Source organism: Phyllostomus hastatus, unplaced genomic scaffold (genome assembly GCF_019186645.2).
Source record: "Phyllostomus hastatus isolate PE091 unplaced genomic scaffold, TTU_PhHast_1.1 phas_contig_34, whole genome shotgun sequence".
Taxonomy (NCBI): domain Eukaryota; kingdom Metazoa; phylum Chordata; class Mammalia; order Chiroptera; family Phyllostomidae; genus Phyllostomus; species Phyllostomus hastatus.
In genome coordinates, this window is record NW_025333857.1 from 39,174,699 (window position 1) to 39,246,787 (window position 72,089).

Genomic DNA, 72,089 nt, shown 5'->3' on the forward strand with positions numbered 1-72,089 from the left:
TATACCTCTCCCAAGGATGATAATCTTTTCTCCATTAGAGGAGCCAGGTACAGTCCAGCTGGCCAGGAAATCTATGTTATGACAAGAGCAAGAAGTCCTTTTTATCCTTGCTCAGCAGTGTGCTATTTACCTGCTTCCCTTTACTCAGTGCTAAGAATTTAACAGTAAGTTTTCTCTTCTTGCTTTACCTTTGTATTGTATGCATGTAGGGACTGTTAAATTTTTTCATTACTAGGTTCAGGGTCATGAAGAGTCACATTCAGGCCTAAGCACATTTCCCAGAAATAATGAATTTAGGTCTGGATGGAAAAATGGACATGATTTGGGTTGTTTCCTTCTGTGAAGGAAGAAAGTTTCAGTTTTATTTGGAATAGTTTTATTAAATTTGGCAGGAGCATTCTTAAAACTGTATATAAAGGGAAAAGGGTATATGTGGTTGAGGCAGCCGAACCATGAAACCAACTTCCTTTGAGGAGCTGTCCCACCTGCATCCCACTTGGTCCTTTTGGAACTTCAGTCATGGCCTAATACAGTTAATGGATATCAATATGCTGCTTTTACTTGAATTGATGTCAAGCTTATCATCTTGCAACAAAATTTCAGCAAATAAAATGCTCACAAAAAACATGTGCTGCCCAAGCTTTCATATGTTGTACGTGCATATCACATAACCTCTTGCATATAAAACTCTCCATAAAATATTTGTTCAGTGACAGTTAAATCCATCTTCCAAGGCAAGTTTAGATGTATTTTAATAAATGTTAGCATCATGGTTATTTGCTCCTTTATTCAACATCTATAAAGTCTTATTCAACTCCAACGGTGTGAGGTACAAAGAGATGAATAATATACTTTGTCTGTCTTTAAGGATGTCTGAATATCTGTGAAGACAGAAAGTCAGATAAGTTTTTATTAATTTTTCTTTTTAAATCCTCACTTGAGTTTGTATTTATTGATTTTAGAAATAGAGGAAGGGAGAAAGATAAAGGGTAGGGGAGAGAAACATAGATGTGAGAGAGATACGTTGATCAGTTGCCTCCCATATGTACCCCAGCCAGGGATCACACCTGCACCCTAGATATGTGTCCTGAATGGGAATCCAAACCACAGACTTTCAGTTTATGGGCTGACACTCCAACCAACTGAGCCACACAGAGAAGGCAAAATAAGGTATTTTAAAATATATCACAATGTATAGCATGGATAGAGTATGATAGTAGCTTGATGTTTTAGAAGAGCCCCTGAATTAATTTACTATTGCCACAAACTTAGTAGTTTTAAACAATGCAAATGTATTCTCTTATAATTCTGAAGATCAGAAATCTAAAATCAAAATGTTGTCAAGCATGCACTCATTCCACAAACTTTGGGGAAGAATCCATTTTCTTGCTTTTCTCATTTTCCAGAACCCATCTGCACTCCTTGGCTCATGGTGCCTTCCTTAAATCCGTCTAATCTTGCTTCTATTGTCATATCTCCTTCTACTAATTCTGATTCCCTTGCCTTCTTATTATAAATTCTGTTGTGATTACTTATCTTTATGGAGTGGGACGGTGGTAATCCAGGATAATCTCTTCATCTCAAGATCATTAACAAAATCACTTTTGCAAAGTCTGTTTTACCACATACAGTAGAATATTCCCAGGATCTAGGAAATGGGACATGATACTCTTGGGGGACCGTTACTCAGCCTTCCACAGCACTTAACTGACTTTTAATCTAGACAAAGGAGGTACTGAACTATGTGACCTGGAGCATGAGTCATTATGTTATAGGGCTCCAGTTTCCTCAAATGTAAAATAAAGAGAGCGATGTAGTCTCTAAATACACTGTAGCTCTCACTCTTTATGCTCTACAGGCATAGTAATGATGCCATAGCATATGATGTCAAAGATATGACTTCTGAAATACAACATAACAATTTTAGAAAAACTGTTTTTTGTCAATTAACACTGTTCCAGCTTGGAAGCAATTATTTGCTATCTACTGTGCTACAGCAATACATAATCTCTCTTATAGATCTATACAATCCTTCCTTATAAAGAAAGCAAATAGGAATATAACCTCTGTTCTGTATACCCTATTAACTTGATGACAGCTTTGGTCATCAACAACATCTACAAAGTTCTAAGGAATACTTAAAGTGGTTGTCATGACCTTATCTCTATGAAAGAAAAGGGAGTTGAAGTTTTTACTCTGAGCTAACATCTCTGACCAGCGATACAGGCTCCACTTATACCTTTTATGGCCTTTTGGTCCACTTTAGGTTATGCCATCTCAAAATAATTAATTAACCAAAATTCAAGCTTTCCCTGATTTGTGCCTTTTACTTTACTAGATGCCCTTTTACAAACACTCTATTCAGAAATATTATGAACAAAAAAGAGTGGTGATAGACGTATTATGTCCCTATTTCTCAAAACTCAAATCAACATTGTATTGAATACATCACATTGCTTTCTAAGCCATTGCAGAGAATAATTTGGAATTAAAATAATCATATCATTTGATTGGTAAACGTCTATTTATGTATTTGTGTCATTGTTAGGCTTTTTTCAACATTGTTAGACCTGGGTTTTTTTTCAATTGTTAGACTTCAAGTTTTCAAATAAACAATATAAAAATTTAAGAAAAAATAAATATCTGGACCCTCCAAGGGACAATAGGGATCAAATAATCTTAACAAGGTGTCGCTGCTGCAGTAGGTAATAGGACAGGAGCTCTGAAACGCACCCTTCTCACTCCTTACATGGTCTCTGTGCTTTTCTAGGAAACCAGTCTTAATTTTGTGTAAGGGAAACAACTTCCTCTTAGATGTTTTGGATAAGATTTTTGATCAGGGTAGCTTTTTATACATCTAGCTTCCTGCACAAGATTGTGTTAAGCCTTCTCCTATAGCATCATATGTCAAGTTTACACTAATATGTATTTCACTATAATATTGAGTTAACCACTTAAAAAAAGTACCTGTGGTAGAAGGAATACATCCCACTAAAAATCCTGGCGTTCACACTTAGCAGCTGGATGACCTTACCCAACCTCTCTGGATACAAGTTTTTTTCACCCGTAACATTAAAAGATTAAAATAGAGTAGTTAACTTCGAAGGGGCTCCTAGATCTGAAATTTATGAACTCAATTTTCTACCTTTTTAGTTTCTGACTTTGTCAACTTAATTGACTGTCTAGTGATAGAATCTACTTTTGCCTTCTAAATTTATCACCCTTTTCAGTTCCATTCAGAAGACTGTATCATTATTTCTTAAATAACATACTGCTTTCACTTAGTCAAGTTCAAATGTTAAAGAACATGAATACATCTGTTGACCTAGGGAGCAAATACCAGATCCAAGATTTTAACCTTAAATTTTGCATAGTTTTGTCTTACATTTTAAACATACAGACAGGATACTTTATATAGTAGTTATACTATCCATGATTAGTACCACTTTTTCCAAAAGTATCAGTAGACAAGTAGGAAAAATTAAATCCCTTTTATTTTAATATGGAGCAGGATGTTCACACAGACATGGCCCCACGAGGCCTGTGGTGGATTGCCACTGCCTTCCCAGGACAGAGCACTGAGTATCTGGGTCAAACAGGCAATCAGCGATGTTGAATAAAATAGATGTCAATGGATTTCCCAGAGAAAAAGCTAAGCCAGAAACTTCTGCTACAAAATGATCTAACTTTTATGAGAACTAGATACATAAATTTAAACGATCAAAGTCTTGAAAATTATTCTACTCTAAATCCCTTCCTTTGCATAAGAGAAAACGGAAGCAGAGGTAAACAGAAAGCCAACACCAGGACACACTGATAGATATTAAAACACACTTGAATTAAAACCCAGATCTCCGGCTATCCGCTTGTGTGTTTTGCCAGGATACATTATTCCGATGTCTTCCCTTTCTCAGAAATTAAATGGCATGGTATTTACACAGAAAACCTCAGCCTGGTGGTTTAAGTCTCTTGTGTTCTTTTCTCCTCTTATTTGCTCCCCCTTATCTGCCTTCTCTCTTTCTTATCTAAGCAGTCTCACTCTTCCTTATCAGAGGATTGGGGAACTGTTACTTGACATGTAATTTACATCCACTGAAGGCCTAGAGGGAGTGTATCAACCCTTCCTTCCCATCTTACAGATAAGAACTACCAATCAGGATAAGGCTTTAGTTCTTAGCTTGTACTATTAAAGTTTACATCTGATTACTAACTTCAAATATATTATTACATTTGCATATTGGCCGCTGCAGATAAACTGCTCTGGTGAGGTGTCTCTGAACATCACAGGTCCTGTCTGCTTTGAGACCTGAATTTACAGTCTCTTGCTTCTCGTCTAGACTAGCAATGTGTCCAGGAAATTATTTATTATAGAACTTGACTTTTTGAATTTGTAGACTATTAAAAACTAAAATGCTATTTCCTTATCAAAATAATTTCTTTTTAGTGGAGCATTCTTTCTATCCCAATTTTATGGTAATTGCTTTATTTTCATTAATAAGTCTTAAAGTAAACACTAATACTAAAAGTAATCATTATTGGTCCCCAGTTGGGGACCTGTATGCCAGGTAAGAGATCAATATTTCTCTCTCACATCAATGTTTCTCTCCCTGTCTCTCCTCTTCCCTTCCCCTCTCTCTAAAAATAAGTTTAATCTTAAAAAAAAAAAAAGGAACCATGCAGTTGTAGGAATTGTAAACACAGCAGACATGGTTAAATTACCCAAGAGGTGCCTCAGTCTGGGCCACTGAGGTTCAAGGGAAGGCCCAGCTACCACCACTGCCACCGCCCAGCAGGTTCCTGTTGCATGTAAACCATGTCCCTGCAGTTACATATTTATTAGCAGGAAACTTTTTAATGGAAGTACCCAGAGAAATCACCACCTTCTATAGAAAACAAGCAGGAGGCCAAGAGGAGGCACACAGAGAGTTAGCAGAGAGAAGATACATTCTACAGGAAACACGGATTTAGAAAACAGAAAGAGGTCTTGAGATAACAGCCATTTAGATCAGATCAGACGAGGAAGAAGAAGACCTAAAAGTTCATGTGCCAAAAAACATGAGGAAGAAAGAAAAAAATGGGAAAAAGAAATTGACATATATGCTCTCTTCTCTGATGCAAAGGCTTTCGTGTTTTGAGTCACCTTGGCAGAAATAAATAGAAAAATTATCAATCAAAGATTTATTTTTCAGTATTTGTCTGCAGAATGTGTTGGAACTTTCTTCAGGATTGCATCAGCAATTCTCAAACAGCAGTGGCCTCTCAGGAGCCTTCTGAGGGCCTCAGGGAGGGCCAGTGATGGTTCCGCCTTTGAGCCTGGGCCGTGCTTTGGGAGCAAAGCTGTAGGCTTGGACTGTTCTGTCAGTGTTTTGTGTTTGGGATATAAGTAAGTGTATTGAAAAAAAAAGAAAAAGAAAAAGAAAAAAATCTGGATGATTATTAAGGGGTAGGGATGGGAGAAGAAGGATGAAAACTAGGGAAATAAAATGCTTGATAATTTTCAGCTTTCTCACCATAGATGCAATATTTTAAGTACTTTGAGAAGGAATGACTTTTTAAAATATGTATTTCAGATTTTCAGCATTAATAGATTGCATATATATAGTTTATTTACTTTTGACAAATTAGCAATTGATATTTTATTGAATGGGGAATTGATATAAACTGTAAATTTTGTCTTAAAAATTACTCATTTATAAATTGTATACAAATAACATATTCTGCAAGTTGTCATAATTTTTAACTGATTTTTTTCTGATTAGAAAGTTACACTTGTCATTTAAAAATATGGTTGATCTGTTTATTCATTAAGATGAGATATTTATTTATTTATATTATTTTTTTTTTAGAGAATGGGGTACAGAGGGAGAAAAACACATGTAACAGAAACATCAATTCATTGTTTATTAAATGGCCCCTATCAGAGACCTGGCCCACACCCCAGGCATGTGCCCTGACTGGGAATTGAACTGGTAAGTTTGCAAGATGTTGCCCATTCCACTGAGCCACTCCAGTCAGGGTGAAACGATATATTTTAAAGATAAATTGCTGAAGTCTAAAAGTTAATTCCCTGGCTCATCTGACACTTGGCTGCAAGGCATGGAACCTGTGCCATTCTGCAGAATCTGTACATAGAAGTGCCCCATCCTTGGTTTAATGCTCCACTGTCACTGTCTCGAATTCTTAATACTTTCTGAACATGAGGTCCTGTATTTTCATTTTGCATTGTAGCCAGTTCTGCTTGGCTGTAAGTTACATGAAAGAAATTCCACTGAATGCTAGTATGTAAAAAGAGGAGGCAGTCACTATGTGTTCTGCAAAGGTGGCCATATTCCTTTTTATAAAATGAAGATATGCAGTAAAATCCTTGAAAATACAACTAATTCATAATTGTCTGGGAAATAAATCTATAGTGAAGAGAACCATGTTTTAAAATGTGATGAGAGAGAAAATATGAGAGAGGTTTTGAACAAGAAATACTTATGTTGTTAAATGCTATTAAATAGGAACATTTGGAGACTATTCCTATGGAGATTTTCTTAAGTAAATAAACAAAAAAAATAGAAGTTCTGAGATAAAACACAGTTTTAACTTTTAAAAGTTATAGTAGTACTCTTGAACATGAAGATATTTTGGTTATTCAAATATAATTAGAAACATTCAAATGAACATTTAAAAATCTAATTTGTTTAGAAAGAATATATTTTAAAAATATATTCAGAATTTGATCACTTACTTTTTTTCTATTTTTATTTAGCTATTTTGCATGGCAAAATAATAGCTTTTCACTTTTACTCTTGAAAAACATAGTCATGGGCTGTTCTACACCACAAGGATCAGAACTTGGGATAAAGGACAAGCAGTGGCCAAAAAAGAACAGTACTAGGATGCCAGACATCTTGACCTACCTTGCTTTTAGCTTTAAAATAATAACATTTTTTTAAGTCACTCCTTTGGGAGTGTCTCTCCAGCCCACAAAGTCCTTTCTCCTTACCACACTTATCCAACAATAGCAAACTGTGCACCACCTAATGGCCCCAAATGATTGGTCCAGAATTGGGCATCTGACCCAAAGTGGGTGAAGGAGAGCCCGTTTCCCTGGAATCTGTAAGTGGTAGAGAGGAAGAGAAACAGAAAAACAAACTGATGGAAAGATACTTTCTTCAGATGAATGCATTACTCAGTAGCTGGGTAATGTACCTTTTCTACCCCCTACAATCTTTACCAGAGAGAAGCAACAGTCATTCTGAAGAAAGAACAGAAAGAAACAGATGTGCAAGGAGGAACAGAAATGTAAGTAGGAGAGAAAATCTGGACAAGTTTTCAGCCTCTGATCACAATGCCTTCCAGGGACAGATGTAAATTCAATCCCTATGCCTATTGCCCTTAGTCCAAGATGCCATGACTTAGAAGGCAAATTCACTTTATAGAGTGAAAAAGAATTGTAAAAAGTATGTGAATATCAGGAAAGTTAAAATGTCATTCTGAATTGGGAGAAACATGTCAGTATCCCTGATGTTTTAGTTTCTTTGAGTTGATACCTATTTCTTAAATTGAAAGAACTCCTAATGTATATCACTTAATTCTTTCTTTCATTCTGAAATATCAACAGATTGTTTTCCCCTCACAGGATATGGAGGCTAAGTGTAACATTTAATCTAATGGAACAATTCCATTTGGAGAGATTCAAAAGTGTGATCAGGCTTTTATTTGTTGGTTTTTCTTAGTCATTATTATACATATCCTTTCATATTTCATATATATCCTTCATTATCTATTGCCTTCTGTCATTCTGACCTAAGTATTATAGCTGTAATAAAAGCAAGAGTGTAGTGATTAAGACTATGAATTCTGGCCAGGTTATCTAAGTTTGCATTCTGGATCATCTTCTTACCTGTAATGGGACTTCCCCAGCAATTACTTAACCTCAGTTTCCTCGTTTGTTATGTAGAGATAATAATCCTTAACTGACAAAGTTTATAGATATATATTAGTGTTTGTAGAGCTTGTTTAAAAATCTCAGCACATATTACAATAACATTATAAAATCAAATAATTCTTTAAATGGACTTTGAGGATGGACCAGGATAGTAATGCAAAAAAAAAAAAACAAAACAAAAAAAAAAACAGATGACAGTACATATATCAAAAGTCATATACAAAGAGGAATCTAAAAGTCTGAAGTCTAAAAGTTAATTGTCTGGCTCATCTGACACTTGGCTGCAAGGCATGGAACCTGTGCCATTCTGCAGACAATGGAATTGTCTTCTGGAGTTTGGGCCCCTTGTAATACAGGCTTCCCCCACTAGGTGAGTGTTACAGGGACCCATCTGTATCAGTGTACCAGGGTGTTGCTGTGAGAGGCTGCATTCAGTTTCAGTGACTATTTTTTTTGAAGATTCTCTCAATGCATTTGCCCATTTCATGATGGGTGATTTATGAGTGCACCTGCCCACACTGTGCTGAATGCTCAGCAGTTTTTGACCAAAAAACGGCATGAGACCAATGCCCCACCCTACCTATTCACCTGATCTCACCCAGAGCAACTTTTTTTGTTTCCCTGGGTAGAGAAAGTCCTCAGAGGGGAATATTTTGCTGATATGGAAGAGCTCAAACAAAAAATGGCAGAAGCACTAAAAGGAATCAAAATTGCTCAGTTCAAAAACTGTATTGAGCAGTGGAAAAAAGTCTTGATAGTGTATTACATCAGGTGGAGAGCACTTTTAATGTGACCGAAATTTAAACATGTAAGACTAAATATACATTTCTTTATAAATAAATTCTGTTTTTTGGGGCCCCACCTCATATGATACCAAAAAATCACAATCTAATAGGGAAGGGATAGTTATGAGGTACCCTGTACAATTTATAGATAGTTTACATATGGAAAAATATAATGACAAAGCCCTAGTTATAATACACACCAAATAAATTACAATGAATTAAATAGTTAAATGCAAAATAGAATCCTAGAAAATACGGAAACAAGTATTTAATAAATTCCTAGTGAGAAATTCATTGCTTATGCAAAAAAAAGAGAAAGTAAAAATGAATGAAAATATTATTTTTATGACATAAATCTTCCAGATACCAAAAATCTTAAATAGAATTGAAATGAAAACATTAAGCTAAGAAAATAATTTTTTATAATTAGGAGAGTTAATAAATTAATATCTACAATGTTAAAAATATTGCAAAGCAAGGTAAGTAGCCACATGTTAGAAATATATAAAATAAATTATATTAGTCAGAAATTTTCAGTTGCATATTACAGAACCAAGACTCTAAATGAATAAAAAGTAAAAAAATATATACCATATTTTTAGGACTGTAAGACGCACTCGACCATAAGACGCACCTAGGTTTTATAGGAGGAAAATAAGAAAAATTTTTTGAAGCAAAAAATGTGGTAAAATATTTAATAACATGTGACCCCACTCCACCACTGCCCCCCACCCCCGCCAGTGAGCCAGGTAAGTTACATTCGAACTATAAGACCCTCTTCCTCCTAAATCTGGGGGGGGAGTGCATCTTATAGTCTGAAAAATACGGTATATTTATTGACTCTTATTGTTGGGAAGACCTAAGTGGTATATCTGGACTAAGGGAGAGTTAGATCCAAGAGTATGAACAGAAGTTGTGGGAATGTTTTCTTTCTATCTTCTGGTCCTTCTGGTGCCTTCCTGGCTTCATTCTCAGACATACTTTTCAATGTCGCAGTATGATGTCAGCAAGATGGTCCTGGGCTGATCCAAACGCCTATGCTTTATAGTTCAATAACAAAATAGGGTAGACTATCCCCCTTTCAACATCTACATATCAATTCTTTTACGAGATTCTAGCTGCATCTGCTTGGAACATGTGGTTACTCAGTGACAGGGTAGTTAGTATCAGAACTGGGAGTAGGCATAGGCCAGGACAGTAAGAAGAGTAACTCACCAATTACTGTCAATTAAAGGAGGGGATAGACCCAAAGAAAAGCATGCCATACAGATGAAAACTAGGTATCCATTAAGGTTTATCCATCCGTGAGCTAGCAATACAAATGACTAATGAACACAGAAAAAAATTCAGACATTATAAAATAAAGAAGTGAACTAAGACAATAATGTGTCATTTTTATAATTTTGACATTGGAAAGGGTATATAGTATGCCTCAGAGACACTGAAAAGGGTAATAATGTTTGCATAAATCTGTGGGCTACAGATTTTTAAAATGTTAATGAATATTAAAAATGTTCATAATCTATAACCCATGTCTCAGAATCTAAGAATACAGAGAGAATAAAAACTTTACATACAAAGGTATTTATTGTATATTCACTATTATTAAAAAACAAAAATCAATGACAATTAACAGGAAAAAATGAAATAAATTTATGTGTATATATATATATATACACACACACACACACACAGATATGCAGCTATTCAAACTTTTATTTGAGGAATTTTTAGTATGACAAAAATTTTATAAATAAAACACAATATTAATAGTTTTACTCTAGAGTATACCAATTTGTTTATTTTTTATTATTCTTTTCATTTTGATCTTCCAAGTTTCTCTTTAATAAAATAAGAATATGAAATTATAACAGTAATTTGTTTCTTTTGTGAACTGTATTTGCTCCCAATAAGAACCTTAAGTGCTCAGAAAGTTCTATTTGAAAGTGAAACCTAGTTTTCATCACGATATGTAATCAATGTATGGCAATGAATTCTGCCAGTTTACATTTAAGGTTGTTATTTTAACAGCAGAAATTTTTCAGAAATGATAATCATCAAGAATATTTTTTAAATACTTAAATATATAAAGTGTAAAGGAGAAATAAACATAGACAGCCAGATTCTGCATCACTGTTACATATGGCTGATAAACATCTGAAAGGAGGCATTCGAATTCACTAGAGAGCAAAGACATGGTAAAGCCACACTGGTTTATCCTTATTTAATTTTCACATGGTAATGGTGTTATTCTAGTGAGGGGTTTCACCAGATTGTAAATTTCCTTAATGCTAACCATAAATTTTTTTCTTCAATTGCATGCAGGAAATATGAATTAATAAAAATACCATATGATCTCACCTTTAACTGGAACATAACCAAGAAAAGAAAAAAGCAAAAAAAAATATAACCAGAGACATTGAAATTAAGAACAATCTAACAATAGCCAGAGGGGAGAGGGGAGAGAGGAGGGGACTGTAGGGAGAAGGGTTTTCAGGAACTACTATAAAGGATACATTCACTAAACCAAGGGGGAGGGTGGAAACAAGGGAGGGAGGTGGGGGAGGGGGTGGGGAGAAAATACAGACAACTGTAATTGAACAACAATAAAATATTTTTTAAAATACTGACAAAAAATAAAAGCTGAAAAAAATAAAAAATAAAAATAACAACCTTGGGTCCATCAGGTCCCTGAACTCAGAGAGTCAATGCTTTTGAATAGTCAGGAAAAACAAAACAGGTTTCACCTGAGAATAGGTCTACAATTAAAATAGTTAAATTATCACAACTGTGCTTCAAAGAGCTGCAGGCATTTCTGTTCTAATGGCAGATCATCTGCCATTACAAATAAAAATCATAAACAACAATAAAATGTAAACAGTGAGTAAAGGAGGGTACACTATGTTATATTCATAAGAGACACAATTATACATTTCCAGTTCACTGATTAGGCTCCATACAGCAATTAGGGGACCTGGCTTGTTCACCTGAGCACACGCACATGCGTGTGTGCATGTGTGTGTGTGTGTGTGTGTTTCCTACATCAGCACAGAACCAATTTTTTCTAACCAAGCTATTTCATATAGAAAAAAGCAATACGGTCAAGTAACACACCATTCTTTTTTTCTTTCTTTTTTTTTTTATTGTTGTTCAAGTACAATTGTCTCCATTTTCCCACCACCACTTTCCCATACCATCCTTGACTATCAAATTGAAGTGTCTTCTAAAAAATAACTTCAGTAACCTGTCCTGACCACCAACCAATTACTTCAGGGTTCAGGGTAGTTTGAGCACGGTTAAGATATTCCACTTGTCCTTATGCATCAGCATCACAGGATAACATAACAGGTGCATCCCACAAGGCTTTTTGTATAGTCTCTGTTCAATTTTAGCAAGAAAATGTCCTCTTGATATTTACTGAGCTGTTTCCTTTTACCTGCCAAATGATTCTATGAGCAATAATCTCCTATGCAACTTTTCATATAGTAATCTATAGATGCACAAAGAACTTCCCTGTAGGATGCTACTGATAGGGCAATCACTCATTTCAATCTTTTTGCTCTCCTTCAGTGAATTTTCTCAGCATCTGTTTTGAAGGCTGATTACACCCCTCCATGAGGCTGTCTGTCTCCAACTGATAAAGGGGCAGTTAGCAAAAAGAAATCCTTAGAGTCTCCACGTTTCTTCATTAAAAATACCCTCATTTTTTTTTACTTGGTTGCAGGATAAGCATTAGAAACTTTCACATGATAAAAAAGCAAAATGATTTATCAGTCAATAAAGACTGCTTCACTTTACCAAGATAAGATATTTCAGCAGAGAACACTGATTTGGATCTCACCAAACTTATTACTTTTTTATGCTTTAATGTAAATGGCTTTTTAAGAAATACACATATATGTGTAGATAATAGTGTTTAAGATTTAATAGAAGAAATGAGGCAGTTTGACACAAGAGGAGTTTGGGACTGTTGCAAGCCTGACTGTGTTCAGCACCTCACTGTGTAGACAACACAACCCTCCCAGGAACTCCTCCTCCTCATACTGTAATGACATCACAGGTGGCATCATTGCTCTCTCATTTTTTAGAAAGAAACTATACTGTGGACACCTACCAAGTTCTCTGTACTGCATTCTGCTTATGTTTGCAAATAGAAAATAAGAGGTTTTGTTGTTTTCTGAGATACTTAAAATTTAGCAATGGAGTTTTGCCCAAATGGTTCCTGAAGGTGCACTGTCAGCCAGAAACATCAGCATCCCCAGTGTTGCTCGGTCTGGAGAGTCTGGCTTTGAGGCTCTACATCCCCTGGAACTATTCATGGCCAGAGGAGTTTTTCATGCCAGATTATAAATGAGGCTATGTCTTCTCTCCCTGAACTCCTGGCCTTTTCCCATCAGTTATGGTCTCCTGACCACAGAGCTTATGTCTTGAAGTTTAAATCTTGATTTAAAAATCTAATTAGGCTGTCTTTGTCTTAACACGCTGGCTTCCCCTCTGCCAGACAGAATGTACTCTTCAAGTTCTAATTCCCACATGCTCTGTGCACCACTGATTATGAATGAAAAGGAAGCAGCAAACACACTGCAATTCTTAAAAATCTCAGGAATGAACAGTAGTGTCTATCCTAATGAAGAATACAATTAGTTGAGAAGGAAGTAATTTTTTAGGAAATATTTTAACATGAAATTAAATTTTAGATAGAACCATAGTATTGGGTTGGCCAAAAAGTTCATTTGTTTTTTCTTGTAAGATGGCTAGTGTAACATTTAGTTATCTTTAACTTCATTCAAAACAGTTTTGTTAGATTGTATAGTGACAGGTGTGATATCACTTGCATTAAAAAAAATCAAAATTAGAGCCCTGGCTGGCATAGCTCAGTGGATTGAGCGCAGGCTGGGAACCAAAGTGTCCCAGGTTCGATTCCCAGCCAGGGTACATTCCTGGGTTGCAGGCCATGGCCCCCAGCAACCGCACATTGGTGTTTCTCTCTCTTTCTCTCTCTCTCTCTCTCCTCTCTCTCTCCCTCCCTTCCCTCTCTAAAAATAAATAAATAAAATCTTTAAAAAAATCAAAATTAATGAATTTTTGTATAGCCATTTTAACATTGAAGATGAAAGAAAATATACAATATTTTCAGCATATTGTACTTTATTATTTCAAGAAAGGTGAAAACACAACTGAAACACACACAAAAAGATTTGTGCAGTGTATGGAGAAAGTGCTGTGACTCATAGAGAGTGTCAGAAGTGGTTTGTGAAGTTTCATGCTGGAGATGTCTCGCTGGATGATGCTCTATGGTTGGGTAGACCAGCTGAAGTTGATAGTGAAAAAATAGGCATTAATTGAAAACAACCAACATTCTACCACATGGGAGATAGCCTACATACACAACATACCTAAATCAATAAAGTTATTAGTGAAAATAAAGAATATCTCTTTTATTTTATAGAAAAAACACATGGACTTTTTGGCCAACCAAGCTGCTTGCCTGATAAAAGCAGAAGTGAGGTTTGACATTATCAGATAACTACCTTTCCTCTGAAAACCACCACTGTCAGCAAAGAATGGAGTTGAATGTGGGTTTGAATGTCTGCTGTTTCACATGGCCTAGGTCATGGGTCACAGATTCAAATGTCTGCAGTTAATACAAATTTAGTCAGGAGAAATAAAACCCTGTTCCTAGTGTATGCCCCATCTATGGGGGCAGCCTCTGATGACATTCTTCAAATGTAGACATGGTGAAACATTTTGGAGTATAGGGTAGGTGTAAGAGTTGCCAAATGTACTGAGTTTTCAGAAAGAGACAGCAATTATAGATTTTTCATGTAAAATATCCTGATTTTTAAATATTGACAACTAATTAACCAAAGAAAACTCATCTGCCTGCCAATCTAGACCTCAAGGCGTTGATTTGTAATTCTTGTAGATTACCAAAACCTTGCATCCTATTAACAGGATCTTATCTTCACATATTAATTCTAGTATATTCATCATGACCCTGAGAATCTATGTCTTACCACTAATGATAGTAGCTACTGCCCTATTCTAACCACTGTATCTCACCTATTACATCCAATACATATTATCTGGTCCTGGGGTCCTGCTTTCACTCTTGTGCTCCCTAATCTGTCCTCCACACAGACCTCAAAATAATCTTTTCCAAAATGAAAATCAGACTTTGTCACTCTGTTTCAAAAATCTCTCCATGATTAACCATCACAGTGACACTGAAATCCAAATACTTAAAATGATAAACACCATTTCTGGAACCAGCCAAAGCCACTTCTTAGAACTTACTTCCATCTGCTTCCTGTTACCACCATCGGTACGTACTCCAAAATTCAGAAAAGTTATCACTAATATAGATCTCTCATTCTCCTTCTGAGTCTTTTCCCCCTGCATTTTCTCCAAAAGTGTAACTTTTCTCCTCCCTTTTTTCATGTCTTAATACTATCCTTTATTCAAAGCTCTCCTAAAAAAATCACCCTTGAGATAACTTTTCTGACGTAGTAACTGATACCTTGCATTAACATAATCTGTCATCTAAAATTCCTATAGAAATATTGCATTTCAAAATTCTATGTTATTAAAATAAGCACAAACAGGTTCTATGTGTATAAAATATATTGTTTATAATTAGATATTAAGTTCCTGTAGGCAGTGTTGAGTTAAATTTATCTTTAGATTATAGTCTAAGTCTCAGTTAAGAATGAGCCTAGTTGCATGTCGGACAAAGCTACAACAGGTAGCTTACATCCCAAAGTAGGTATTAAAGGATAGAAAGGTGGCTTCACAGTCATCAAGAACTCAGATTACTTCAGCTTCTGCTGTACAATCCATTTTATAAGGTTCCCATTCTCAGCATGGCCTGACTATTCAAGATGCTTCTGAATTTCTAACCGAAAAGAGGAAGACAGGAAGTGCAACAAAGCATCCATGGCAAGATAGATGTCCCTAATATAAATGAACTCAATAAGACTGAAACTCAGTATGGAAAAATATATATCAGACAGATGCTATTGTGGTTATGTTTATATCAGACAAAAAATCTGAAAGGAAAAATCTACTAGAAATAAAGAAGATTATCTCATAAAATAAAATTTTAAATTTTCCAAGAAGATATGAAAATTTTAAATTTATATATTTCTAATATACCTAATAGTCTCAAAAATATACATAGTAAAAACTGTCAGAGTTACATGAAAAATACACCAACCTACGATCATAATGGGAGATTATAACATAATTCTCTCAGTAACTAGTAGATATAAGAGAAATGAAATGGATGAGTTCCCATAAAAATATAGTTTGCCATAACTGGATCAAGAAGAAGTAAAAACTAGGTTACTCTTATATCCGTTTGAAAAAAAATAGTATTTTTAGTCTTCTTACGGAGAACTTTAGGTCTAAGAGTTTTACTGGTAAATTCAACCAAGTGTTTAAAAAATTGAATAATCCCATTCTTCTAGAATTTCTTTCAGAGAGTCAAAAGAAAAATAGAACAATTCACAATTCATTTCATGAGGCTAACATAACATTGACATCATAACCTGATAACAATATTATAAGCAAGGGGAAACATTACTCCTGAATTTAGTTGCAGAGATTGTATAAATTCTAAACATAAGATTAGTACATTGAATACAGCAATGTATAAATACATGAATACATTATGACTTGGTTTTATCCCAGCATTGAGAGGTTTGTTTAACATTAGCCCATCAATTAATGCAAATTATATTAATGAATTCTAAAAATGTGAGAAAAACATGATAAAATTTGGCATTCCTTCTTGATGAAACCTCTAACACACTAGAAATGGATGCTGTAGAAAATGTTTTGTGTCACTCTGCTGCACATGGTTTCTGACTCTGATCTTGGAGCATGTACTTATTCACTCCCCTCAAGCATTTGGCTAGGCATTTCTCTGCCTTCCTGCTTCAGGACTCTCTAGAAAGCATGAAGGCCTTTGCACAAACAGCTCAGAAAAGCTAAGCAGTTGATGCATAGACAATAGTCAGCCAATGGGTTTGAGAGTTCTTAGAAAAATATGTGAATGGTTCAAGTAATTAAAGAATATGAAACTAAGAGACTGATCATTCTATAACTTTTTCAGAGAAAGTCTTAATTTTGGAAGAACATAGCATTTCAAATATTTCCTCTTTTGGTTAACAGGCGTGTATCAAACATCTCCTTGGTGAGGTGCTATGAGAATAAATTGAACAAGACACAATATGTATCCTCAAAGAGTTTAAAGTTGTACAAAAGAGCAGCACTGATTAATTAGAACACACTATATGACTCTGGGTGGTAGGCACACAATGCAACATGAATATAATTTATCATAGAAATGTACACTTAAACAGCCTGTATAGTCTTATTAACCAATGTCACCCCAATAAATTTAATAAAAAGAAATTTAAAAAACTATAGTATGTGAAATACTAAAATAGAGCCAAGGTAAGGTAATATGGGAACATATTGGAAAAGTGTCTGATGTCACCTGAAGGAGTCAGGGACACCATATTAAAGGAGACTTTTGAACAGTAGTTTGAAGGGCAAACAGGCATTCCAGGAAGAAGGAACAGAAATCCAGAGTTTGAAAGAGCATGAACCAGGGAGTAAGAAGCATAAATGGTGACCACAAAGACAGGAGTTTAGAAAGATCATCAAGAACTGATGATCTCTGATAGGCTCTGAGAGCTTTTGATGTGTTTATAAGATAACGACATAATCATCTGTTAAAATTATTAAGTTATGAGACAATTTAGTTGATAAAAACAAAGTTTAACACTTCATAATGCCAGAAGTCTCACTTCGCAAGGGTCCAGAGAACTGCAAAAAGGAACAGAAACCAAGAAGCTTTCATAGGATAAACACTAAGGAAAAGAAAATATAAAGTGAATAAGGAACTAGGAAGTAAGTATAGAGCCCGGAACTGACATGGCATTTGGGGTTGGTTGAGGGGATATCCTATTTCATGCCAAGCAGAGCATTATAGAGATGGAAAAGTTATCTTAGTTTTGGTTTGTTGACATGGAACCCCTGGTAGGAATGGCTCCATCTCAGGCCTAAGAGTTTATTTCAATGCAGCTTTGCACCAGAAATGTTGAAAAATAAGTTCTGCTTAGCAAAGTGAAATCTAGTACCATTTTTATACCAATAGAGCTGAGTCTATAAAGTTTTTGTTTTTTTTAATTTAAATTATTTTATTGTTGTTCAATTATAGTTGTCTGTATTTTCTCTCCACCCCTCCCCCACTCCCTCCAAACCCACCTCCCTCCCTTGCTTCCACCCTCCCCCTTGGTTTTGTCCATGTGTCCTTTATAGTAGTTTCTGAGTCTACAAAGTTTTGACATTCTCCTCCTTGGAGAGAATATGAATCTGACTTTTTTTAAGTGTGTAGATTATAGCGGAAGGGTAAATTGTCAATCAACATTATCACATTTTTTCTGTTAATATTTAAGAGAGCAAAAATAAATGAAAAAATAAAAAAAAAAACAGATTTGTTTGTTTAGCCTTCGGAATGTATATCCGTGCTGCTCAGTAGACCTGATTTTAGCCAAATACTGACTCATATATTCTAAATTCTCATCAAGTAATGCACATGATTTTAAATAATTTCATTAATTTTAAATACTCTCAAGATTAGATATTAGAAAATGGAAACAAAGTAAAACCAAAAAGAACCTCTGAAATCATAGGAGAACTAATGAGCAGCAGAGAATGTTTTCTCTCCCTGGTACAGAAAAGTATTTTTGCATTTTCTGTCATGTTGAGGCACTGGAAATGATTTTTAAAAGTGCCAAAACTAATCAAACTATTAATAATGAGGTTGCCCATCTCAAAGCACATTGTCCTTTCCTATTGCTGGGAAGGAAATATTGGAGTTAACTAATTAAATTAGATAGAGATTATGTGTTTTAGGCCAGGCACAAACATTTTAAGAGCACCAAACAAGCATGAAAGAAAACTCAGTGTTGATTAAAGGATTATTTCACTGGTTTTTGAAAGATGATATGAACTACAGTCTTAGAGTTTACATTTTGATAGTGATGCATCGATTAGTTTTTTCACCTATTACTGTACCCTGTACCTGGTCCCTTGGGTTATCAGTTTCTGCATCATCAATTTCTTCTGTGAATATTCAAACCCAAGCATGTTACTCTTCTTCCATCAAAGTTATCTTTACTATGAGAACATAATTTTGAATTAGAGATTTGGAAATGTGTTTTTGCAATTAAAAATATTTTTCTCAAAAAATAGATCATAAAAATATAAACTATCTCTGACCCTCTGCCTTCTTCACTTTTTGTAATGTCTGGCACACAAAAACTAAAATGAATTCTAGGGCGCAGCCACAGACATTGTCAAGGGAAGAAAGAAATAAAAAACTTACCAACTTTTAAGACTTCTTAGTTTAGACCAAAGGCTGGCATACTTTTTTTGTAAATGGCCAGGTAGTAAAATTTTAGATTATGTGGGACAGATATACAGTCTTAATCCCACCTTCCCAGTTTTACCATTGTAGCACAACAGCAGCCATAAGCACAGGGAGCCGGACAAGCATAGTTGTGTTCCAACAAAACTTTATTTATGGACACTGAAATTTGAATTTTATATAATTTCAATATGCAACAAAATATTATTTTGTATGACTTTTTTAACAAATAAAAATGTAAAAACCAAACTAATTTCATGGAGTGTACAAAAATCAGGCAGCAGGCCATAACTGGCCTGTGGGCTAGAGATGTAGACACTTAGATTGAACATATACAGTGGACTGATCTTATTATAAAAGTCAAGTGTGCAAAGATCTAACATTTTAAATTTCCCCTACAATACAACTTATTTCAAAATATAAGCCCCCCTTTGGGTAGAATAACATAAATTGTTTGCCTTGGCATTAGGGTTAAATTTTAGGAAGTTGATTAATGATAAAGCATCTTGGTCTGAGTATGGCTGATAGGGGATCTGTCTTTATTGTCATCTGTTCATGCCGGCGTCTCCTCAGAGCTTGATTCTCTTTGGTCTGTGTTTGTTGATTGAAACAGGAAACTGTTGAGTTATTCTTTGTTTCCAATAATAAGGTTTCTTCCTTCATCTTTATTTGACACTCATGTAATTCTCGTTCCTGCATTGTGCTCAAGCATGGGCACTCTGAGCTGCGGAGCTTTCTACTTAGCTGTGCCTTACAACATCCTGCTCTGAGAACTTCCTGGGGTTCTGTAAGTTAGAGAATGTGAAGTTTGCTTTGGATAACCTCTAGAAACCTCTACAATTTCTCCAAAACTTTTTTCTTTTATTATTTTATATGTGTATTTTAATGGTAATTATTGATTTACTGGCTAAATAGCCTAATAAAACATAAATGAAAAATAATAAAGGAGTTTCTCTGAAAATATTCTAAATAATGCTAAAATATTCTAAATAAAGAATATCTATGACTGTACTATTAGTATTCATAGTTGCTCAGTAGGAAAGAATAAAATCAATTTGATCTCTTTCCTGAAATCTCATTTAAATTATTTTCACCCTATGCAGAGCATGCATTTCTTTAACTGAACTGTATCCAATTGCACTTGAAACTTATAATTTCTGACCCATTTTTTAAATTTGGGTCTACTTTTACTTGATCCCACATCTGGCATCCTCCCGACAGACTCTCTCCACTGCTGTCCTCACGTTTCACTAACACCAGAGGTTGGCTCAGTCTGAGAAGTCCCAGGCCCCTCCTGTGTCATCACTCGGAGAGGACTAGCCCAGAATCGAGGTCAGTCATGAAATAAAATGTGCATCTTCATGGAAAATTAAGAATTCACTTTGGGGATAATAATTTATTGTCAAGAAAACATTTTCTCTGATACAGGTAGTCAACACTCACAGAAACTCACATTTCTTGCACTCTCTCCATTTAATACTATCCAGTTGATGATTTCAGTAATCACCACTTTTACTCTGGTCATTTCTTGTGTACTGTGGGGACTTGCCAAGAGTTAAAGAAGAGAGAGAAATGACAACAGTTCCTATGATGGAATACTTTAAATATACTCATATATATAACTGTATATATATATGACTGTGTTATACACACAAATGACCATAAGTAGTTTTCATAGCAACAAGTTTAGTTAAAAGATTATGACCACATTCACAATTGTTTCCTCTGTACATACATTCATGAGATTTCCCTCTGTGTTTTTTTTTCACTTAGGAATGCAATATTATATTTTGATATTCTAAGTTGGAGGCTTCTATTATCAGAGAAAGGATAAAATATAAACAAAAACTGATTGTAGAGACTACTCATTCATAAAACTACATTTCAAAAGTCTTTTGTTGTTCAAGTTTTATTTTTGAAAAAAAAAAGAAAACTAAATACTATACTGATGAAGTCTTCACTTTATATATGGAAGTATAAAAAGGAAAACACTACGGAAATGACACAAATTTAAACTTTGGTAGAAGAAATATGATTCTTTTCAGCTGTTAAGGTTTCTCTCTAGCTACTGTTCAGTTGGTTATTCAGGATCATTTTCTATAATTTACTTGTAATTCCAGTTTGGTCCTAGGAGGAAGTTAGTGGCTTCCACCTAAACCACTGCCATCTTGGATCCTCTTGATTTTTCTTCATCTTTTAAAATCCACCTTTATTCTATTTCCTCACTGCTGGCTAGCCTGCCCTCTCTCACCCCCACAAACACAAAAGGGACTTCTACATTGCACATAGAAAGTAAGCAAAGAAAAATAAATTAATTTTAATTAATTTTATTAGGTTAACATTAATGTTTAAATACATCAAACTTGGTAAATTACATAATTAAATTTTGTATCTTATATAATATGTTAAATACTTTTGCATAATAAATGAATACACTAATTATTGCATGGCTTAAAAAGTTAATATGGGCTTGGAAGAGGAGATGTGAGTTTTAGTGCAGTCTGTCATACCACTAGCTGTGTGATCTTGGAATATAAGTAAATAAAGTGATCGAGTAAATAATTAATTTTTTAAGTCTTTTTTGGAGAGTTGTGACAAATATTATATGTCCTAAAATATGTAATATCTCACTCATTACAGAACATGTTTGTCAACTCCTGTTATTATTACAGCATCATACTAGTCTATGAAGGATTTGGGTCCTTACTGAGATCTCCTCGTTTCATGTCCTGACCTGTCCTGACATTAGAACTTACCCTTCCTCTACTGATTTAAGGCAATTAAATTTACCTAAGTCCTCTGTTGTTCTTCATTAAACCCTGGTTTCTGTGTCTCTCTACCCCACAACTCAGCCCACCCTGCTTGTCTGCCTGGGTCTTCAATTTTAGATTAAATAACTATAAGATCTCTTCTCATGGATTGCCCAGCCACTTTACCCAACTGTGAAAGTGAAAATTATATTGTAAAGCAGGTAACAGTGAAGCAGATCAGAGACTCCCTGAGGAAATTGTTATAAATGAGATTTGTTTTTCTGAATAAGAACCCAGCATCAAGTGAAGTAATGATCCAGTGTAAAGACATATGCAAATTTGCATGAACAGTTAAAACTATCAAAAATATATTTCAAAATATAAACTTTTAGAACTACAAGTATCCTTGGAAATAATCCATTTAAATGTTCAGATTTCAGATGAGAAAATGGAGGCTAATAGGTATTCCTTCCCAAGATTATACCTTGGTTAAAATACTGACGTTAAGGAATCAAATTCATCCCATTGTATCCCAGAAACCTCAGAATGTGGAAGCTTCAGGAACTGCAGAGAGAAATGGGCATTTATGGCACAGAGATGGAGGAATAGTAGTTAGCATAGCAAGCCAAGACCTTGTTACCCATTTTCCACAGAACTCTGAGTATTCAATATGCAGGTAATCAGTACGTTTTTTCCCTCTGGAATAAGGTAGCTTAGGATGTAAGGAAACAGGGTGGGTGTGGTAGGGGTGGCAGAGTATGAAACGTGGATGAAATAAATGACTATGGGGTGAACCATGAAACCCAACTTCTTTTGCTTCCTTTGGCTTCAGAGTTCAAGCAGCCAGACAAGCATCCCAGGAGGAGATTGAAACTTTCTCCAGGGGAGGAACCGGATGACTATATATTCTAATACATTGAAGTCCTCCAAGTTGGGGGAATAAAAAAAGCTGTTTACCTTCAGATCACCCTGTAGTAGGTGCTGAGTCAACAACTCTAAATCTTCTAATCAACTTCGTGTGCCTCATTAACGGAAATACAAGGGTGGCTAGCCATCAAACTGAAATCAAAACTAGACAATCTACAGCAAATGTAAAAAAGAAACCAAGAGAAAATACTTACAGTGCCAAAACAGAACATTTTAAAAGTATGAATTAAATGAAATTTTAGGGAAAAAAATAAAAAGCACCATTAACAAAGGAATCATACTAAAATTATAAATCTACAGAAACCATAAATCAGATAAGGATATAGAAATATAAATTCAAAGATTTGGAACCTAAAGTTGAGGTAATCTCTCAACAACTAGAACAAAAAACAGAAATGGAACTTAGAAAAGTTAAGAAGTTAAATCATTGATCTAGGAAGCCCCATATCCAGTAAATAGGAGTCCCAGTAAATGAGAACAAAGAAGACAGAAAAGAGAAAGTTAAAAAAGACACACTTAAGTAAAATTTTCTCAAACTTAAAAGTAGATATTTTTCTTTGAAAGCATGTGAATGCTCAGTAAAATTAATTTAAAAAAAACTTAAGGGGCACTATTGGTGAATTTAAGAATATAAGCAAAAAAAAAGATGAAACATCTTTTATTCATAGAAACAGTGTTATAATAATAAAATGTAAAATATATATACACATATATATGCTTCAAATGGAATTGAAACTTACTATCTTTGGTGAGATAAAAAAAGAACATATAATATCTTATATGACTTCAAGTATCCAATGTCAGATTAATTATACCCCTGGTTACTAAAAATATGTGCAGCTGTAATTAATAAAATTTTTACTCAGTTTTGGAGATCAGATAACCCAAGGGAACAAAGTCTGAGACTCTGAATTTTGTATGCAGTTAAGTCTGTTGGAGAACCTCAGGGTGACACCTGTGAAGAGAGTAACGCAGGACTGGACATAAGGATTGGAACAGAGGCCTCATAACTCAGAGACATCAGGTGCTGGATTGGCTCTTCAGAGATTTCTCAACTGAGGCAAGAGTGTGGAGCCTGAGTTACCACCCTCCACTCCCCAACAACAGCCAATGTTAGATAACGGCTGATGTCAGGGACTGGAGTGTAACTTTGGGACTGGATACTTCTTTTTTTTGGGGTTAAGAACAATTCTTAGGGACTGACTCAGCTGGAAGATGAGCAATGAACCCTCTCTGGAGCTGAGAAAATGACAATTTGGGTGACACACCAGAGCACCCCCCACAGCTCATCTCTGGCATTGCTCAGACCCATTTGTTTCAGAGAGTGGTCTCATCTCATTTGAAACTGTCTCATCCATGATTGTTTTTGGTCACTTTTTATGGAAATTATAAAAGGAAAATCTTATGGGAACAACTTACAGTCCTTACTGCTGCAGCTGGTCTCAGGTTGTCATAAGTAGTCATCATCTTTCTCTCCTATCCATTTTATGTTCCCACACGCTTGGTTAGTAGCTTCATTGGTATTACTGGTTTACCTAGTAATAAAGCTCATCCCTGAGGAGTCTGAACCCCTGTTAACCATGTTCTTTTCACACCATTGTGGCTGCGGGTGTCCATTTATTGTCAATATTGGGTGGTAGAGCAACAAGGACACCCTGGTAGATGACTTGGTTTCCTTCTGTTCAAGCTGTTTTCTTCCCTGTCTCCATTGTGTAACCACAGCCATTCCTAATACTACTCTCTGTATGCTAACTTCTCTTTTGACTGCTATGCAGAATATATTGTGACTTGATCCTACTTATTGTATCTCATGACTAGCATGGGAAATTAAGTAGATTCTGAAGAGAGCACAGGTTCTTGCAAGGCAGAAGGCCTCTGCATCACCTTCATATAGGAGTAGTGGGTAAAACCAAAGAATTCAGAGAAATGGGGGAACTCATGATTACTGAGTACATCAATTTAAATGTGATAATCCAAGTTTCAGGATTCCCTTTTTTTTTTTTCATGTAGAGGAGTTGATCTTTTAATCTTTTCTGGAACTCTGAAACACTCATATTTCAATTGTAGGCCTGATCCTCAGCATTTCTTCCCCACTGGCTACAGAAGATAGGAGTCTCTATACATTCCGCAAAGGAGAAACTGACTCACTCTTCCCTTAACACTGGCAATTCATCACCATTAGCCTTTCCTTTTCTTTCTTTATCGAGTCCATGTTCCAGCAACAAGCAGCTGATTGAATAGTTCTTCTAATTACTGATTCCTCTAAGTTTTTAAATTGTTTGAGATAACGTCTAGAGTTACACCACTATTATTAAGTCTAGGTTAAAGAATCAGAAAACTAATTTTGCCATTACAAGGCTCAGTACAATGCCTTGGGATGTGAACTATTTCACTTTTAAGAAACAAAAACCAAAATTATAAATATGTGTAGATGGATGTTATTTAATAACATTAAAATTATGAAATAAAAAAGGAGAATGTACTTAAGACACAGATAACTAGCTCTGCTCTGAAAAAATAAATCTGTTGGAACACTTTCTCAACCTAAGTCCACTGGTATCCCCCATAATAAACATAAGATAAAGATAAAACTAGTAAGATGAAAATAAATCATAGAAAATTACTCAGTGTAACATAGCAGAAATAAAGACATAAAATTGATCAAGAAAAGTAATGAAAGCCCTGGCTGTCATAGCTCAGTGGATTGAGCATGGGCTGTGAACCAAAGTGTTGCAGGTTCGATTCCCAGCAAGGGTACATGCCTGGGTTGCAGGCCATAACCCCCAGCAACAGCACATTGATGTTTCTCTCACTCTCTTCCTTCCCTCTCTAAAAAATAAATAAATAAATAAAAACCTTAAAAAAAAAAGACTAGCCTGACTATATTTTTAAAAAAAAAGAAAAGCAATGAGATACACATAAAAATATTAGTGATAAAATGGTGAATATAGAGAAAAAACTTTGACCATTATCAAGAATAATTTGGAAACCTAAATTTGTTGTCTTTAAAGAAAATAAACCATCAGTTAAAAGTCTAATCACTTAAAATCTTTTCATCATTTAAAATCCATAAGAGTTTATATGTGACTTTCACCAAGTTCTAAGCACAGATAATTATTATATTAAAAAAAATTCAGAACACGAGGAAGAGATGAAAAGTTCACAACATGAGAAAACTTGACATTTATGTAACAAGAAAAGTTTCAAAAGGAAACTAATTACAGAGCAATTTTATTTGTGAACATAGTTACTTTAATAACTAAATAAATTAGTAACAAATAGAATCAAGTAATTTACAAAGAAACTAAACATTATAAATATTATGGTTTACTTGGGAATGGTAAAATATGGAATAGTGTGTAATTACCTATTAATACATTTTACTACATCAAAAGATCAAATGGAGAAAATATTAATGATCATATAAAAATAATCAGAATAAGAATTTGATAAAATGAAATGCCCACTGAAGATAAAATTTTTTAGCCAAGTTAGATTAAAGAAGAACTTCCTTATTTTGATATTGGTATAAAAATTACTAAAATTCTGAGATATGTTTACTTAATGGTAAAATAAAATAATTACTCCTTTTAAAATCAGGAGCATAACAAAATAGCTGATATTTTTATTTTTATTTTACATTTTATGTAAATCTATCCAACTTTAAGAAAAGGAAGTATAAACATACAAATTTAAAAATAATTATTTGTATCATTTACATGACACATCCCAAAAGAATCAATGCATACTAAAAGAAAGTACAGAAAACTATTACAGATAGAAGAACATTCAGAAAATGTCCTGAACACAGCCCTAACCAGTGTGGCTCAGTTGGTTGGTGTTGTGCCACAAAGTGAAGGGTCGCTGGTTTGATTTCTGGGGCACATGCCTAGGTTGCGCATTTTGTCACAACTCAGGGCACAAAAGAAACAACTGATCAATTTCTTTTTCTCACATCGATATTTCTCTGCCTCTCTTTCTCCTTCCCCTCTAAATATAAATAAAATAAATAAATATATATATAGTTATATAGATACAACCATAGGTACATACACTTAGAAACTATTTTCAGGCATAGAATAATATGTGGTATCATGTCTAGTTATGAACTTTATATTTTAAAAGATATGCCCAAATTTTAAAGAATATATATAAACTCAAATGACCAGTGTTATTGAAATCACACTTGAAAATTGTTGAGGAAAATGTGGACATTCACCTTGGGCAAAAGACTTTTGGAGCAGGGTTTGAGTCCAAGTATTTTAAGGATTGTCATGTGGAAGTTGATGTTTTAAGTTCTTTAAATCTCTAAATTATAGAGTTAGAAAAAATTGGTGGGAGTTTGAGGATAACAGATTTGATCTTAGTATTCGAAGGGATTGAGAGTAAATGGAGTTCAGATAAAGCATCGTCCACATGATGAACCTGCTCTACGAAGAATATTTACATTCCATCCCTGGTAGTGACTGTTACAGAAGCTGACAGCCTGTTTGCACATTGCTCTTATACTGTTTGAAGACAAAAACAACTTGAAGGGTGACTCCATAATTTATTTACTAGGACAAAATCATTCCTAAAGAATAGAAGTAAAAAACAAATACTGTTTTTCAGGTGTCACAGTATCTCTCAGAAAGCAAAGAATCAGTGTAATCTACTTGCCCTCACAGTACCATTTCTTAATAGCACTTCCAAATGTTCCAACAGAGGCAGGCCACATCTTTCACCACCGGAGGATCTCATGTCTCAGACAGACTGACTATCAATAACAGCAAAATTCATTGATAACAGCAAAATTGAATGCCAGACAGAAAGTTCAATTTCTAGGCTCCTTGGTTTAACATGGGATGCATAATAACCTCACCAAGACTTTAAATTCATTAATGTATTATAAATTAATAAATCAAAGGTTTATAGATCAGAGAGGTGGCAATGAAGACCATTCCTCCTGCATTCCAATTGCCTGAAATGAAGAGCCACTTTGCTATGGAACTCAGGTACAAGTGGATGCCGCCATCTAACACAGATGCTCTGTGCTTGCAGTAGGTGACTGCTGCCTTCACATTTTCCAGTGGGTGGTTAGGAAAAGATTTGCAAAATGCTCTTTGCTTCACCACCATTTTAGAAACAATCACAGTGGGGGCACCAGGGATGGAGTTTCCAGGACACCATTTTATGGATCATTGCTCCAGCCCCACTTACCGGCTGAGGAACAGTGTTCTTGCTTTCCGTCTCCCCTCGCCGTGGGAGTCGAGCTTTTGTGCCAAATATGGACGGATCTTGCTCTGAGCATCAGGGATACTCAGAGTGTTCCCCATTACTATGGTTGCTGGCCTCTACTAGATGGGGTCAACCATGTGAATTGTTAAGATCATTGTACTGAATATCTTCTATTTTAGCCCTGTTTTCCCTGCTCTTAAATAGGAGCCAGGGAGAGACACAGAAGTCAAAGAATTGTAGTATGCTTTTCAAAGCTGATAGCCCTTCACCATACTTCTGTATTTCTATTAGCATGGAGCAAAGTTACTTTGATAAATATTCTGTGACTGTACTGCTTGTTTGGTATGGTAGCCACCAGCTAATATTAGTTATTGAGCATTTGAAATGTGACAAATGCAACTAAAGAACTAAGTTTTTAATTGAAATGAAGTATTTGTGTAAAATAGACAGTGGATCCTGAAGACTCTGTAAGACAAAATATAATATTTCTCCTTAATAAGTTCTATAATTACTGCATGTTGAAATTTTTATATATTTGGATAAATAAAAAATATTAAAGGAACTTACTTGTTTCTCTTTACTTTTCAAAATGTTACTACTAGAAAATTTAAAGTTATGTGACTCATTTCTATTGAATAGTGCTGGGCTATAAAATTAACTTTCTTCTATCTTTATTTTTCCTTCCTCTTACCCTTGGTAAACATTTTAAGGAGTTTATTACCATGAATATATCAATATTATAATGTAGTAAAATAAAAGTAGAAATATCAGAAGCCAAAGAGAAATAAAATACCAAACTAAGATAATTTAATCACTGTGATGGTATATTAAGTTTAAGAATTGAAGTTCTATGAAGACAAAGCACCTTGAGAAAAAGGAAGAATGATAAAAGACACTGATATATTTCATCATTCAATATTATTTATTATACCTACCATTTCTGTGTATTTAGCTGAGAGATTTCTGAACACATTGTAGATGACAACTTGCATTCACCATTTATGTATGGATTCTGTTTACGGTCATTTTCTTCTTTGGCTCAGGCCTCCAGCTGCCTGTTTACACTTCCATTGTGATTTTAAACTTTCCTTTGCAAAAAAATAAACAGACATATTTTTCTCACAATATATTATCAATTTGATAATAATGCAGTAATGGGAAATCTCAGGCCACAGAGTAGTTTGGGAGATATTGACAGAAGAATGTTTTACATTAGGAAGCACCTTGCGGAACCAGGCAACACTGGTGCTTTAAAATCTGGCATTTAAGACTCGGAGCCTGAGAAGCTCCAGACCCTGAGAAGCAACCATCCATAGAAATTACTGGGACATCCTTTCCACAAATTGAGCATTTTCATCCAAAGATAGCATAAGAATAATGGTTAAATAACATAGGCTATGGATTTATAATGCCTCGATTCATCTCCTAGCTCTTCCAGCATTTGTGAGAACTTAGAAAACTTTCTTAGCCTCTCCATGCCTCAGTTTCTCATCTCTAAAGTGAGAAGTATAAGAGAACCTATTTTGTAGGGCTGTCATGAAGACTGATGAATGGGTACCTCTAAGAGATGGACACATGTCTGGCACATAGAAAACCGTCAATAAATAGTAGCTGTTGCTGGTATTCTCCAGCCTGTCCCCAGGTTTCAGTACAATGAAAGTGGCAACTCTTGAGACTGACTGTGTAGTAGCAGTGGCAGGGGGCATTAGGTTAGGTGTTAGAGAGACAGCAGTGAAGAAGAGAGTCACAACAGACACTACCGCCACAGTGTATACGGCCGATGTGGGCTTCAGAGAATTAAACGTGGAGGCTAAAATCAGTGTGATGTGTAAGGCACATACGGTGCTCTGGGGGCACCACAGAGGGCCCTCTAACCTAGATCCTAAGGTCAGACGAGATTTGTGGAGGACGGACAGCTGAGCCGAGGATGAAGCATGGGTGTGAGGCAACGAGGTAAAGCACTGGGAGTAGAAAGGTAAGAGTTAGTAACACACGCATGTTTTAGGAAAAAAAGAAGACAATCTTTGTGAAGGACTGGAAGTAAAAACACAAGTTGTATAAGAAACTAAAATAAAAGTGAGGAATTTCGGCTACTTGATAGGAAATAAGAAAGCATAAGGATATTTGGGAAACAGATCAGCTAAGTTTAAAACATTTTACTATTTGTGCTGACCTCTGACGTTCTCATATTTTGGTGGTGAATTGTTAGAGACTTTATGAGAAGGAATTTGTCAGTATCTACCAAAATCTAAAATATGTATTTGACTCAAGGGTCCACTTTTTGAAACTTGTGGTTAGAAGGAAGCAACTTTGAGTGAAGCTAGGGGCAGATGTTAGTTGTAGAGAAACAGAATACAAGAGCCCAGTGGCAGAGGCAGACTGGCCTGTTAGGGAAGCTGGAGCAATATCTGCAGGGATGGTGCAGGTCTGCAAAGATGGGAGGGATAGCATCAGAAGAAGTCAGAGAGATACACAAAGACCCGATCAAGGTGGAGCCTGTGGGCAATGCTGAGGAGCCTGAATTTTATTCTAAGTGCAACAGGAATCGTAATGCATGATTTCAAGCAGGACAGAGACCCTCCAGGTGTTGTTTTCTTTCTTTTAAGATCACCCTGTACACCTGAAACTGTCTACTTTGATTAAAAAATATTAAAAGTTACTCTGTATATGTGCAGAAAATAAATTGGGAGAAACAAGTATAAATAAACAATTTTTGAAGTAATTTTGTGAAAAGCTATATAGAGTTGGTTCAGTTACAAGCATCAGAAATCCACTTAAACTAGACCATAAGAGAACTGGTTTTTTTGTTTTTATGAAAGGGCAAGGAAGATTCTTACAGAATGTCCAAAAAGGCCTGGGTTCTAGGAATTTAAAGGCCATCAGGAGTCAAGGCAGTTTTACATTGTTTTCTTGGTCTGTGGAACCACATGGAATCTCGTCCCTGATTCTTTTTTGTGTCTATTTCATTCTCTTCTTTCCTTCTCTCTCTGCATCCCTATATTTGCCTCTCTCTCCATCTCCCCCTCTCTTTCTCTCCTTCTCCCTTTCTCTCTCCCTCTCTTTCTTTCTCCATCTATCCTCTTCAGCATTCCTTTGTCTGTTTACATCTATTTCTACTCCCTTTTACCTTTATTTGGTGTCCCATAATTGATATGCTAAAGTCTCTATTTCTCCTTATTTCAAAATCTTGAGAAATAAATCTGATGCTGCTGGCCCTGAGTTCACTGCTGTTCCACCGACTGTAGGTCAGTTACACTTAGGTATGGTCCAAGCATGAGTTTATAAGCCCAGCCTTCCATAGGTCTGTGGGGAGAGGGGCGGGGCTTGGAGTGTGCATACAGGTAGTGTAAGCAACCTAGAACATGACTATGAATATGAGTCCATGGCTACTTGACATCAGCAAATAATTTAGAAAACAACATGTTTGATTATGATTATATCTATAATCATCTTCAAATAGTTATTCTATCCATCTAGTTTTTGACAAGAAAAAGAAATGAGTTCCTTTAAAATAACACTTTTTGATAATTGCTGAAACCCTCAGTCTTATATTGGTAGGCAGTTCACTTACTGTCTGAGCCATAGTCATTCCATTTTTTAAATGCTAAAAACAATATTTTCCTTGCAGGGAGTTTGGGAGAATTCAAGATGGTGCCGTTAATGTATTTATACAGAGTGACCGATACATAGCTGGTTTACAACACTAATTATTACCTCATTTTAAAGGTGGAAAAACCACAGCCTAGAGAATTAAGTTACTTGCCTGAGAGAACATGGCTAAAAGGTGACAGAGACAGAATTTGAAGAGAGCTGTCTGGCCCAAAATTGGTGCCATGTTGTCTCTAATTTGTCTTTAGGAAATGACAAATCAGTCTGAGAGTGACATGTATAATAGATTATGGTGGGGAAAATGTGGTGGTCAAAAAACCAGTAATTAGAGTATTTCTATAGAGTAGGGCAGCATCCATCTGACTCTGACCAGAATAGTGGGAGTAGACAAGGACAGAAGAAAAATGCTAAAGATCACAAATATAAATTTTCTAAGATTTGGCAATGGATCGGATGACAAGAGTTGTGGTGAGGGAAAAGTCAAAGACACAAAGAAAGAGATGTCCTGAGTGATTAAGAAAATGAATAAGCCAGTTACAGTAGAAGCAAAGTCAGGAAGGGAATTTAGTTGAGAAACTGGAAGTAGGAAGGTGATGAATGTGTTCTGGATACGTTGGATGGGATGTCACAGGGACAATTAGTGACGTGTAATTCATCAGAAATTTGGAGTTTGTTGTGGCTCTCATCTTAGAAACATTGTTCTGTTACTTTGGGGGGGTAAGTAGCTGGGAGTATATAGCAAGCATGATGTTATTATTTGAATTTTCTTATTTTGGGAAGCCTTTGTGGCTGATAGGGATGATGAAATTTGGTTCCTCTATCATCAATAAAATATGATAGTTAAAATCATAAGTGTATTTTCAATAATTAAAAATGAAAGTAGCAAGTTATAAGTTTTCTTAATATAAACCCTTGGAGAGTACAAAACTCCTACCTATGAATATTTTCTTCAATAAATATATTTTTCTCTTACCCAGCTAGCTGCCAATCAAAGCTTCTGCCTGAAGGACTAAGTTTAGCTGAGTCTCCTTTCTTTACAAGTCTTGAAAAAATAATTTTGGCTTTCTTTCCCTTAATTAGTTTCAAAAATAGCAGTGAGGATTGAAATTATAACCCACTCTTACCCAGTCTGTGCTAAATCTATCAAAGACAGATCATGTAGAGTAGGAATCAGGAACAATTGTTGGATTTTTTTGAATGTCACTAACCATCCTTTCCTAAAGGAAGACAAAAGCTCCTTTCTCCACAAGGTGTGTTGAATTGAATTCTATTTTGTTTCCATAGTATTTTTTTCTATTCTACCTCCCTTGTCTATACTCCATATAACTAAAAAAGATTATACATTTTTGGTGCTAAATTCCACAATGTAGTTTACTAAGGTATGTTCTCCTCTTCCTTCTCCACAGTGGCCGTTAGCTAAACCTTACTCCAAGATATTTTTCTGTGCTGACACCAAAGTGTTCAGAATCAATATATCTGTATAAAGTAAACTAATTTTAGTGATGAACCTTTCTCTTCTTTTTCATGACAACAAGGCAGCTGAAAAATAAGAACAAAGGAACAGATGATATCAATAATTTTATCTTACTGTGAACAGTTTGTAATGGTGTAGGCCACCATTCCATACTGATCACCTACAATCTTCAAATAATTTTTGCCATATATTTTATTTTCTTAGAAGGAAGAATTTTTAAGATTTTATATTATGCTGGGTACTATTCAAAGCCTCTTTATAATTTCAAAGTATCTTCTAAAATTTTTATTCTAGAAAATAGTTTTGTGTATATGTTATACCTTTTGAAATTAAAATAATGTTCTGATAATAGAAAACAGGGATTCTTAATAGCTTAGAGGCCTCCATTCTCAATCATATTTGAAGTCATCTCTTTAGTCTATAACTGCAATCCTACCCCAGTGAGCACTCCTAAATATGGTAGAATGCTATGCAATTGTTATAAAAGCCTTCCTTATCACTCTCCTATTTTTATTTACTCCTTATATTGTTTTAAAGTTACTTATTTTAAAAGGAATATCAACTGGCCCACATCTTAGATTGGTAGCCTACAATCTTGAAAAGATTTTGTCTCTTCTTTATTTTTTCTATTTTATTACCATAAATAAAAATTACAAATGAAGACTAACTGAAGAAATGACTCATCTAGTAATTAACAATAGTCCCATGTTGTCTATTCTGAAACTATTGATACTGGAAATTTGTAGCTGTGCCTGGAATTTCCCAAACCACATCACAGAGATGTCAGGACTCGGGGAGTCATAGGCCATGTCAGTCCCTGGAGACATCATCAAACAGGGTCCATGCAGGCTTAAGAGTTTTTTTGGCTGGAATGAGGGAAAATTCACAGCAACATATTTTTATTCACTTTAGCTCCTATCTTTTCAAGTTCAGGAAGCTTCAAAGGAAATGTAAGAAAGCATGAAACCATGCAAAATAAAATGATGAAAAATTCTGGCCAAACTTTAGCATGCTGAAACCAGCAAGTTATCACATGGATGAGAAAGTTTTCTAGTATGAGCACTATCTTCCATTTTCTCTCTTTCTCCACCAGTTCCTACTGCCTTCAATTGACAGTTTTAATTACATCACTTCTGAGAAGCTGAGAGGCCTGGGGACTGTTAGGAATTATGGTGAGGTTCTGGTGACTTTACAATATTCCTGAGAATCACACAAAATCATTACCAGAAAGAGAATTAAAGCACCACTTTTTAAAAAAAATTATCTGGGCCATACCTCAAAGATTCTTATAGGACTATTTGGTAAAAGTTGGCTTATGATTTTACTTCCATTCTTCTAGACAACCATACCTTCTACTTCTGAAATCCAAATCCTGAGGAAAGGGTTGGGTGCAAGCTATGATGTATTTTGGTAGAGTTGGGAAAGGAAAAATATCGATGAGCTTGACCATGAGATCTGTTGATTATAGGATGTGGGAACAGAAATCACGCACGAGAGGATGGAACCTAGATTTAGGTTCTTTGAGATACTTCATCGTGCCCACCAGACAGATTTGTGGCCTAAACACTATCTCACACTTAAAATTTGCAAATTCTTACTGGGTTGAATAGAAAAACTAGAAAAAGAGGTTAGCATATGAGTAACTAGGTAGAAAGGGTAAAAATTTTTCATTCTTCAACTCATACCACTTTATATCCATATTTTAAAGGTTGGCAAGGAATAGCGTTAAGGTTGTTAATCTCCTGAAATCTACCTATATAGTGACCAAGATGCTCCATACACATGGACAAATATATTCTGACAAGTAAAATATCCCAATATGAAGTATTTTATGTTTTCTTTTGAGGAGAGATCTAAAGGATTATTACAATCAAAAAGCATTAATTGCCAATTTAATAAATTTGTTACAAAGATGCTTCTAATTTTCCATTCCTCACACATCCACACCCATTAAAACATTACTTGAAAGCAAGTCTCATCGAGGGGTGGAATTTACTTCCCCACTCCTTAAATTTTAGGCTGGCCATGTGACATACTTTGGCCAATAGGTTGCAGTGGGAGTCAAAGCATGCCAGTTCTAAGTCTCAGCCTCAACAGCACTCTCTTGCAACTCTGCCCCCTGTCCCATGAGAATAATCTCAGATTAGTCTACTGGAATACAAAAAGCCACTCAGAGAAGCCAAGTCATTTCAAGTTGAACCATATTAGACCAGACAGCCCATAGCCAACTCATAGTTGACCATCCATGACTAAGCAAGGCCACCTGAGATTACCCAAGTCAGGCCCTGATCAAAATGATGGCTGAGATGATCCATGGTCTTGAGAGGAAAAATAACTGTTTACTGTTCTATATCATTGGTTGTATGGTTATTAGTTAGGTGGCGTTAGTATAGCAACTGATGTTACCGGACTGATGGGGTCCATTTGCCTGTGCACAGCAAAACCAAGGAAGACACAAATAGGAGTTTACAACCAAAAAGCCGTGGCTGGAGTCACAGGTGAGCCAGTGTTTGAAGACCTGGCTCACCAATGCTTCCCAGGGGATGGGTTATATAAGAGAAAAATCATTAATCATGGTGACTAAAGGAGTTAGGGTTGTGCTTTCTACCTACCCTAGGTTGGTGCTAGGGTAGGAGGTAGTTGATCATCGCATCTAGCCCTAATGTCAGCCATGAAGTTGTTCTTTCTGACTTCACAAGTATTTGTTTGGTGGGAACTTTCCACTTTCTTGGGTCCAGAGCTAAAACACAACTGAAGCCAAGATATTATCTTTAGTTTGATTGAAAACTTTGTCTCTGTAGTCAGTAGACCCAGGACCTTGTTCTTAATGCTTCTGGATGCTGACCAGAGCCTCACTGTCTCAAGGGCTTCTTGATTAAGCAAGAGAGAGGGAGATGTGTGGGTCCCTATGAAGCCAATTTAAGTCAAAGGGGGAAAAATCAAAAGAAAGGGTCAGATTAAAGAAAATAAAGTTTCTGCTTGTTTATACTGATGGTTTATATAACCAGCCTGATCATTGTTGTGTACTAGGCAAAGCAAAGTAGAATTAGACTTAACATACCTGAAGCCAATAGTACATGCCAGACTTTTGAAAATGATCAGATCTGGACATTTTTGTGAACCAGTCTGTGCATATGTTGCTGATTCATACATTTCTAAATTTAGTGATTCTATTCTTTCTCCTTACAGTATCTTTAACATTTTTACATGCATAAATCATTCTTTAAGATTCAGGTCAAATGTCAGCTATACCAGGAGACTGACCCTAAACTAACAGACCAGGTTAAACCCTCCTACTCTGAATTTCCAAACCACTCTGGACAAGACTTTATTTTATTTCTTAGAAGTATGTAGAAAGTAGAATTGTGGTCTCCACTTTCTCTCTTCCTCTTCTTCAACCCACATTGATCTGATTTCCACAACTAATACCCCTTTGAACTAGGTCTTGTAAGAATCTGTAGTTAATAGCCAGTCACCAGTCCAAGAAACAGAAACAAGTCCTCATCTCCCTTGACCACTCTGCATACTTAGAAACAACTGAACACTCTTCTTGAAATATCTTTTCTTCATGGTACACATATGCAATTACAAGTTGACTTTTATTCTGTAAATTTTTATCAAGCCCCCTCTTTTCTTTTTGTATTAAACTGTAAAGTCAATGAGGATAGAGACCTTGTCCCCTTTTTTCATAACAGCATACTGAGGGTGTAGTACCATCAGTGTCTGGAACAGAGTAGGCACCAATGAATGTCTCTAGAGTTAAGTTAGGTATCACTATATTATACAAAACTCCTTTCCCTGTGTTGATCTTAATCCTAGATTGTGAGTTCCTAGGGAAATGGACTATTTTGTACATAGAGGTCCAATGGAGGATCTGACTTTTAGTAAGAAAAACAGCTAAAATATATTTAGTGCTTAATAAACTTTCTTGGCCTTATTAAGTACATGTAAACTAAGTTGAATCCTCAAAATAAACTCTGATGTATAGAATTTCCCCATTTTACAGATAAAGAACATGAGGCACTAGAACTTTACAAATATTTGTTAAATTAAACTATTTGTTCTTCGGGTAGACATATAGAAAATAAATAGCTACTAGCTCTGGCTGGTGTAGATCAGTGGATTGAGCGCAGGCCTGCGAACCAAAGGGTTGCTGGTTCAATTCCCAGTCAGAGCACATGCCTGGGTTTTGGGCCAGGTCCCCAGCAGGGGGCGCATAAGAGACAACCACACTGATGTTTCTCTCCCTCTGTTTCTCCTTCACTTCCCCTCTTTCTAAAAATAAATAAATAAAATCTTTAAGAAAAATGAAAAAATAGCTACTAATATGTGGTTGGAAGTTTCTGACAGAGTTGACAAATCCTATCCCTGCCCATCTATAAAGATACATGGTAGCCCTGGCTGGTGTAGCTCAGTGGATTGAGCGCGGGCTGTGAACCAAAGTGTCGCAGGTTCGATTCCCAGCCAGGGTACATGCCTGGGTTGCAGGCCATAACCCCCAGCAACTGCACATTGATGTTTCTCTCTCTCTCTCTATCTCCCTCCCTTTCCTCTCTAAAAATAAATAAATAAAATCTTTAAAGAAAAAAAGATACATGGTGCTAATAATGTAGTCTTTTCATGGGACTATTTCAGGTGTGTGGAAAATGGTTCTGTGCTCCTGAGTCCTCTAGTTGGTCTCACAAGAGTGCTCACTGATCCTCCACCTCCTCATTGGGTTTCTCTGAGAAGAAACTACTCTCTTTGTTCAGCCAGCCCATCTTCTGATTGGTTCCTTCTGCTCTGTCACTTCCGGATATGTTTATTGCTGTATTCCAAATGCTTGTATAAGGTCTGATACACATAAATATCCATTAATTAATGAGCAAATCACCCCTTGATTTCTTGAAAAAAACTTTTTTGACTATCTGAAAAAAGGTAGTTCTTTTTTCATAAGTCTCATGATGTAATTTGCTCTTTGCTACATAAAGGAAAAACAACAATCCAAATGACAATGACTATGCAATTATATCAGTTTCTCAGTTACAATGTTTGTATGCATGAGACTTCAAACCCCAGACAACAGGGACTAAATCTGGTCAAAATGAGCAATTAGAAGTTTATTGATTTCACCTAGGTGATGATGACGATGATGATGAAATGATAGTTTAGTAAATCATCCTGCTCGGGAATTACCACAAGATAGAAGAGAAAGAATATTAAATGTGATATCAGAATTTACAGAGTTGGAAACAGACCAAGACTTTTTGGAACTAATCCTGACTTCTACAAAATGTGCCATTTTTAGCAAGTCTCTTGTCCAATATGATTTTTTTTCTCCACTCTCTGTCTACTGATTCAATATCCGAGTGCATTTAAAATTCCCTCCATCATGTTCAAGTCATAAAGTAAATTGCATACCTCAGGAACCAATTAAAGCTTAACTTACCTCCTTCTGACCATCCCTCAGCAGCTGTTCCCAGAGAAAGCTGGAGAGAGCTCAAAGAAAAGCTGTCTTGGAACAAACTCACCTGGAACTCATGGGCTCTGTCCGAGTGTGCACTGCCAGGGGCCCTAGCATTTCTCTCTGAATTGTGATTTCATTTAGCTAGAGTGCACCATTCTGTATCAGGTGCTAAGGGGAATTTAAAGCAGAGATTAGACATGCTTTTGACCCTCAGGAATCTCACAATTTAGTAGAGGAAATGAGATAAACACACAGTCAATTAAAAGAAAGTAGATACATATGTACACATAAAAATATTGATTTAAGTTTGGAAAAGAGGAGGAGATCGAAGCAAAGGATTTAGATGTTAATCAGGAAAGTCTTGCAGACTTTGCAGCCTGCACATGCAGGCGTCTAAGTGGAAGGAAAGCTCTCTGTGTGCCGAAAGAAAGGGGACAGCTGTTCCAAACACAGATTTCCTTCTGCTTTCCCACCCCCAAATGGCCCTAGACTGGGAGAAGTAACTCTCTGCTCAGAGACGGTAAATCGTATCCCTGTGACACTTGGGTCACTGGATGACACCATGGAGATATTTTCGCTTGACCTTCTAGTAATCTGGGATTAGCCAATTTAGAACATACTACACTTTCTATCCCTAGCTCTTTACCCATCAACTAAGGTAATGCCAAAGAGTTTATCTTTTTCATTAAAGACATAATCCAGGTATGTTTGACCAGAAAATGCTTATATTGACTGTTATTGAGAAGAAATATGTAATTTCATGTAGAGGGAATCTAACTTGATATTTGGTGTCCTAGAGCTTATATTTCTCTGGAATCTTGGGCCTGTCGTGCTCAATTATTTTTGCTCAGGATGGTATGCTTAGAAAGTGGCAGCCCAGGCTTTGTCTGCAGAACCTGTAGAAACACTGCAGAACCCTGGGAGCTCTGGGGAGCCCCACAGATGATCACTGGAGGCCTGCCCAGCTCTCTGCTATGTGCCTGTGCATCTTACATCCTGTTGGAAGAACATTATCCCATTGACCAACTAAAATAAAGCAAAGTAATTGGTGTCTTTGGGCATCTGAAAAATGGCTTTTTCTTTTTCAGTTTTCAACATTTATGGAGTTCAAATTTGTCCCCCCCGCACCCTCTCTCTCTTTCTCTCTGTCTCCCCTTTCTCTCTCCCCATGCCTTCCTCCCTCCCTCCCTCCCTCTCTCCCTCTCCCTTTCTCTTTTTCCAATCTAATCAAAGATTGCTTTTTCTTTCCCCCTTGGTGGGGGAAGCTGGGGGAGAAGAGACAGATGGTATCGTTTGCAAAAGGAAAGCTGAGAAATCACACATATATCTTTCAGCTTTGTGGCAAATCTGATGCCAAGATTCCTGCTTGAGGAGTATAGCGCATTGCAGGCACAGAGGCATACCATAGAGGGTGAGGCCAGCTTCGGAGGGCAGTGCAATAAATTGCCGTCGGCTGATCCAACAGCAGAACATGGGAGCTATTACACTTTGGCAGCTATTTTATTTTTCCCTTATGGAGTTTCAGACCTGTCCTGTACACTGAGATAGCTTTCATCTGGTTAAAACTTGTGCCGTGTTTAAACTTCCTTCAGATCCATGGAGTTGGAGGGGAGAAAAATACCCTAGCATAGCCCATAACACACTGAAATGATGTTGGGGGTGGGAGAGGGCCAGTAATTGTGCCCAGATAATGTTGTCATACTTTGTAAAGCCTTTAATGCTGGAATTTATTTATTAATGATGCATGGGTTATTACCCACCATCTGTCTTGTGTTAGCAGTGGGCTGTTTCAGATTATGGTAATGTGTTTCTGATTTGAGTTGTGTTGAAAGCCAGAACAAGGCATCTCATGTGCAGTCCTCTTTGAGGCCTGCTGTTTCCAATTCCTCTTCACAGAAAGGGCTTTTATTTGATTTGTTATGGGGATTTTTTCTTCTGTTGCCAAAACAGCTGCAAGCCTGGAAGGGAATAAGACACAGGGCCACATCAAACTTGTTAGCTTGTAAAAAAAATGGAATGTTCCAAGAACTGAAAAAAAAAATAGTGAGAGCGTAGATGGAAAGGAGGGGGAAGCAAAGAAAAAAATTTAGTGGCCTTTTTGATTGGCTTTCATGTCATGAGTATACCAATACATTTTGCTGTTTTAAGTATTACAAGTCAGATTGCTATGTGCTTAATTTATTGTTCCCATTCACACCAAACAAAATGGCTTTCTTTTGAATTGCTTTAACAGTCTTTACGCCATTGCAAAGAATAAGTAAAAGTCCCCAATGAGCTAGCCACCTTCCTCCAGTCATCAAAGCAGACACTTAATAAATAAGCCTGATTCTTAAAAAATGTGCTGAACAGATTCCGATTTGTTTGTGAACGAGAAAAGAACAACAAAGAAGAAATTAGTAACAGGCATCCCTTGCCTGCTGCGAGTATTCACCCCGATCTCAGTTCTTTGTCTCTCTCTCCCTCTCCCATGGCTCTGGGTTGGCAATCTGTGTTTCTAGACCACTGCTCTCCAATAGCAATAGAACATTGATGGAAATGCTCTATTCTGCCCTGTCCAATATGGAAGCCACAGGCTACATATGGCTATTGAGCACTTGACATTTGGCTAAAGTGACTAACTAAATTTGGTTTGATTTAATTACCTTACATTTAAGTAGCCACATGTGGCTAATGGGCACTGTAGTAGAGAGTACAGTTCTAGGGTTAATTAAAATAAGTGAAGAGTTTATTTCTTGCCTCTGATACAAAGTAAAAGGCATTGTAAATCAGCTATGGTTACAGCCAACTTTTGACCTGAAACATTGGTTCAAAAGATTCTTCCCTGATCATTCAAGGTTAGTAGCACTAAGGCTTTCTCCCAAAAGGCTGCTGACAAGTTCTTCCTTGAAGCAAGTGTAGAAATGTTTCCATCTATTGAAACATGTGTTTATAAGAAAACTTAATGTTTACATGATAAACAAATAAGCAACCATGAAGAACTGGAACTAAAGCTCTCAAATATTTATAAATCTGCTAATGCTAAAGATATTCAAGAATTTGTTTTAAATTTACTGGCAACAATTCTCTCAATTCATATTAAACAAAGACCTATTGTTTCTGGAACATTTGGTGTGTTTCACAGAGAAGCCCCAAATCATGTTAAATTGATTTGGTACACAGGAAGGATACAGTGTCCAGATGTTAGTCCACATTTTAGAAATTATGATACCTATTAAAATTTATAAACATATTTTGGGAGGTCTTTTGTTATCAGTCTCCTTTTCTATAGCTTCTCCATTGATGAAGAGGCTCTGTAGAGAGATGCTAAGATAAAAGATCAAGCAGGTACAAGATATGTGTTTACCCTTCCTAGATACTTTCATCTCTTGGACACATATTTAGATGCTACTTCTTGGTCACCCTTGCAGTTGTATGGGGCCATGTGAATAATTCATGAAACTATGTTCTAGTGAAAAGTGGGAAGAAATAATTTATTCCATGTCCAGACTTGACATTAATATACTTTCTGCATAATTCTCCTCTTTCTTTTTTCTGGTTCATAAGTAAGCAAAGAACTGAGGTCCCAGGAGGTGGCCACTAGATGAACTGAGCCCACATTCCTGAATGACAAGGTGGAGCACAGCCATCTCTCCCAACTAAGGCTTTAATTAGATTTAGACTGCGATTGAATCTTTGTTCTGTTCAAGGTAATTGAGATTTGGAGAATGTTTTGCAAATTAACACTCTGGCTGATACAAGACGACATCTTAGAGAAGGAACAGTCAGGAGAAGCAGAACTTTCCATAGTGTGATATTCATTTTAATTGCTCTGTCACTTAACTTTGCTGTCAAAACATTACTTCTATAGTGTACAAGAGTCATTCATATTCAGGTGGAAGAACTTACAATTTTCAAGTCAACAAGATGCTAGTATTTGAAATGTAAGGTCAATTTGTTTAATATAGTATTTAAAACAAAATATAGAACTGCCATACAGATTAAAATATTATCTAAAATATTATTTCCATATAGTAAAGTCTAAATAGGAAACCAAATACCATACTTTGCCATGTATAATGCACACTATTTTGCCCAAATTTTTTAGGGAAAAATAAGAATACACATTATACATAGGTAATACTAATTCTGTATCCATATAAATATTTTTAGTTCTTTTATGTATGTTTATGCATTAAAAATGTAACTCTAGAAAGCAATAACAATATCCATGTGCAAAATAATGCCCTGGAAGACGATAATCAGTTTTGTTTCTAAATATAAATAATTAAAAGAATAAATTAAGAATTTAAAACAAAAGAATTTTTTCATGAAATTTTGGGCCAAAAATGTGGGCGTGCACTATACCTGGTAGCACATTATATGTAGCAAAATATGGTATATGTCCTAGAGGAATACGCCCTCTAACAGTCTCATGTGTATTGCCATAAAAAATGATCACAGTTTTGTTCCTGAGCCTTGAGACTTCTCTTGCTCTTCCTACCATCCTTATCCTGATCCTTTGACTCTTTGCAGCTCTGCCCTTACAACTTCACTCCTACCTGCATGCTCTTTCTCAGCCTATCCCATTCAAATGGATGACTCAGCTGGATGGCCTTCTGGGCTTGTCATCAAAAAAAAATTTTATTGCTGTTCATTTACAGATGTGCCTATTTTCCCCCCATTACTCTCCCCTACCCTACACAACCTCCACCTTCTACATTCAATCTTCCCCCTGCTGGTTGTCTTTGTCCATGGGTAATTTATAACTGTTCCTTGACTTGACTCTTCCCCTTCTTCCCCCCCGTTATCCCCCTCACCTCTCCCTTGTGGTCACTGTCAGTTTGTTCTTTATTTCCATGCCTCTGGTTCTATTTTGCTCACTTGCTTGTGCTGTTGATTGCGTTGAACTTATAGGTGAGATCATATGGTATTTGTCTTTTACTGCCTGGCTTATCTCACTTAGCATAATGCTCTCCAGTTCCATTCATGCTATCACACATCCTAAGTGCCCATCCATAAATGAATGGATCAAAAAACTGTGGTACATTTACACAATGGGTTTATCATGTTGAATTCTTCACAATATCCTGTTCACTTCTATACACTGAAGCCTGTGAACCTGTCTTTTTTCTCCTTTACTGACCTGAACTCCTGGCACATCACAATCCCGGCACAAAGCCTACCTCTATAACTCCTGCTTATCCAGGATAAAAGCAGGGGTTCAAACTAAATGATAATCAGGTTACTGAGAAGGTGTTATGTTGAGGCCCCACCTCCCAATCTGACAGCATTTGGAGATGGGGTCTTTGTAGTTTAGGGTCTTTGGGGTATTTGGAGATGAGGTCATGAGGGTGGGGTTCCCACGATGGGATTAGTAACCTTATAAGCAAACACATCAGAGAGTTTGCTCACTGTGTACACACACACACACACACACACACACACACATATAAAATCATGTGAGCACACAGATAAGTGGCAGCCACTTACAAACCAAGACAAGGGTCTTGGAACAAAACCAACCTTGCTGGCACTTTTATCTTGGACATTCCAGCCTCCAGAACAGTGAGAAATAAATGTCCCTTGTTAAAGCCATCCAATCTATGGTATTTTGCCATAGCAGTCTGAGCAGAATAATATAGGAAGTTTCTAAAGTCAGGATGTTACATTATCTTATTGGTAGTGGTTGATATAACTGTGGACCACATGCCAACCAGAATGGGGAGATTCTCTTGGCCATTATTGACTGTTTTACAATACTGTGGACACTTAAATTTGGTGTTGGTGTTGTCCCTTTTTCTAAAAATGGCATTAACTACCTCCTTTCAATGAATATTGTTTGACTTTTTGACAAGTTTGATATACTTTGTTAAACTTTAGCTTATGTAATACAATCTTAACTTACTCTGAGTATCACTGAGATAAGACACTAAGTAGGGTTAAAAGTATCTCAGTTGTTTTTGTTTCCAAGGTATTATGAGTACTTGTATTCATATGTTGATTTAGAGCCACTGCCATGCAATGCATTAATACATAGTTCAATTTGGAAGATTCTTTTTAAGTCATAAAATAAATCTCAATCCTATTTGAATTCAAAAAGCCACCTTTCATTGTCAAAATACAAGGCAATACACCTGTATATACTAGGTGGATAAATCAAGGATACAGAAGAGGAATGCTCCAGACCCAGTTTGGGAAACCCTGCATTAACCAATGAAATGATCTGGAATAAATTTAGAGGGGAACAATTTGTTATCCTGGTATGCAAGGGTACCAAATGTGTTATGATCACGAAAGAGCAGTTTGTTGGAATAAAAACTACATTTAAAGATCAAACATTTAAAGTCTGGAAAGACTAACTAGTTAAAAATTTTGAACCTTATTTCTGTGTATCAAATGATAGTGCCCACTGAACAGATGGAGGCAGGAAACTTTAGGTCTGTGCCCACATGTATAGAAAAGCAATATAAAGCAGGAGGCCTGGAGGCAAGCTATCTCTTAAGGATATTGGCATATAACAGCTTGAATCATATATTAAGCTTCCAACTTAGTGACATTTTTACACTTACAGAATAAATTACTGAAAAGCACCTTGTATTACTTTGATAATCAAATTATTATGGGATACATATTTAGACAACATGTTATCATCTTAAAGCTTCCTTTTTTAAGATTATCAAAATGCTAAAAAGCCTGTAAACTCCCACAATTAACTAAATATAGAAAGGAGACAGAAATACCCTTTATGAATTTTAAGTTTAAAAAATGTCAAAATATAAACTCCAAAGTAAATGTTCCCATAAGGATAGTTTTGTTGGACTCATCTGCTTTATTTATTCAAATGATGAATATAAAGTTAAAAGAAAGAACTTAGTCCAATTAATGTTTCCCAGCTCCAATATGTACCAGGGGGGCCCCCAAAAAATGGAATTTATTTATAAAAAATTGTGTATTCATTCTCACATGTTTAAACTTCAGTCACCTTAAAAGTACTCTCCATTTGATGCAATACACCTATCAAGACTTTTTTCCACGGTTAAAAACAGTTTTTGAACTTGTGAATTTTGATACCTTTTAGTGCTTCTGCCGTTGTTTGTTTCACCTCTTTTACATTGGCAAAATGTTTCCCTTTGAGGACTTTTTTCATCCAGGAAACAAAAAAAAAAAGTTGCTTGGGGGAGAGAGGGGTGACTAAGAAGGGTGGGGCATGAAGGTTATGCCATTTTTGGTCAAAAACTGGTGAATACTTAGTGTGGTGTGGGCAGGTGTGCTTGTAAATCACCCATCATGAAATGGGCAAATGTGTTGAAAGAGTCTTCAAAAAATTTCACTGAAGCCAAATGCAGCTTCTCACAACAATGCCAGCTGGTATATTGATACAGGTGAGTTCCTAGAACACTCACCTAGCAGGGGAAGCCTGTACTACAAGGGGCCTGCTCTCCAGGAGAAAATTCCAGGTTTTGGGGGATTCCCCCCTCATATAGAAAAGGTAGTAAATCTATAGCATTTCCAAGTAGTGTGTTAGCTATATTGTCTGCCCTTTCTTCACTTTTGCCTTTCTGTTTCACAGGGATGTTGATTCCTGCAGGCTGTGTATCATAAGCTCTGTTACTTCTGGATTCCACCTGGATTCAACTAGTGGGTAACAGTGGTGGGGGAGTCTGGAGAGCATGAGTATGAAAAGAACCATTCCAACTTTCCATTATCTCCTTTGTTTCCAGAAGCCCCTGAATGTGGCTGTGTGTCCTGATAGCCTTACGTCTCCCGTGTGATAAAACCTGACATGATTCCATATACTTCCTTGACTCTTCAGTACCCTAGGCAACCCCTAATTAGCTTAGCTCTTGTCATTAGCCCTCCAACCAGGGGTAGTATCAGATTCCAGTTTGTTTAAACTCTGGGTTTCCTCACCATCCCTTCTATAGCTTTCCAGCTCTTTCACAACTTACCTGGATTAAATTCCCTTTGTTTCAAAGGTTTACATTGACCAATTGGACCTTGACTAGCATTTAATGATATTTTCACTAAGATATAGAAGTTTGCTACTGCTTGTTAGCTCCCCTTGGAAGAAAAATATACAGACATACAATGAGGTAAAAAGAAGCACAATTAAACACCAAGTATTTCTGAAGAACTAAAAAAGTCAATCACTCAATTCAATGAATCGAATGCCCAGACTTTATGTAGAAGATATTTATTACTTCTCAATACAGTACAATTCACTAGAAAATAAGTCCATCTTTAACAGTTCAAGGCAGGTCAAAGCTCAAATAATTTAAACAACTTTTTATAATTCTCTATACCCTAAAACTACCTTGTATAGACTAGACAGTTTAGGTTATTGCCTGGTATAAATTTTGAGGGTAAGTGATCTCTGTAAAATAGCATTTTCCTATTTTCACCACTATAGGCTGAAAATGAGATTTATGAATCAATTCATTCCTAAATATATCACTACCCATACAAGCCAAGCCAAAGGAAAGAAATACAATAAAATAATGGGCTAATATCTGGTCTTTGATGTAGCACAGCAGATGAGGAAGTTTTTGTAACTCTTACATTATCAAATTCTCAGACTAAAAACTGACCAAACGTTAATGGGTCCCTACCTGTAACCCTCAACAGTGAATGTTTTTATAAACCCCAAGCATATGTGTTTCATCTATTAACCTCCACTATTGGTACCCTCATCATCTTCTTGGGTAATTATGTCAAGAAAAGTCTCAAGCATGTTTATCCTTTTTTAATTATTATTGTTTAATACCACCCATTTGTTCATTGCCTACAGTATTATTAATATAAGTGCCTTTTCTAAGTAGTGTGAATTAGTTTTCTAAACAGAAACCTAATTATTTTTCATGATTAACACTTTTCCCTATCTGGAAACCTTCAATAATGGCTGCTAATAAGATAAAACATAAAGCATTATCAACAATGGAGCAACAGGAACGCTGATCGCTGGTGAGAATGACAAGTGGTACAGCCCCTCTGAAAGACAGTTTGACGGTTTCTTACAAACCTTAGAATACTCTTACCATAGGTTCCGGTAATTGATATCCTTTTTATTTACACAACTGAATTAGAAACTTACGTCTACACAAAAAGCTATGTCTAAATGAATATTTCTAGCAGCTTTATTCAAATTTTATTCAAAATTTATTCAAGCCAGGACAGGCAACCTAGATGCCCTTTAGTAGATGAATGAATAAATAAATTGTGGTATATCCAAACAATGGAATATTATTCACTGCTAAAAAGAAATGAGCTATCAAACCACAAAATGCATGTTACTAAGTGAAAGAAGCCAATCTGAAAAGGCTACATACTGTATGATTCCAACTATATGACATTCTGGAAAAGATAAAACTGTGGTAACAGTGAAGATATCAGTGGTTTCCAGGGGTTAGGGGGAAGAAAAGCACAGAGGACTTTTAGGGCAGTGAAAAGACTTTGTAAGAAACCATAATGATGGATGCATGTTTTATTATACATTTGTCCAAACCAACAAAATAAACAACATGAAGAGGGAATGCTAATGCAAATTCTGGACCTAGGGGGATGATAATGATTTCTCAGTGTCTGTTCAGCAAGTACCACTAATGTACCACTCTGGCATGGGATCAGAGTCAACCACCGTGTTTATTCACCTAAAGCCCACCCATTTCTCTCACACCACATTAACTGTTTTCATTACTGAGTCATGTAGTCATGAATCAAAGCATCCTTATTTCTGATATGTCCAACTTTGTGTAGTGGCCTCTTACAGCCACATATATAATATTCATGGTTTGGGTGATTTACAAGCAGCCTAGCCCAGAAGGCTTATGCCTATGGTGATTTATAGTAACTGAGGCCTGGATTTGCACCCAACATCAGAGGTGCTGGCCTGTGACCAAACATATAGTCCCAGATCTACACCTCAAAACAGCTTTCATCTGTTCTTCATCACCTACACTGTCTATGGTATTCATGCTTATTTAAGACTGAAGGTAGCCTTAGCTTAAAGTAAGGTGGTGTCTGACACATAATAAGTGTTAAGTAAATATTTTTTGCATTGATCACTTGCATTCTCCATCTGCCATTTTCTTTCTCTCGTAACTTTCCTATACTTCTCTCATATTTTTCTCTTGCATAAGTTTCATTTTACTGTGTTATATGGAATAACCATCTATGTTAGTGTTTCCTAACAAGCCAAAACCCTCTTTCAGTAAATATACATATAAATGCTCTTCTTGAATTCTCCTTAAAAAATAAATTACATGGCATGATCACAGATAAGTTGAATCAAATAAAAGTTTAGAAGAGGAAAGTTTTAATTTTAACTTGAAAGTTACAAAACTTTCATTTTTCTCCTTTGTTCATGTGATATCAATATAAGCATTGAATTTTTACATTAGTCACAATACTTCTTTCCTTAGGTTGCATGTAACACAGAGTAAACTGTCCATGTAAACCAAACATGTTTTGCTTTACTTTAGAGCCAGAAATAAAGTAAAATTAAGCACTACATGTGCTATATATCACATATATTATGTACCACAGAATATATTAATATGTTGTATATTCTTTCCTTCAATTTTGCATGCTCCCCTACCCCACACACAAATTCTGCTATGCTCCATCCGAGTCATGTCTTCTCTCTTCAGCTGTACAAAGTTACCATTTTAATTTAATTTTGAAGATTTCATATACTTCAGTTGTGAGAATTGCTTCAACTTCCTATAATAACATGCAGATAAAGATCCAGTCATAAGAAATAAAGGAAATGTCTTCTCTGGTTTTATTAAAAAGAAGAATATATAACGACTGTCTTTGTTTGCTTATTTCCAAGAATTTCTAATTGGTAATTTTTAATAACTGAGGTTTTAAGAGAGTTATTCTTGACTTCAATTGACTTTAAAATTAATACCAAGACTTTGGAGCATTGGCACTTTCTAGATTATTTGTTAACAGGGCCTTTAAGTTTGGATCAATTAGAATCAAGTCTATTATGAGCTTATCTTGTATATATCATGCTGACCAAATACAAGTTTTAAAGTTATGAAATTCGAATGAATGCTTCAGCTTGGAAGAGGTTCAAGAAATTGTCTAGCATAAACTTAAATGGAAAAAGAGTGATATAAAACTACAGATAAATTGGTATCTTTTTAAAAACAGTCTCAACATGAAGGAGTAAAATAAAAAACCTGGTTAACACACCACTGGCTTGATGGTAGTACTAAATGAGGAAGACGAGGATCATGAGGAGAAAACAGATAAAGAGAGTTAGCATAAATCTTGGTTGATTTCACAGACTGGTCTCCAGTATGGCTACAGGATCTAGATCCTCTTAAGCAGTGAGTTAATATCAAGCACAAATGTGGTCAAAATCTGAGAAAAAGAAGCCACCCCTCATCAGGTAGACATGTAGGTCAGGAAATCAGGTCAAGAAAAGTGGCAATAGCACAAGAGCAGATTTCAGAGAGCTTCCAGAAACTTGAGTTCACACTTTCCAGCAGCCAGACCTAGGAATGACCTTGCTTGTTTATGCCAGGGACATTATTGTTCTCTGAGAACCCATCCCTACATTTTGCATTTTATTTCTCTTTCTAACGTAAAGCAAACTGCTGATTGTAAAGTATATTCTAAGAACACTCATTTTTTTATTCATTCAACACACTTTGTTGAGCACCTGTTATTTGCCCAGCAAGCACTGTTTTAGAAGATGGTTCATCAGTGAACTGTTCAGAAAAAATTTTGCTAACATAGAATATTCCAATTTGTGAGGTAACAAATAAATAAAAATATATTTCTTTATGCATGTTTAAGTATATATAATATGTATACTGTATAAATATAATTTACATATTTGTGTGTATAAAAATATATAAATGCCAACAAAGATAATACAGCACAATAGAGTAGATCAGAAGTATTGGAGTGAAAGACTTGCTGTTTAAAAGAGAAACCAGGAAGGGCATCATGGATAAAGTATTTAAGCTGAAATCCAAACAAAGAAAGGGAGCAAGTCCTGTGCACTTCCTGGGAAGAGCAGCGCTCCAGGCAGAGTGAACAGAAAGAACAAAGGCATTGAAGCAGAAGTGCCTGGAGCAGTGGAGGGAATTCAAGGAGGCGGGATGACAAGAAGAAGATAACTGACGGATATATATAGAAAATTATATCAGAGAAGTAGTAACAGTTGGGTCTGTGTAAAGTCTTAGAAGACTTCTCATCTGTTCCCAAGTCATTGGAGAAATTTAGAAGAGGAGATACTTGCCCAGAGTAAGATTTTGAGGTGGTCTCTCTGGCTGCTGTGTTGAGGATGAACAGAAAAGGAGCAAGGGCAAAAGCAGGGAGAGAAATTAAGAGGTCAATTAAAAGGCATTTTGCTTAGCTCCCAGGTGACCTTGTATAAATCAGAATTTGCAGAGCCATCATTACAAAAAAAAAAAAAAAAAAAGCACATCCTGATGCTGCTGAATGGACAAGAACAGAGGTAGGAAAATCATGAAATAACATGGGTTCAACTGAAGTGGTATGGAATTTTAGAGAAAAAAAAGTATTCAAGGAACAAGAGTGAACTGCTCATGCTGAAAAGTTCAAAGGTCACTCAAGTTTGTATTTCACATCTTTAGCCTTTCAAGTAGATCAAAGGTGCTTGTCTTTGTGATTGATTCATGGGGCTGCCAGATGACCACATATGGCAGGGCCGCCTCTGTTTTATGAGCCTGCCCTACCTGCTGTTCTCCTTAGGGGTCTGACTTCCTATTTATCCTGCCTGTCTTATCCTGGCTGCTCAGTGCAGCCTGGAGAGAAAAGAAAAACTTTGACTTGAGGTTTTCAGGTGATGTTGCAAATCTCGGAAGACAAAATTATAAGATTAACCACAGATTACACAGAATTTTCAAGAAAAAAATATTTCTAAGAAAAATCACTTGTAGGGTATTAAGAAACCCTGGATTTGAACCATCTTTATTTGATGGCCGAGCATCCCCATTAGTCTTAACCCATGAAATTGGTCTTAATTTCCAGGTGATCAAACTAGACTCATTATCTGTGTTTAAAAATTGGAAGTGTTAGGAAAAAATAAGGAAAGGACTAAAAAATAGAGAGAAAGAGTTGAAGAAAGTTAGGAAAAATCCTAGGATAGCATTTAAGCATAGTGTTTGAGTTGTGAAGCACTGTTTACTTATATAAAATTTGGTTAAGATTTTAGTACTCCAAAAAACCTTATATCACTAAAAATAAGTATTGGAAACATATCTTTGATATTCCTTTATTACTTTACTTCTTTCCAAAATTATAGCATTCAGTCTTTGAAAATTTGTAATTAAGTGAAGTATGTTTTTCATGCATATTATATTACTTTAAAAGTTATCTAATTATGGACTTGAAAACCAAGAAATTAGTGAACGACTGAGTCCCAAAAGTCATAATTACGTAAAATCTTTGAGGTACTTATTCACAAAATTTGTAATAAAATGTTTTATGTCAACACTTTTAATTACAATGTTTTTTAGTATCTTGAGACTCAAATCTTCTTAGACTTTCACCTAAAGGCAGCCCAGCCTGTATAGTACTGCAGCAAATGGTTGAAATGAGTAAGTTTTTGCTTATTGTGACCCTTCTTGTACTTTGATTTAATTTTCTACCAATTTCCCAAACTTACTCACTTTCATGATACTAGTACACATGAAAGTCCACTCCCTAAGTTACTTAGGATCCCAAAATTCATTAGCACCATCTTAAGCAAATTCAGTCTGTCTTCCATCATTCCCAATTATGGCCAACCGACTTCAGATCTGACTTATGCCCAGTGACTTCTGTGTGGCCCCAACACAAGCTGTGGGAAAGAAGTTCAGGGAGACTCCTTTGATATAAACCCTGTCCAACAAAATAGGTGTACTAAAGAAAAGTATTGAACACCTGTACCATATTGCAAGAATACTCTAATAGTTTCTTGGCTTCTCACCATTAGAAGTCTCATGATAAATAGATGGTGACAAATAAAAGTCAAGGACATAAAGAATAAGCTTAAGAATATCAAGCAAAATAAAATTTAAAACATAGAGACCAATATAATTAGGAATGACTGGAATAGAAGACAAAATAAAGACAAGTTACTAAATTAAATATAAAGTTGTGTTAAAATATAACAGAAAAATTAACACTGTGTCCAAGAAAAATTTGGTATCGAATAGTCAACACTGAATGAAGTCTTAATAAAGTTACCAGACATCAAGGTAATGACAAATGTTCTGGACATTAAATAAATTTTTAAAAGCTCCTAAAATAGGGAGGGGGAGAACTTGAAAATCTGGGTGATTTCAAACTTCTCCAAGGCAATATTCAAGGATAAAATGTTCTTTCAAAAAATGTCTATAAAATCTTGTAAGAAAAAATAGTATGACCCAGTAGTCTTAAACTGAACTAAATCCTCCTTCAAGTATAAAGGCAAGGGACATATCAATATTTAAGAAATATAGTATTTATGAATGTCTCCTGAATAAAATTCTTATTAATAAAATCTAAACAACTAAAAGATAAATCAAAATGAAGAGATCAGAAATAATGAAGAACTGCCTAGTAGAAAAAATTAAGACCAAATACCAGCTATAATTACAAAAGAAAATACAATGCTATAAATCTTAAAATTTAGGGAAAAGCAATATGCCTAGCAACAGTTAGGTGGTGGGAGTATGGTGAGACATCTAGAAGAATGTTAATTGACAAAAGAGAAATAGTTTGAAAGTGTCAAAAAGAAGAACTACTAAATTTCTTTTTGTAATTATATTTTATTGTTTATGCTATTATAGTTGTACCAATTTACCCCCATGTGTCCCCATCTATCCAGTCACCCTCCACTCCCTCAGGTAATCCCCACACCACTGTCCATGTCCATGGGTCATGCATATATGTTCTTTAGGTAGTCCATGTCCTACACTGTACTGTATATCCCCATGACTATTCTGTAACTACCAATTTGTACCTCTTAATCCCTTCACCCTTTTCACCCATCCTCCCCACTGGCAACCATCAAAACAATCTTGTGTTTGAATCTATGATTCTGTTTCTCTTCTGCTTGTTTGTTTTGTTTTTAGATTCAATTGTTGATAGATATGTGTTTATGAAATGGCAATTTCATTGTTCATATTTTTGACCTTCTTCTTAAAGAAGACACTTTAACTTTCATATAACAATGGTTTGGTGATGATGTACTCCTTTAACTTTTTCTTGTCTGGGAAGCTCTTTGTCTATCCTTTGATTCTAAATTATAGCTTTTCTGGATAGAATAATCTTGGTTGTAGGTCCTTTCTATTCATCATTTTGAATATTTCTTGCCAATCTCTTTTAGCCCACAAAGTTTCTTTTGAGATTCTGCTGACAGTCTTATGAGGGCTCCCTTGTAGGTAACTAACTGTTTTTCTCTTGCTGCTTTTAAGATTCTCTCTTTCCTGGTTGGCATAGCTCAGTAGATTGAGTGCGGGCTGTGAACCAAAGTGTCGCAGGTTTGATTCCCAGCCAGGGTACATGCCTGGGTTGCAGGCCATGGCCCCCAGCAACTGCACATTGATGTTTCTCTCTCTTTCTCTCTATCTCCCTCCCTTCTCTCTCTAAAAATAAATAAATGAAATCTTAAAAAAAAGATTCTTTCTTTGTATTTAATCTTTGGCATTTTAATTATGATGTGTCTTGGAGTGGGCCTCTTTGGCATCATCTTGTTTGGGACTTTCTGTGTTTCCTGGGCTTGTATGTCTATTTCCTTCACCAAGTTAGAGAAATTTTCTTTCATTAGTTTCTCAACTAGGTTTCCAATTTCCTGCTCTGTCTCTACTTTATCTGGCACCCCTAAGATATGAATGTGGTACACTTGAAGTTGTCCCAGAGGCTGCTTACACTATCCTCATTTGGGGGGATTCTTTTTCCTTCTTGCTGATATTATTGGTTGTTTTTTCTTCCTTGTGTTCCAAATTGCTGATTTTATTCTCAGCTTCATCCATTCTACTGTTGATTCACTGTAAATTGTTCTATATTTCAATTACTGTGTCCTTCTTTTCTGACTGGATTTTTTATGCTGTTCAGATCCTCACTAAGTTTCTTGAGTATCCTTATAACTAATGTTTTGACTTTCAGTCAAGACAGTAGCCTAGGTAAACACAGCTGACACAACTACATCAAAATTAAAACTAAACTATAGAAATAACATCATTCAAAACCATCAGGAATTGGGCTGAATGGAAGTTCTACAAATATGGAATTAAAGAAGAAACCACATTGAAACTGGTCACAGGTACAGAGACACAGGATGGGCTGGTCCCACTCTGTGTGGTGAATAAAAATTGGAGGGTTATTTCAAGAGTGAAGGTACCAGCCCCACATCAGGCACCCCCAGACCAGGATTTCAATGCCAGGAATTTCCTAAATTCTCTCAAACAAGCAGCATCTGGCTTTCACAAGCCATGTACATCTCATAAGTGACACCATGGGTTGCACTAGCAGCAGACAGCCTTGGCTCACAACTTAACCTCACCTGGGCACTTCCAAGCCAAGCACAAGTAACAGCCATCTGTAGATTTCTTTGTAGCTAATGCTTGTGATCTTAGCCAGAATACAGGCAGTGGCTGACCTTGAACATGCCAACAGCAATCAGGGATCAACTACAAGAAGAGGTCAACTACACAGCCAACAAAGTGGGCGCACCTTGAGTATCCAGCTTGAGTAAGAGGGAAGGCTGTGCCACTGGATCCTATAGGACACCGATTTCATTGGACCACTCTACTAAGCCTGGGAGACATAGTAACTCTACCTAATACATGAAAACAAACACAGGGACACTGTCAAAGTGAGGAGACAAAGAAACAGGGCCCAAATGAACAAACAGAACAAAACTCCAGAAAAAGAACCAAACAAAACGGAGAAAAACCTATCAGATGCATGTTTGTATTTCTAGTGGGTAAATATTTGGGAGTGGGACTGCTGAGTCCTACAGTAAATGTATGTTTACACTTATATAAAATTCCTAAAGGTTACTTCAAGTGTCTCTATTATTTTACATGCTTACCAGAAATGCATGAGCTGTAATAGCTAATTCCCACCATCAGGTGAGCTTATCTTGTTTTCTATCCCCCCACTCCAGTAGGTGTGTAGTGGTGTTTCATTGTGGTTTTCAATTTGCATTTTCCTAATGACTAAAGATGTTAACCATATTTTTATATACTTATTTGCCATCAATATCTCTTCTATGGTGAAATCTGTTCAAATATCTTGCCTATATTATTTTGTTGACTTTTTAATTATTGAGTTGTAAGAGTTCTCTACATATTGTGATAGAAAATTGTTATCAGATCTGCATTAGCAAATATTTTCTCCTAGTTTGTCAACAGTTTTTTTTCTTTTTTCCTTAAAGACAGAAGCTATAAATTTGCTGAATTCCAATTTCTCATTTTTTTCTTTCATGTTTTTGATTAACGCATCGCATTTAAGTAGTCTATGCCTTAAAGTTTGCTTCAGTTTTTACAAGTAGTTCTGTGATCCATTTTGAGTTACTTTTTGTATATTAGTGAAATGTAAGTTAAGGCTTTTTTTTTACATTTGGATATTTCAATTTTATAGCAGAACTTAATGAAAATGACATTCTTTCTATATTTGATTACCTTGGCAACTTCACAATAAATTAATTTACTATATATTTTTAGCTTTTCTTCTCGACTATTTCATTTATTTATTTCAAATATTTACCTTATGCAAATGTCACACTACCTTGATTACTGTAGGTTTCTGTGAAGACAAAATCAGGTAACATGAATCATACAAATTTGTTCTTTTGCTAGACCTTTGCCTCTTCATATAAATTTAGAAAATGTTTGTCAATTTCTAGTAAAAAGACTAATTAATTGGAATTATACTGAATCTGTAGATTAGAGGAGAATTATCATCTAAATTATATTGAGTGTCCAATGTAATTATCATGTGTCTTGTGCAATTATTTAGGTCTTCTTTAATTTCCCTCATCAATGTTTTATAATTTTGCACACCAATTTTAATACATATTTTTCATATGTATTTTGATGATATTGTTTGTATAATATCAATTTAGTGCTGTTTTAAATGTAAATTTAATATTAATTTCCAACTGCTCATTTTTACTATATAGAATACACTTGAATTCTGTATATTCATCTTGCATCCTGAAATGTTTCTAAACATTTTTTTTAATTCTAACAATTATATGTGGATTTGGGAAATTTTTAGACAATTATTTCATCTATGAATAAAGACAGTCTTACTTATGATTTTCCAATATTGATGTCACTTGTTTCTTTTTCTCACCTAACTTCACTGGTTAAGACCTCCAGTGCAATGTTCAACAGAGGTGTTGAGAGTAGACATCCTCGACTTGTTCTCAATTTTACAGTGACAACAAAAGTATTTCTCCACTAAGTATGATGGTAGCTGTTGGCTTTTCTAAGAGGCCCTTTATTGGTTAAGAAAGATTTTTTCTATTCCTTATTTTCAGGAATGGATGATAGGTTCTGTCAAGTGCTTTTATTGCATATGTTAGGATTCTCCAGAGAAACAGAACCAACTGGATGGATCTATGCATATATGTATGAAGATCTATCTATCCACCTATCATCTATCGTCTATCTATCTACCTATCTACATATCATCTATCTACCTTCAGAAGTGATTTATTTTAAAATATAAATATTTGTGGTGGCTGGAAAGTTCAAAATCTGTAAGGTAGGCTAGCAGGTTGGAGACCCAGGTGAGAGTTGATATTGCAAATATCTCTGAAGGCAATCTTGTGACAGAATTCTCTCTTACTCATGAAGGAGGTAGGACGTCATCTTCTTTCTTTTAATGACTTCAACTGATCAGATGAGGCCACTCACCTTATGGAATGAAGTTTAATTTACTCAGTCTACTGATTTGGGTAGGTAAAAGGGGTATAGTGGATCAACTGTATGGTGACATATGGTAACTTGACTTTTGGAGGTGACCACTTTGTAGTATACACAGATGTTGAATTATTAATGTTGCATGCCTGAAACTTATGTAATTAAAAAAAAAGTGGGGGAGCATCCACAATCTGAATGGCTTATTTTATTTGAAAGAAATGTTTATTGACTTAAATGTTAATCTCATCTAAAAAATACCTTCACCGAAACAGTGTTTGACCAACTATCTGGGTACCATGCCCCAGATGACACACAAGATTAATCATCACAGTGCACCTACTGGGATGGTCATATGTCTACATTTTTGTATTCTAGTTCCTATGTGATGAATTACATTGACTGGTTTTTCAAAGACTGAACAATCATGACATTCTTGGTTTAAATTATATGTGCTCCTGATACAGTATCTTTCTTTTACATGGCTGCATTTTATTTGCTAATATTTTTAAAGAATTTATATCTGTGTTCATATTAGTTTTCTAGTGCTGCTATAACAAATTTCACAAAGTTAGTGCTTCAAACAGTATACAGTTACAATCAGGAGGTCAAAAGCCCAAAATGGGTCTTAACAGCCTACACTCAATGTTAGCAGGGCTGACCCAAGTCTGCTTTCTTACCTTTTCTGGTATCTGTTCTTGCATGTTTTTCGATCTTTTTAAATGGATACATTACTATATTGATTGTAGTTACTATTTAGTTACTTTGGGTTATTCTAACATGTGGCTCATCTCCAGTTCTCATTTTGTTGACTGCTTTATCACTTGCAAATAGGTTATTTTTTCTTGCTACTTTTCCCATCTTACAGTTTTTAAAATTGAAATATTGAAACTATATGTAGGAAAAAAAAAGATCCTGGTGTAAATAATAGTTAAACATGGAAATGGGGATGCCTCTTTTTCTGCCAGGCTGTTAATGTGAAGGTGTTGAGTTGATCTAGTTAGTAGGTGAGCTCTGTGAGCAGGGTTTGGGTTTTTGCATTACTACCATTATTCTCAGTATACCACAAGCTTTAAGTTCATTCAGTGGTTGTCTTACATTGTAGTACTTAATGTGAGGTATGGTGTGCTGCAGGGTTTTTCCCTATAAGGTGGGTTTCTATTCCACCCTCACTTTTAAAAGTTTTTGCATAATTGTGCAAAAGAAGAGTCTCTTCCCATGCCTTTCTCCAAGTCAGTAATTTTTTTTCTGTAAGATAATAAATAATGCTTTATAAACTGCAAATGGTCTCTGTCTCATATTCTTCTTTGTTTGTATTTTATAATCCTTTAAAATTATAGAAACTATCTTAGTTCACAGGCTTTGCAAAAACAGTCTGCTAGGAAGAACTGGCCCAGAGGCCATAGCTGGCCAGCCTCTTCTCTCACTGGATCCCCATGAGGAGACTTGCTAATCACTTGCTAGTCAATGCTAGGCTCACCTTGACAGGTGGGCAGGCTCTTTGTTTTCCTGTCTTGGTTTTAATAATAGGCAGGTTATTGAGCCTAGCCCTTGAGGGCTGGACTTTCTCACTGTCTCTGCTTCTTGATCCCCAAGGCAACCAAGCTCTACTTTGTATCTCTGGAGGTTCTGGGCAGGACAGAGTTGTAATTCTGTCCTTTAACACTAGAAGAAATCCACTTTGTATTGTCGCAGTACTAGTGCCCCAAGAGGTTTCTTGCCTCTCCTCCAGAAGAAAAAGACTTTTGCTGGAAGGAATAGAGCTTTGATTTCTGGGACAAGAAATAGGGTTTTCTACACCTCCCTAAGATATGGAGATATTTTGCTTCTATCCCTCCTTCCATAATGGCCCTGGGGACAACCGGGTTTGCTGCCCTTTGCCCAGATGCATAAATCTTTCACCTTTTATGATGATCCTGGGACAATACCACTAACCCAATGACAGGCAATCATTTCCTGTATGCATGAGCTCTGCCTCTAGTATTTTTGTCAGCGGTGTCCCTTTAAGCAGAAGTTTTGAGTGAATGTGTGTCTGGATCTCTCTGGCACTCTAAACTGATATACTAGCCTACACTTGGCCTTTAAAAACTTATTAATATTTCAGCTGATTGTTTTCCTCATCCCTCTCTGTGGCAGTCACCTCTTCCTCCTCTGTTCTTCTAAAGGTGAAATAGTTCACCTTTTTCATTTTTTTCAGAAGAGCTTGTCCATCTTTAGAATTCAGTTCCTTCAGTGTGTTATGATTTCAGGTCTCTGTTGGGTTTTTTTTTAAAGCTACAATTTCTTACATTATCTGGTTCTCTCTTGTTGTTAGGGTAGGAGTGACTTACTCCTGTTACTACAGAACAGACCAGGATGGGTGGTGAACAATATACTATTACCGAATGGACCCACCCTTATGCTCTAGGGGTCCCCCACCCCATACTAGATTCACCTTGGCCACTGCCAGAAAAGATGTCTCTCAGTGCCAGAGATTGGTGAAAAGGAAAGGGATTATTTATTTAAAGAGTTATACAACCTTAAGAGCAATGACTTAATGTTTTCACTGAGCTTCCAAAATCCTTTAGAATACCCACAAATGCACAGTCCTTCCTTCCCCCTCTGCCCAGTCCAGGGTACCGTATCTCAGAGGAAAAAAAAAAAGTCCAAGGCTCTTCTCTGCCCAAGCTGCGTGGTCCCAAAAAGACATTGCATGGCTGCTGCATCTGGGTTTAAATCCCAGTGCCAACCCTTCCTCTGCCGCACCATTTCTGACTCCTCCCACAACTGGCCACAGCTGCCAGCATTCCCATATTTCTCCAGCCTTACTGGGCTACCATAGTAAGTCTGGGCAGGTGTGGCCCTATGGGGTGGAGCCAATCATCTCCAAGCTCTTATGCAAGCTCTGTAACCAGGGGGAGTTGCCTCCCAGTTACATCATGGGTTGAAGTCACTTCCATCCCCCTGGCTCAAAGCAAGGTCACAGCTATTTAACATATCTATGAAGCCAGTTAAAGGTTATAGATATGTTAAACAATCATTCTAGAGGTTATCTGAAAAACTGTTGCTATTCAAAACAGCTCTCAGTGGCCCTGCTCCATGCATCCCATCCCCCTGCTCAGACTTGTGGGGCATCCTATATATATGTATTTTTTTCTGGACCCCGAGTTCTTGAATCATTACAAATCCCCATTTGCCATCCCCCTTGGCTGCCCCCTGTTATACTGTGGCTTTCTACCACCTAAGCAGAAGCACTCATATCAGAAAGCAATATGACTCAATAAGTATTTAGTGATGAATTCATAATTTAAAAACTCACAAAATAAAGCTGTGTTTCTTTACAATACTCTATTTCATATTTAAAAAACATGTTTTAGCATATAAATATCTTATGCATAGAGAGTGAGTAGCTATCATTGCACCCATCCAGAAAGAAAAGTAATTAAATAATTATCTAAACTTAAGTATTTCAAAATGTCAATTCTATTTGTTTTTCTGACTAAGCAGCTTCAGGGCAAAAGATGACCCGGTAAATTTGTTTATTGGAGTTATAAATATTTTATTTATTTTTTATTCACACTGATTTGAACAAAAATGTTATTGAATAATTCAGTATTTTACTCAATAATTATTATTTATTATTATTACCCATTCCCTTGTAGACATTTGTTTATTTCTTATATGCACTACTAATTCTCTGAAGCACCAAATCTGGCCCATGACTTGTTTTTGTACAACTCACAGGCTAAGAATGTTTATCACACTTCAAAATGGTTGTAAAAAATGAAATTTTGGGACAGAGATCAATCACATGTGGCCCCTCAAACCTAAAATGTGCACTATCAGAGCCTTTACAGAAAATGATTTCTGTCCTCTGTGTCTAGGGGATGCAAAATTTGATGATATATCGTCCCTAGCCTCAAGGCCCTTTCACTCTGTCAAACAACTCAGCTATACACACAAATAAGTAAACGAATTAGACAGTAATGAGAAATACTGAATACAGTCCTAGAAAGAAAGAGAGAAGGGAATAATTACTTCCAGGCAAAGGTATCCAGAAAGCCTTTGGTAGAGACATTGGTAGATTTTAGTACAGACATTTGGTAGATTTTAATAGGACAATAAACTATGGCTAGAGTTAATATATAGGCAGGGAACTAAAAAAATCAAGTTAGCAATGGATAGGCAGGGTTAAGAATTAAGAAACTGACTTTACAACCTATGGGTTGGGAAATCACATGACCCATGTTTTTTTAGCCTCGATCCTTAGCCCTGCCCCAGTAAGATTTATTTTCAAATGAGATTTATTTTAATGGTTTTAGACTTTGACTTGACAGGAAAAAAAGAACCTCCTAGAAATTCATATTTCTTCTCAAAAAACCTATAAAAATGGCTCCATTTAACGTTTACTTTTTTCCATAAATAGCACTGATGACATGGAACTGAATGATATTTCTTGAGTTGGGATCTGAACACCCCCTGTGTCACATTCCCAGGCACACATCCCACAAAAGAAGCATGGTCTGTGTACCTAGGACATTAATTTAATGTGAAATTAGGGCGACGGCATTTTGGGTTTTGTTGTTTGTTATGTTGTTAATGTCTCTGAGAGGCTTTTGCATCCACACACAGAAGTCAGCAGAATGTACATTCTATGTCTGCTAGTCCTTTGCTTTGTAATAAAAACCCAAAGAACAGACTGTTTTAAGGGGCTTGTACTAAACAGAAAATCTAGTATTTTGTGATAATTAGAAACCCCTCATGCCACTGACATCATGAACTGAGAATGCTACTGTGACAAGACCAGACTTGGCTAATGTCACTGGCCCTCAAGGGTAATTCTTGTCTGTCTAAATAAGTTGCAGCATGGAAATTTGGAACGAATTCTTGTTGGTAGCCCCTTTAGGCTTTCTTTTTATTTTATAGACAATGTGATAACCTTCAAACCACTGTTTTGCTTTCTGGCTTCTCATTATGCACACACACACAATTATTGGCTCTTTTTGCCACAACTGCATTCAATAAAAAGTTTTATGTCATGACAATGGATTTCATGAGTTTAAAAGCTACTCCCATGTACTTCCCTTTTCTTTTCACTTCTGTTTTCTTAGTTGCTAAAGACCTCACTCCCCATTTTCAGGAGGCTTATAAATTACCTTAGCTACTGAAAGTGAGGGGCAATGAAGACATTATCTACAAGGGCAGATTGAGCAGAGCTCACCGAAGTTGCAGAGCAGGTAAGCTGCCCTCTGCCAGATGATCTGGGCTTGACTGATATGTTAGCAACTATGCATGGAAAGTTTTCAGTCCCCAGGGTTGAAACCAAGAACTTCCTTATAGGACTCAAAGGACTATGAATGATCTCCAGGTATTGGCGGACCCTATCAATGGCTTCTTGGACTGAATGTTGGTGTTTTCTAATGCTGGACCTGCATGCATCTACAGGATTGCCCATGGGCTAAACTTCTCTTACCTTTGTCTTCTCTTCCCTTCAGCACAATCACCCCCAGCTCATAGGACCTTTGAGGTAGACAGAATTTTTTTATCTTTCTTTTTTCCTAACTCCATTGACATGATTAAACACTTGCTTCCTTCAGTCCTCCCCTTTCCATTCTCAGAATCCTGTTCTGGATGTACAATGAATGAACACTGAGAAGTCCCTTACATGCCACTATACAAACAAAAACACAACGAAAGAACTTGCTGCTGCTGGAGGCAGCATGGAATGCCTCTCACTAAATAGGAAAGTCACAAACCAGCATGTGGGAGGTAAAAAGCACAAAGTTAAATAATCTAATCTACAAGTCTATGATATAGATGAATTTACATGAACATAATTAAATTTAGCTGTGATTTCCACCGCAGTGAGTGCCAACATAAAGTAACCAAAATGTTAATTTGAATTATTAATAACGTGTCTTTGTTGGTTTATCTTTTAAAGGTAATAATTTTAACTATATTTCAGATACATGTATGGTTTATTGTTTCAAACAGGAAGATCTAATTAGAAGCTTTGAAACCTGTGAATTTATACAAGATTATAAAAAGAATTAGAAAAATCTGAAGGTAGTGCAAATTGTTTCAGACATGACATTTTTCCAGGAATCACAAGTGTGGCATTTAATAAAATCATAACACTACCTGATAAGTGGCAAGCATCAGCAAAATAAAATGTTTTGATGTTTATTTAAAGTAATGAGTTTTTACTATCGAGAATAAGAAACCTAAAACCTTAGAAACATTTAGCTAGAAAAAATTTGACACAAAATAGTCTGATTGTATCACTTGTATAGCATCCTTTAAAATCCAGTTAACACAATTTAAAGAATAATCACTGGAAAAAATTCCAAATAAAAATAATAGAAAACTTTTCTAGGAGCAATTCAAAAAAATACAAATAGGCAAATAAAATATCTTTCAAAGTTAACTTCAAGGTCATTTTCAGAGCTTTTTAAAAGATGAAGCTCAGTAACTGGAGAATATTTGATACAGCCCAAGCTGTATGCATGGCTAAAACTATTTTGGATTAAAAAGGGGCAGCCACGATGAAAAAGGTGCCCCTACCAAACCTGGGGAGTGGTAGGTAACCTGCATCAAAGACATCATTCATTGTGAACGATCCAGCAGCCACTGCCTCCTCGTTTACTGATGATACTCACCTCAAACAATATGCCTCCTGATTACTTCTGTGTGCTCAATAAGGCGATACAAATGGAAATTTTCACTTAAAAAAAAAGCCAGTGATTTAATGATTTTTTTTTTTGAAAAACAGTAGGAAGTGACTGTAAAGACTTCCTACTAAGATGAGCTCTGGCTTAATCTGGAAACTCACAACCCAGATTTGCACTGACAGGACCCTCCTGGTCTAACCCTGGCTTCAGTGGTTATCTTACTTATAGAGGCATGAAGGCATTTGGCAAAGGGACACCCTTTGGTAAAGATGAATCAATTCGTTTTTGTCCTCAGTGACAAATGATGTTTAACAAAAGTGGCTTATCTAGAAGATATGTTTTCAAGGCTAAATCGTCTCAATCAATAATCGTAAGAAGGCATTCTCAAGGTTGTTACTGCGTATGACAAGCTCACTGCAAGTAAAATGAGTGTTGAGAGCTGCAATAGGAGGATTGCAGTGGGGATGATGAGGTAGTTGAGTATTTGAGTTCAATTAAAAGTAATGATGTTTATGCTGTCTTTGTTAAAGATAAAAATAACATTATCATTCATCTTTCTTCACTGAAAAGAGTCCTTTGATGAGAATGTGCTGGAGGGAGTAAAAAAGAATGTCCAATGAAGCAGAGATCTTTCAGGTCCATTGTATTTCTCAAATATACAAATGATTCATAAAATTTTGAAAAACAATGGTGTGTACTTACACTATCTTATGGAAATATTATGAGTGTTTTTACTCAGTGATTACTACAATATAATTTATAAATCAGTAAAAGAATAGGGTTTTGATCTGGGTCCACAGATATACCCATATATACATTTTTTATTTTAACACCAAGAAGAGTTTGAGGTCATGAAATCTTCATTTCAGTACATTTCATTTTTAAAATTCATAAGCTTAGTATAATAGTATCTTATCCAACAACCAAAAAGTAAAGAAAACAATTTCTCTAACTGTAAGCAATGGCATTTAAACATAAATAATTTTCACACACACACATAAATATATTATTGAGTAGAATACAAAATTTGAGAGAATCACTAAGATAAAATGTGAGAGTCATCATCTTCAGTGAGTCATCCAGAACACCCAGGACATCTTTCTCTCTTACTTTAGGGTGGCTTTGTAGAAAATTTGGGGAATTTAGTCATTACCTGCAAAATGTGTGTTTTCCATGTATTTACACTAGGTCAGCTACAGGAGTGACCGGTGCTCTCTCAGTCAGTCTCCCCCTGTGAACAATGGTTTTGAAATGATACGTTGATGTTTAGAAAAATCAATATTAGTTTTAAATGTATGTTAGGAGTTAGTGAATAAAAGAACAGCATTGTGGACATAGCCCAGTTTTTCTTAAAGCATAAGTGTTGGATACTGTTTGCGGAGGAAATCATACTTTAGTCACTACTAAATGTATGAGCTGGACCAAGTTACTTAACCTGTCTGTGAGTCTGTTTCCTCGTATCTCCAATGAAAATAATGTAATTACTTCATCGTGTTGAATTCTTCAGACGATCAGTGCAGTTAGAGGTAGTAGGTTCATCCTAAAGCTGCAAGTTCTCCAAAATGAGGTGAGCATGAGAAATTTGAGGTTAACAGGCAAGGCTGAGACTGGTAACACAGAAATGGGTTTCAAGGGTGACATCACACCATGAAGAACCCAAGACAGAAGAGGGAACTAAGACACAAAGCCTGTAATAAACATTAAGTTAGTCATCATTGAGGACTGGTACCCACAGAGATGGCAGTCTGTAGAAAATTCAAAGTCAGCGGAAATAGGGACAGTCACCTGTGGCTGGCTTCTTACATCCTTTCTGCCATATGATATGTGGGCAGTCCATCTAGGGCCTTGTTTTGGGGAAAATTGAGAAAACCCCCTCAAAAATAAAAACAAATGATCTGTATAATATAAGACATGTTCTATGACCAATAAAAAGTATCAGTGTTGTTAATTATAGATAAAGGGACACAGCTGCAATCTTCAAGCATTTCAATGGTTGGATTGGGGATTTGCCAACTTGTTCATCTTAATATTTATGGAAGGCTAAAAAGTAGAATATATTTAAATTAATTAAGACACATTTTTGTCAATAATAAATATTGTAATCAGGGCTGCGAACCAAAGCATCGCAGGTTCGATTCCCAGTCAGGGCACATGCCTGGGTTGCAGGCCACGGTCCCCAGCAACCGCACATTGATGTTTCTCTCTCTCTTTCTCCCTCCATTCCCTCTCTAAAAATAAATAAATAAATAAATAAATAAATAAATAAATAAATAAATAAATACACTTGTCTCCCAGGCTAAGGAGTTATGGGTGATAGGGTGCCTCATATTAAAAAAAATGTATTGTAATCAAACTTTGGACTGATCTACAAAGATACATTGTTAGAACTTTGATATCAAAACGATGGTCAACCATCTTTCTGAGACAGTGTATTAGTTTGCTAGGGCTGCCACAGACTGGGTGGCTTCAACAGTAGAAATGTATTCCCTTACAGCCTAGAAGTCCAAGACTAAGGTGTTGAAGGTCTGTTATTTTCTGAGGCCTCTTTCCTTCCTTGCAGATGTCTGTCTTTTGCTGTGTTCTCACATGGCCATGGTTCTGTGTGTGGCTCCCTTGGAGGCTGTGTGTCCAAAGTTCTTATAATGACACCAGTCAAAATGAAGTAGAGCACCTCATTTTAACTGAGTCCACCCTTTACAGGCCCTTCATCCAAATGCCATCACATTCTCAGGTGCTGGGCATTATGGTTGCAAATATGAATTTGGGGGACACAACTTAGCACACAGCAATGACTTAACCAGTGACGACAACTATTGGTCACTAGGGTAATTGTTATTTACTTGTTATTTACTTAATTGTTGCTAATTACTTGTTTACCTGATTTTAAATTAAGACAATTATAACTACATAGTAAAGTTTCTTAAAATGATAAAAAGTGCTTTTAGGGTAAATATACGTATGTTTATACCCCCATAAACAAATAGTTTTCAGATTAAGCACATAATTTTGGTTTTGTTTCAAAAATACTGAGAATTTCACTCTGTCTGGGCGGCTTAATTGGTTGGAGCATCATCCCGTACACCAAATGGTTGTGGGTTTGATTTCCAGTCAGGGCACATACCTAGGTTGTGGATTCGTTCCCCAGTTGGGGCGTGTATGGCATGGTAGGCAACTAATCCGTGTTTCTCTCTCTCTCTTTTCCTCTCTCTCTAAAACCAGTGAACACATCCTCAGGTGAAAATTAAAAAAAAAAACAAAACAGAATTTCTGTGAGTTCCCATTTCTGCTTTGGAGAAACTGGGTTGGAAGCCCCTGTTTTAGTTGTTAACCTTTCCAATGGCCTTTGGAAAATAGCTGGCCCACTTGACAGAAGGCTCACAAACAATGTGGTGGTCATGTGTGGACACCCAGCGACCTATTCCTCCTTTTTAGAAAAACATTCCATCCCTTGGTGGAGAATTCTTTTTCCCCCAGTAAACAGATTTCGAACAGTGGAATTATGAATCAAAGTGCTCTGGTTTCCCTATGAAGAGGTGGGCACTTCAGTTAAGCAGAATAAATGTACATTCTGTCTCTGAAATTTACATCCTAACCAAAGTGATAAAGTACTGAGGACATGGGAATTCATTCACTCAGAGTTTTTGCCTGCTACAAAGAGCCCCGACTGCTTCAGGGCTCGCCCTTCTCCAGTTTGGTTTTCCATCCTTTCTTTTAGATCTGGGAGCATGTGCACGACCAAACAGAAAAGTCCCTTTACATGTAAGTTATCCAGACTTAGTTTCATTTACCTGTAAGAAAAAAAAATTCTAATAACACTAACCATACTAATAAGATTTCCAGACAATTACCATCTCCACATGGCTCTCCTACTCCATCAGTAAACCTCACCCCCATTAAGCCAAATCAAAATGGAAATACATTTGCAAGGCTGATGAGCCTTCCAGAGAGAAGCAGGGGGATGGATAAGGGAGATATAACTGTACATGACTACCTCTTCCTGCAACCCAGAATCAGCTAAACCTTTAGAACTGCAGTCCTCAGATGTGGTTACATACTCAACTAATTTATAAAGAAAGCCTAGTTTGTTCATATTTGCAGGTGTATACAACTTTAATTAATTTGGAGCCGGATGGCCCTTCATAAGTATGTTCTGGGTCAGTGTTTCTCAAAATGTGACCTAAGACCAGCAGCAGTGTCACCAGGAACTTGTTTAAAAAGCACTTTCTGGACCTACTATTTGCAGGTGATTCTCATGCACAGTGAAGTTTAAGAAACTTTGACTAGGTCAGTGCTCCAACTGGAATGGGATCCCTCCTCTCAGGGACAGACCCAGACTTTTCTCTTGGTGAGAATATGTATGAAGTCCTTAAAGGCACCCCTCTCCCGGTCTTGTCCTACTTGGGCCACAGCCTTTTCCCTCCCCCTCCCCCAGCCCTTTTTTTGTCTGTTGCCTCAAGAAAAAGAGAAATGGTCATTAAAGAAAGGCAGGAGGTCTGAAAATAGAGCAGGACGGTCATTTATGCGAAGCCTGCAACCCCGTTTCCGACTATTTGATTGTTTTATTTGCCCCAGAGGCACTACTTCTCACATGTTTGGCTTCTCTCTCTCTGAAAGGAACGCCTCCCCCCCGCCCCCCCCCCCGCCAACTAATCATTTTCTGGTGCTTCAATACCCTACTCTCCTAAGTATTCTTTTTAAATTGAGTGAAAATTAAAACTCATAATAACATTTCTTTTAATGAGACCCATCTTCTATTGGAAAAGACTGTCCTACTAAATTAAAAGTAGGGAAATCTATAAAATGCATAATCCAACACATGAAATCAAAAACCTAATTTATTCATTCATTTCACTAGACAATGTGATGAAGCATAATGGGAACAAGATAAAATGAAGATGCACTCCTGCCTCCTCCTGCCTTTTCCCCCCGTCCTACTGAGGAAAGGTCAGCGTGAGAAAAATGTGACCTTAACATCTACATCCCAGTAAAGCAAAACCAGTGAAAGCAAATATTTTCCATGTCCTACTAATCTGAAAATCTAATTGTAAATTTTGTTTTTTTAAAAAAACCCTCTTCATTAAATGAAATCTCCTTTTTTTATTTCAAATGTCTTTAATTAAAAAAAATTATTTTTAGTAAGGCTGGGATGAATTCCAAGTAATTTCAAAATCACTAATAGAACAGTACTTTAGTTATAGGTTAAAAACCAAGTACATAATCTACAGTGTTTTATGAGGTTATTAATTTGAATTATGGAATTCTAATTGCCTAGGAGCTTGTCCATAAACCACTGCTTTCCTCCGGCAGGATGGAAAATCACACAGAGTATTCCCACCAGGAAGCCTGGAAGCTGGTCAGAACCTACAAACATTTCTCAGACTTCATGGTTTCTTTCAGGGCCTTGGATATTTTGCAAAACCTCTGATCAAAAGGTAGCCATGACCTCAGGTGTGTGTGTGTGTGTGTGTGTGTGTGTGTTTAGCTCTTTTTTGACATGTCTTATGCTTATTGAAATGCTGACATTGCAAGAGGATAGAACCATGTGAAATCCTCCAATAACCGAGGTGTGCTTGTTTTATGGTGATAACTAAATGGAGATTATTTGATGTGTGTGCATATGTTAACTTGTATGCATTTGACAGCATAGGTGTATATAAGTGCTAACTTTGTATGTGCATAATTAATACTCTTGTGGTTTCCAATTTTTAGCCCAACCAAACAGAGATGCAAATCAGCTGAAATTTATTTATTGGTGTGCAATACATTGAAGTCATAAAGCCTGTGTTGAGATAGAAGGGTTTCTGTGAAAGACATCCAGCTCAGTAATTTATTTTCTTCATCATTTTTCAATTTTTAAAAAAACAATGCTTGAAGATTCATGTCCCAGATAAAAAGTGCTTCACTTCATTCATCTCCTGATTCAGCTGACCAATGTGCAGTTTGGACTGTGTACTGAGAATAAAAAGACTAATTTTTGAACTTGTTTCTGTAAAAACACAGGAGTTCCAACTACAAACCACACAAAATAAATATAAACTAGCAGGGTAACACTATAAAAGTAGTCATGATAGTTTTTAAATGCTATGCAGGCAGAGAAAACTTGTTCATAGCTAAGAAAAAAATAAAAGGAAAAGAAGGAAAAAGGAAACAACTTGAAATTAAACAGTTTTATAAACTTCTTATGCAAACACCCTCACTTTTGGCAGTTTATTCCGAAGTCTACATCCTGTTGGACTCTTACAAGGCCTTGCAAGTAATAATTAACAAATCTGTATTGTACTCTGTGGGTGGTTAAAACGATTGTGTCGAGATCTTGCTATTTCATGGAACTTTAAGGATGGGCACTTAGACCAATATCAGTCAGATCAGCAACGTATTGAAAAGAAAGGTATCTTTATTGTACCTTTATTCAGGCCTCTGTGCAAATCAGTGGCTCTGCTGGGCTACCCGTGGTCTCCCAGACCTGAGACGGGTCATTCAGCAGCCGCAGTGTTTCTTAATTGGCTTTATTTGGTTTTGGTGTTGAAGTAGTTTTCCTCCAATGAGTAGGTGGCTCAGTGAGAATCCCAAAAGAAAACAGCTTCTAAAAGAGCTTTTAGTACTTAGAGGTTTTGGAAAAATGACGAGAAGAAGCATTTTCCTGGAGTAAATATTATTCCTTGGAACAAACCAAGGTATTGACTCTAACAACAACAAAAAAAGTTAAGAAAAAATTTTGTACAGCAGCAACTGGATAACTTCTGAGAAATTACTTTCTAGTGACATTAAAACAGTAAATATCCAACCTGATTTATAACTGTTTTTTCTTTTGACTGAAAATGTTCAATGTATGTGGCTTGAATACATGTTCTTGTCTCAAACTTTCTACCACACACATTTCCACCTACTGGGAAGGCAAACACGTTTTGACTAATGTTATTGCTTATAAAAATTTTCCCTATGACTTGAAATCCTAACTCTGTGTTTTCTTTTAAACATTCACATTTATAAATGGGCAATTGTTAAACCACTTGCTATTTCTCTTAGAGCCACCATAATAAATGTGATAAAGTAAGTAATCTGACCTTTCAGATACCATGAATTTTCCATTTTCTCTTTGAGAATAGCACTTAGGAAGAAAAGTGTCCCTGAGAGTGGGAAACCTTTAAGAATGATTCTTAGATGCCAAGGCCTCTCATTAACATTTCTCCAATGAGGCTGTTTCAAGTTGTCTGAAGTTGTGTTTCATCCAAAAAAAAAAGCAACTTAAGTAAAACTTGTCTGCTGTTATATTTTAAGGCCATTGGCAAAATGTGTGCTCTTTTAACTGTACTTGGGGACTCACACAAACAGAATAAAAATGCACCAGCTTATTCTTCTAGCAGTTTGGCCAGAGTACTTCCTTAGAGGTAAGACATCATTCTCAAAAATCATTTTTATGTGTGGTGGTTAGGGCCACTTTGTATGGAATCTGAAGTGTTTTATGAGTAAGTCCCAGTCAAGGTGTGGGAGACGAAACCCAGGGGACATGAGCAAATCTTGGTCTCTGATTCAGGCTCAGAGCCCATGCTGAACTGTTCTCTAAACAAACACGGCCTCTCAAGGCTTTGCAGATCCTAGTAACACCTAATACCTTCCCACATATTGTATGCTGTCTGCATGGAGGTATCTGGCCGGTCCTGGTACCTCGAGTAGCCTGATGCTGCTAGATGCTCTGATGGGATCCTGAAATCCACTTTGGAGCCCTGTAACAATAGCATTCTGATGAGACGTTACCCCAAACATCACAGACAACTGTTACAAGGGACACCATGGAGTTCAAATTATGACTGCCATGTACTGATTACATGACTCTAGGAGGGTAGCTAAATGTTCTGAGTACCACAGGGACTCTGGGTAAAATGCTTGTGTTGGTTAGTACATTATGTCTCTCAGCTTCTGAAAACCACCACTGTACTCTGCTTTGTGTGACTGGAGCTACAACTCTGCCGACTATGTTTCTTTGTTGCCAGCTGGCT